The sequence below is a fragment of the Puntigrus tetrazona genome, chromosome 3 (genome assembly GCF_018831695.1).
Source record: "Puntigrus tetrazona isolate hp1 chromosome 3, ASM1883169v1, whole genome shotgun sequence".
Taxonomy (NCBI): Eukaryota; Metazoa; Chordata; class Actinopteri; order Cypriniformes; family Cyprinidae; genus Puntigrus; species Puntigrus tetrazona.
In genome coordinates this window covers 26,449,057-26,499,574 of record NC_056701.1, presented here as the reverse complement: position 1 = coordinate 26,499,574, position 50,518 = coordinate 26,449,057, and the positions used below count along the sequence as shown (strand labels likewise).

The window sequence follows — 50,518 nt, the reverse complement described above, 5'->3', positions numbered from 1 at the left end:
CCGTATAAATAATGTAACTAAAAGTTATTGATAATGTTATCCATAGTCTTGGCTTGCTTGGTAGTGCAAGGTCAATTTGATCAATACCACGAGTTTTTGTTTTTATTTGGCGGACTATATATTTTCAGGAGACCCGGCTTACTAGTCTCTTTCTCTCCCTTTACTTTCAGCCTTGTTTTAAAAACGAAACACAGTCTTTAATTAAACTGCTATGTTTCCCGAATCCACTATTAAGAACGCGATGCATTTCAGTATAAAAAACAATAAAAGTGTCTGTTCCTTTAAAAACAACAACAACAACAACAACTGTACAACTGATGATAATGTTAGTAAAAAGGTGCATTTTGTATATGTGCATATCGTGTTTACTTGCAGGCCGCTATTTTATTATATTTGTACATATGTGCACATACTGCGCTAGGTACATGTTCCTGCATACATTAAAATCAAACCAGAACAGAAAAAAATGCTCTTAATTTGGAAGCTGCAAAAGTAGTGCAGGTGAAAAAAAATCAATGCCATTCTTGAATTGTGCGATTAAATGTTAAATTCAGAAAGAAAGAGACATTATTAGTTATTGATCTTGGCCATCGGTTTGGATCAAATCTTGAAAAAAGGATCCTGAATTCGGATTAGATCACAAAAGCCAATCTTGGTTTTGATCTGGATTAAATCATGTGTTGCTTTGGATCTAAAAAAAAAAACAGGATAATTCCGATCCCATGCATCAGAAGGCTGGATATCGGGAACAAAATGTAATGAAACTTTAAAAGTGGTCCAAAAATAGACAATTTCAACATGTAAAATATCCCCAAATAGCAGTCGACATCAAACAATTTCAAGCAAATCATTTTGAATCATATACAACAGAAAAAGATAATGCTGCATAGTTCTCTTTCCTGCAGAGCGTCAGCTTCAAAACTGACAAACACACAGAAACCTGTTACATACAATCTCTGATTATGAGATATGGTCTTATTTACAACAGCAGTAAAGGCTGACTGTAACTCTCTCTCAAATATACAAGACTAAAAGTGAACTCCTGAGCCCAGAGGGCATGGATCTGATTGCCGCTCAAAGAGAGAAGGTGTAAAGATCAAATGATTAGCTTTAACTATTAGCCCACGTGTAAATGAATAAGAGCAGTATGTTTAGTTTAGTTCAAACTAGTTTTAAAATATTTTTTTGAATATTTAAACAAGAGTCAAGCAACAAACAATGACATTTTAATACATGTACATGGCATGTCGCAGAAAGGAAAATGCATCTGACTTTTATAAATACAGTACGTTGTGTTTCCATGTCTTATGGAGACTCTCCATAGGTGTTTTTATACCGTATGTGTTGTCCTACACTTCAACCTACCCCTTACAGGAAACTATTGGCAATTTTACATTTTTTAAAAATGTAATCCTGTATGTTTTATGAGCTTGTAGGACCTAAAAATGTTCCCACAAGGTAAAAATGAACTGGTATTCCTATCCTTGTGGGGACATTGGGTCCCCACGACGTGATAAATACCAGGGTGCGCACACACACACACACACACGTAAGTGCGTGTAGCTTTAAGACGTCCCCCACCCCGCCGCGTCCCTCTCGGTCACGTGACCCGAGTCTCGTGACAGTGCGGCGAACAGGAAAAAACGTCGTTCGAGTTTGATAAGAAGTTTTCGTCGTCAACCGCTCCAGGTTTCTCTCAGAAACGAGAGAAATCGCGAAAAGCTCGCTATGGCGCACCTTTAGGGCGGTCGAGCGTCGCGGTAACATTCCCGTCCGTCGCGCAGAGGCTGTAAAGAGCGGGCTGAAGTCGCATGGGGAGAGCGGGGGAACTTTCATCTGATCTTTGTTTTGGTTTTTGTTTGCGTCAGTCCGGCGATCATCCGCGCTAAAGCGGCTCGAGGAGATTCCGCGTCGAGTCTGGTGAAGCGGACAGGACGCCTCAGACCGAGTATGGATACTAAACCTCTTCTCCACGACAGACCCCCGGCGTACAACACCGTCCCCGCCGCGTACGACTACGGCTCGATCCCCGCGGCCGCTGCCCCCGCGGCCGGCTTCCAGCCTCCAGCTCCGCCGCCGTACCAAGGCAAGACATCTAACCTCTTCAAAAACCTTTTTAACCTTAAAGCGTTTCATAACGTGTGTCGTCTCCTTATCATCAGCAGCGTTGCGTTTTAATGTAACTATATCTGTTCAGATTCTGCTTGCTTTTTACTTCCTTTTTTCCTCTTATTGAACATTTGAGGAAGGAACAGGCTTATAAAACCTGCACTAGCTTTGCCATTTCACGAAAAGGAAAAATATCTGATATTTACTCAAGCAACTAATCACGTGGTGTTACAAATCGCTATTAAAGATGTTTTTAAATAGTTGTTTACACACATTTAATAGGCTTTTACACACATTATAATAAAAACGAGCTGCTGACTGTATATATATAGACATTATAATAAAACTAAAATATGGTATAACAGGTTTAATGATAGTTTTTATTAAATATTGCGCTGATTTGAGTCTCATCAGCCATAATAGAAAACACATGTAATAATATATCAAATAAAAAGTAAATATAAAACCCACCACCATCAACACTAATAATAATACATTAGTTATAAGACACGGTGAATTTAATAACTCTCAGTTTACAAATTAAATGATTAATAAATCACAGTGTGTAAATCAGATCAATTCAGGTTGATTCATGAATCAGGATTCATGAAGATCTCAACTGATTTAGTTATGACCAGCCGAAAAAAAAAAAAAAAAAACCCAATCAGATGACTAACTTGTAAAACTAGTTCAAGCAGCTTATGCAACAGGTTTCTGCCAAAAAACAAATTATGTTTTGATATGTGTACTATCATGGCATGTGAATGAGATGTTCATTTATCATTAGGTGGAGGTTTTTATATGTAGTTAATTATTATTATAGACCGTAAATGCGCTGAAAGCAGTCACGTACTGTACACAGTTTGCTTGGGTCGGTTAGATATTAACCGGTTTTACACCCTTGCGCAAAAGAAGTGCACTTTAAGAAAAACTTTTAGAAAAATTGATATTAAATGCATTAAGCTGAATCAGATACTTCAGATGTGCTTTAGTGTGTTAGTCAACACGTCAAAATAAGCGTACTTCCCTAAAGATGATTAAAACGTGGGCCCTCGGGTAAAAATCGAGGGCCCTTTTTAAAAAGCATGCTTACTTAAGTGCACTTCTGATCCGTTAATGATGTTATAGGTTAAAAAAAACACACTTTTAAGATTTGAAGTACACTACTAAGGGCGGATTCACGCCGCATCTGAGCTGATGGAGTGTGGAGTGTTAAACGGACTTGATCTCCGTCCCGCAGGTTTCCCGGCGGCCCCGGCGGGTTTCCCAGCGGCCCCGGCGGCTCCCGCGGCCGTAGCCGCCCAGCCGGCCTACACCAGCACCTACACCATCGTCCAGCCCTCCGTGGTGGTGGTGGGGGGATGCCCGGCCTGCAGGTGAGACAACGCCGCTAGTCAAGCTCTCGGTAGCTGAACGGTGAGGTAAAGAACGCAAGGAAACAGAACTCGGCGGTTTCTGCGTTTCCTGTTCCCCTCTGACCGCGCATCTGCTGCCGACTCATCCCACCTTTCGTCACGTGACGCCACAAAAAACCAAAAAGAGCTGAATTCTTAGCGACTTGTGGAATCTGATTTTTCACGGTGTCCATGTTCCGTTTAAATCCAGAATCACTTCCTGTTTGCTCATGTGACTCCCGAGATGGAGTCATGTCACACATCATGAGAGTCGCTCATGACACGCTGGACTTTGGTTTCTAGCACCGGATCAGTCCAGTTTAGTGAGCGAGACTGCAAAACAAACACCCACTGTGGGCCCCTGGACACTTTTTAGTTTAGATACGGATTAAAAAAAAAACAAGCATTTCCTGGCTGAAGATGCTTGTACCCATGTTTATTCAGTTTTAGTCAAAGCGGAGAGATTTCCGACCATCTAAAATGTCACATTTTGAGAAGTTAATAAAGATATCATACGAGTAATCTATGTGGATTTCATAGAGCGCTTTAGATTTCATTTAAGGCTTCCAAAATAAAAGTCTAGGCACGGTTTACATAATAGACGTTGTGCATATTTATGATACATATTTACACACACATATTTGTTTATACATGTTTATATATATATATATATATATATATATATATATATATATATATATATATATATATATAGATAGATAGATAGATAGATATAGATATATAGATTTACGAATCATAGCAAATACACACATTATGTGGAAAAACAACTATTTTTGGCTGTGATTTAAGCTGATTAAAGATTATCAGATCCGTGTATGCACATTGATCAAAGGCTTTTGGTGAAAGGTTTGGTGGCGCGGACTTTTTAATGGATGACAACATTTGAAAAGTTTGATATTTTGAGTTTTGGGTGAACTGTCCCTTTAACAGGCCACCGCTGACTCTTTAATGACTAGGAAGCACAAGCTATTTTCAGATTTATCTGGAAGAGAAATGGTTCCAGCAGAGAGGTCTCCATGAGAGTTAATTCAGCCGTATTTTTAGCTCGTATTGTTTGGGTCTCTTTCATCAGGGGTGTCGAACGCATTTTAGGACAGGACCCGTGCAGTCTGCGATTTCATAAACATCTGAATCATTTCTGAATCAATCATCAGTTGAATCAATCAGAATCAATCATCAATTGAATCAATCAGAATCAATCATCAATTGAATCAATCAGAATCAATCATCAATTGAATCAATCATCAATTGAATCAATCAGAATCAATCATCAATTGAATCAATCAGAATCAATCATCAATTGAATCAATCATCAATTGAATCAATCAGAATCAATCATCAATTGAATCAATCAGAATCAATCATCAATTGAATCAATCAGAATCAATCATCAGTTGAATCAATCAGAATCAATAATCAGTTGAATCAATCATCAGTTGAATCAATCAGAATCAATCATAAGTTGAATCAATCAATTGAATCAATCAGTTGAATCAATCATCAGTTGAATCAATCAGAATCAATCATAAGTTGAATCAATCAATTGAATCAATCAGAATCAATCATCAATTGAATCAATCAGAATCAATCATCAGTTCAATCAGAATCAATCATCAGTTGAATCAATCAGAATCAATCATAAGTTGAATCAATCAATTGAATCAATCAGAATCAATCATTTCACAATATTACCGCTATTGCTGTATTTTCAGTCAGGAGCGAAAAACAAGTGCACTTCTATAGCGTACTTAAATCGCTCTATTTTCACTCACTAATTTTACTTGATAGCACTTTTTAAGTGACTCAAGCGACTGAATACTTTATTAAATACTAAGATAGCATGTGCGCATATCCAAGGCGTCTCAAAATGGCGCAGCTTATCTTAAGAGTTACTTTTGGTACATCGAGTACAAAGCTAGTGCACACTTCCAAGGGTTGTTCCAGAGGTAAAGTCTGACTGAATGTGTTGTGTGTTCAGGGTGGGCGTGCTGGAGGACGACTTCACCTGCCTGGGAATCCTGTGCGCCATCTTCTTCTTTCCTCTGGGAATACTCTTCTGCCTGGCCCTGCGTCAGAGGAGGTGTCCGAACTGCGGAGCCACTTTCGGCTAAAGAGGGACCAAAACCCCGTCCACACACCTTTTTTTTTTTGTAATTTTTAAATCAGTTTTAAAAGCATCAGCACAGTTTTATTCCTAATCAGCCGCACACAGATGCCAAACGTCGCTCGCGCATCCTAATAGTAACCAGCCACGAGCTCTTCGATGACGACAAGGTGCACGCGACGGGACGGCCATGTTTTTTTTTTTTTTTTTTTTTAGTATTTACTCGCCTCGCAAGCACCGTTTGCTCTCTTATTGTTTTTCTTTGTGTAAAATGGTAAAGCCAGTCTCCGGTCACCCGATCACTAGTGCCTTTATGATGGCAGAGAAACCAGAAAGCGACCCGAGGGGTAAAACAAGCGCCGACTCGCTTTGAGTGACGTCGCGCGCCAGCAGCGTTTGACGCGCCTCCCTCGCGCGCTTTCTCTTCAGCGTCGCTCGTTACTTTTTTGCCGACTGTAATACGCTTAGTTTAGATCCTCCGTGTTCATTTTTTTTTTGCGTAGACCTCGCTCTCATTATTTCGGGGTCCGTGTTTTCTTTGCAGGCGCCCGAAGGCGTCTCGGGGACCTCAGCCATCTCCGGGTTCAACTAAAACCCGCAATAACCGAGGGACGACGCGACGTGTCCCCCGAGAGCGTGTAGTGAGCGTTTGACCATCGCTTCTCTTCAGTGACCGACAATCAGTCTTTCTTCTTCACACCCCACACGCTGTCATGATCATGGTTAGGACTTTTCTACATTCAGAGAGATTGTAAATAAATTCTACAAGCGTTGCGTTTCGTGTCGGTTGCTTTTATCGGAACTTCCTCATCGGTGAAAACCTATCTATGGCAAATTTATTTTCCTTTTTCACTTGGAATAAAAGTGACGGTAGACATTTATAACGTTACAGAAGATTTCTATTTCAAATAAACGCTGTTCTTCATTCTTTTTACTGAACGTGTTTGTAATCATTCCGATAGATTTTGCAATCATAACAAACTAGTTCATAAACAACTAACTGGTTAAAAAATAATTTAAGCGTATATTTTTTGTATACATTTTAGCTGGTGGAATTTTGTAAACTTTAAAATCAGTGCTTATAATTTTTTTTTCTTTCATTTAAGAGAAATATTTTTGTACACAGGGTTTTCAGAAGCGTTCCTGGAGCCTCCACACCAATGTCTTGCTTAAAAGTTCTCATAAATTAATATGCGCTAACCCCAGGACATATTAATTATTTTTTTCATCAGAACAGATTTGGAGAAATTGGCATCGCACCAGTGGATCCTCTGCAGTGAATGGGTGCCGGGAGAAAGCTATATTATGGATAGAGAACTTGAATTTTAGCTAGAAGAAAAGGTTTGGAGTCTTCATGGGTTTGTTTTTTATATATATTTATATATACAAACAGACAGCGTTTCATTTCATGGATGTTTTTATCAGCCGTTTGAACTCATTCATTCTGACGGCACCCATTCACTGGAGTTTCACCTCACTGGTGAAGAAATTTCTCTCCAAGTCAGTTTCCACGAATAAGCACTCCTATAAAGCTTGGAGAGAGAGAATATTTTCAATTTTCAGTTTCTTCAGGCACAATAGAAAACTAGGCCCCATCATTTTCAAGATGCAGAAAAGAGTCATGAAAATATAATTTACACAGAGCTTATTTTAAAGGAATACATCTAAAATAGTTCACAATGTGATATGGACTAATATCTGAATGTTAAACCACAAAATTCTGATTGATTTCAAAAAAAAAAAAAAAAAAACAGTTTAGAGATGTTTTTGATTTTAAATCCATAAAATTAATGAAAAAAACAAAAAACACTGATTTATTAAAATTATATATATATATATATATATATATATATATATATATATATATATATATATATATATATACATATATATATATATATATACACATATACATATATATATATATATATATATATATATATATATACACATATATATATATATATATATATATATATATATATATATATATACATATATATATATATATATACATGAAAATTTAAAATGGAAAAAATAGAAGAAAAAATAAAATAAAATTCCATATATAATGATTCAGTTTATATCATGAATGTCCCAGGTGCATATTTAGAAAACGATTTGCATAAAAACATTACGAATGAGTAAGAACAATATTTCTATCAAAACCATTCATTCATTCTTCTGGAGTTGCAACGTCGCTCTAATATTGTGACGAAAGCACACGTGTAGAAACAAAATATTTTTATTTTCATACAGCAGTGATCTACAAGATCTCAGTCCAACATCAACAGAAAAGTGCATCGATACAATCAGAGCCAAGTGAATAGTCTCCCCCCAGCGGAAGATAAAGAAATCCCCATCCACTGAGCGACGACGGATCGGTATCATTCAGTGTTAAGACTACGCTGATAAAAGCAAAGCTGATCTAAAAGAAGGAAACGGAGCTAAAAGCGCTTCTGCAGATGACGGTGTTGCCAGCTGAGCGAGTTAGCCAGCTAACTCTGGTAAACATCTTGACTAGTTACCAGCTCGAGGGTCAGCAGTGTTTGGGTTCACGTCACTATCATCAGGACTTTTCCTTGCTTGAGCAGGTTCCCATCTAGTGTGTCTTCTCTCATGTATTTACAGAATGATACTCAAAAGTGAAGCATCTGATTACAGCTAAATGCATAAACGATGATTTCTCTCTCTCTCTCTCTCTCTATATATATATATATATATACATAGAGAGAGAGAGAGGTTTAAAGGGGACTTACATAAATAGTGGTTGAACGGTGTGTGTGTGTGTGTGTGTGTGTGTGTGTGTGTGTGTGTGCGGCGGGTCTCCGCGGGGTCGATCAGATGATGGGTGCTGATCTGTCATTGGTGACTGTGGGCCGAAGTTTGACGGTAGCGAATGGATTTCCTCCCCTACAGAGACAACACACGGTTACTCAGCTGCTTGGAAGGACAATGTCTAGATTAGCACTTGCGCCGCTCGGCCAGACGTATCAGAAAACAACAAGAAATCTGTACGAAACGATAGTTTCACCCGGTGAAGAACTCAATATAGATTGTTGGTCAGCTCACTATATTAGAAATAAGTGAACCTCTTATTCTTCTATGGTTTATTTTGACAGGATAAGTTACGCCTCGGACTTAAATTGCTATTTTTCTGACGCTAAAATTAAATTTGCCAAGAGATGACAGACAAGATGCTGTATATATATATATATATATATATATATATAGATAAAATAATACATATAAATCCTGAAAAAGTTACTTTTTTTGGAACCTGTAATAATTGCTCAGTTTTCTTTGATGAATAAAGAGTTCAAAAGAATAGTCCTTCATTAAAATGGAAATGGTTTTACTATCACTTCTGATCAATCATTTATTTTTCTTCTTTTGAACAGTAGTGTATTTTGCTACAAGTTTTTCTTTTTTTGAACGCTGTTCTTTTTATCGTTTCATCCATAAAATAAATACCGCAGGTTCTGAAAATATCCAAACAAACGCTGGATTGATGCTGAAACGTCACACTTTGAGCTGCCTTCGAACGATCGGTCGTATCCAAAATACAACTTTTACATTCGTACATAATAAAAGCTATATAAATGTACATAATGCATGCATGTTCATTGTGTATATTTACTATATATACACATACAGAATATTTAAAAATATTTACATGTACAAATTCTTATTTAATTTTATATAAATGTTTAATATAAAAACGAGATTTTCTCCATGCAGATGTATTTATACACACACACACACACACACACACACACACACACACACACATAGGACGTATAGTTACATATCTGATTTAGCTAGTGAAGCATGAAGCTCTGAAGACGACAAGCATGGATATTAATACTCACCCCAGGATAGGATGCTTTGGCAGGCCGTTTGACTGAGGCAGCGCCTGCAGGAGACAAAGAGCAGGACACGTCACGCATCTCCGAAATACTCGCACGGTACCCTAAAAGCAGCGAGCGATGCTCTCCCTCGTCGTTACTCCAGTGTTTTAGTGTCTCTTCATGAATAAACCATCATCACAAACTCTTCTAAACCGGTTGTTATAAACCCACCCCCCTTAAAATAAATAAATACATTTCTTTAAGACCTCTCACTACAGGGGAGCTAAACAAACGAGCATTAAATGATAAAGATAAAGATGGATGGATGCGTTCTAGATGTTGTCTTTACAAACAGACCAACATGCTAAAATGCTCACTAACAGTAACTGGACTATGTGTGTATAATCCTAACTGAGCACTGAGCTGGTCTCCTCACTAGAGGGCAGCTGTGTCCCGCACTAAACGCCTCTTGATTCAGTTAGTGGGCATCTGGCATCGTAATAACCCACTGCCGTCATCCAGCTGTGCATCTTCACTCCTGGACGCCAGCGAGATCTCTAAAACATGACCGCGTGTATCGTATCTATCTGGTCAGACGTGCCATTTCGTGTGGCCCGAGAGCCAAAGCTTTATTAGCCAAACCCAAACCTCAATCTCGTCCATCACGTATAACCTCCACGGAGACGTTTCTAATGTCACCGTCTGCATTCCTTCGAGATTCACATCTGCTGTCAGTCTTGTATCAGATTCTTCCCTTTTCGTTTTTCTCTCTCAAGCGAAGCGAAAAACTAGGCAGGGAGCATTTTTCGCACAACGCCTTCACCTTTGAGCATCCAAGACCCGCGCTCCCCGCTAAAACACACACACACACACACACACACACACACACACACACACACACACACACACACACACACACACACACACACACACACACACACACACACACACACACACACACACACACACACACACACACAGCCTCCGCCTCTCTCACTCATGACAATCTCCTTTCCAGCTCCTTCGACATCTTCTCATTCCCCCTGGCTTTCCGGGGCGGAGAGACGAGCTTGGCTTGAGTAATTGCGTGGCACGGGTTCCTCAGTCGCCACAGAGATGAGCCAGCCCTCGGCGGGGAGGACAGGTGCCCAACGACAGGGCTTCACACCTACAGATCTGGCTCCTGTACTTCTATTGTGTGCGTGACATCAGGGGGGTGAGCTTTGGCTTCCGGCGGGGCCAATGAATGGGTGGATTTGCCAGCAGGTTTCAGGTTGAAGTCCGTGTGGAATTCCATCGGAAAGGTCGAGCCGTGGCCCGGATGTGCGCGCTTGTGTGTGTGTGTGTGTGTGTGTGTGTGTGTGGCGGGGGCCCGGTGATGAATATTTCACGGCGTCCAGAGAGACGAGTGTCCCGTTTCACAGCCTGGCCATCGACACCCGCAGCCCGCAAACATCACAAATCAAGGCTCCCTCCGAACAAATAGCTTTACATCGCTGCCGGCCAGCCAGTTCTGGGAATAAGCAAACTCCCTTCATTTGCGTGCGTGCGTCTCTGTCCGCACGCGTTTGCATGCATGCAAATACAACCGGCCCACGGCGTTTCCGGATATATTGCTATCGAGTAAATACCAAGCCATCTAACGTCTCATTTTCAACATTCTCGTACGAGTGGTTCATTCCGCCTCTCGTGAGACGAAGAGCGCGGTAAGTGTTGACGGCAGCCAGCGGTCGAAGTGGGTACTGCAGGACACAGTCTAAATATCGGATTGTTAAACGCCATCTGCCATATCCGTCACACAAGCTTACAATTATTTGTCGTGCCATAAATGTAACAAAAAAAAATTTCTAACAAAAGTTAACAATGAGGATACTTTATTTCTGCTTCGGTTTACAGAGTGATCTGGATTTGTTAAAACAGCACAGAGCGATTACATGTATTTTTTCACCTGTGCAAATGCAACGTTTGTAACTCAAGTAATATTTTTACGGTTATAACTGTCCCTTTGATGCAGCCCTTAGTGAAAAGGAGTCGGACAACCCTGCTTAAAGCCTTCAGACGTTTATATGACAGAAAACACTCTTAATAAATAATGAAATGATCCCCTTGCTATTTCTTCCCGACACATTCATAGCTTTTACTGTGAAGTATGGAAGAGGTAACAGCACATCGTTTAGGAAATCATGCACAAACAGCATTTTTTAACGCCGAGTCAGTCACATATCACGGGTCTCTCGGTGTGCATCTATCATCAGTTTAACCACAAAATGCGTGCAGTCCTTTTAAATCACGCCGTTTTGTGCGTCTCACGTTTTCAAGCATTAATACTTCAAACGTTTCATAACGTGAAGCTGGCTGCGCTCATGTCGAATAATATTTTTGCAGCAAGTAAATTTTTTTTAAATTTATTTATAACTTTAATTATTGATGTATATATTACATAAGAATGTAGTAACGTCTGCGTGGTTATGTAATGTATACATTTGGGAGATGAATTTCAAGCAAGAATATGGGAATGACATTACTCCTGCCGTTTTAACTCCCACTCCTGTTACAATTTATAATACGATCTGGAACCGAATCTCCCGACGTTGACTATAAAGTGCACTTTTTTTTTTCGTTTTTATTTTTGCCCAAAAAGCAAACATGCTGAAATAAGCCGTGAGATGTGGTGGGCTTGAAAGGGTAGCTTTTGTTTATTTTGTGCCGTCACCGAGGCGACGCTCTTCTGAGAGAGCAGTTTGGATTTAGCATTGCTCCACCGGCAATCCTCTTTAAAGTGATCCTGATCCTCTGATCCACTCAGACGCGAGGACTGCACGTCATGACACGGCCTAGACACCCTGACACCGACACGCATGCGCACCTACACCTGAGAGGACTTCACGCGGGCTTCTGTCGCTCCTAAACCAAATCGGACTTTTCCTGACGGCGGCGCCAACGGAAAACCTACCACTAGCTGTGGTATCGATAGTCTATTTGCACCTATACGGTTCAATGTAAGCAAACGGGCCTAACTTATGGCTTGTAAAGTATATATAATATGAGCTTTAGGAACCCGGCACGAAGAAAAGGCAAAGCAAGCAGCGTCCATGTAGGATATAGTGGTAGTTGACTGGGAAGATGAAGGAGACTGACCGGGTTATCGTATGTGGAGGTGTACGTCTGCATCAGGCTCTTGGTGGAGTTTCTCCTGACGGGTGAGTCGTTGTAGTCGGCGGGAGGCAGAACCATCATGTCGTCCTCCGAGTCCTTCTGCATGAGGTTGGCCACGCTCTTACTGCGCATCGGAGGATTTCCAGCAATACTGCAACGCAACCGCAGCAAAAGAAACCTTTATATGGACCGCGTTTTAGCACGCTTACTAATTTAATCATGTGACACATTTGTCTTATGTTTTTAGTTAGCTTGTGTTTAACAATAACAATTCCCACTTTGTCTGATTTTTCCAAACTCTGCTTACAAAAAGAGAAAAGGAAATACATTAATTTCATGCTTAAAATATGAAAAAAGTTTCCTAAAAAAAATATCAAAATAAAGCGATGACATAGAAGGAAAATATTAGGTTCCCCAAACAACCTTTCAGTGAACAGTTCCTACCATTTTGGGGAACTTTACAAAAATCTTGAGAACTATAAATAACAGGGGTTTTTTTTTTTTTGCATTTAATAGATTTCATGGTCATTCAAGGTTCTTCCTTTAACCACTGATGCCAATAAAGAACCTTTAATTTTAAGATTGCAGTTAAAATCTATTAACACTGACATAACGCTTGAGATGTACTGCTATAAAAATAATAATTCTAATTTATTTGGACTACTGCTTGAGCACAATGCACATTTCTTAATATTAAGTCTAAAATGTGTTATTGAAAGTCTATCGACAATGATGTGTGAGTAAAATCAAACATCTTAAAATGCAAGATATTATATCGTAGCATACTTGCAATAGTTCCGAGTGATATAGTCTAGAGTTTTTCGTGACTTGTCCATTTCATTTCCATCCAGATCTGTAAACTTCGTGTGGTGCTAGCACACCATGTTAAGATAGCATGCATAATCAGCAAACTGCCTTTGGTGCTCTCACCGTTCGCTGCAACAAAAGGCTTTTTGATCAGGCATTACAGGAACCCCTCGGGGTCCAAGAGGATAGGATTTCGTTTGACATCAGAAAGCATTAAGTCATGCGCTCTTCAAGCAAACATTGGCGGAGGTAGGTGCATGATCTGACCTCACACGTTTGAATAGCACCAGTGGGAAAGAGCACAAGGGATTAGAAGTCTCACGAAGCATGTCTGGGTCAGTCTGGGTACGGCCTGTTTCTACCGTTTCTCTCTGCAGCTCTCAATATACATTGGTTAATCGATCATCCATTAAAGCCGAAGTCTGTATTAGCTTGATATCTTCTAATAGCAGTAAGAAACTAGCAGTCATTAGAGTATTAGCTTAATATCTGTATTACTTCAAGAAACTTTGCAAATATTATTCCGCCAACCCTAAACCTACCTTAACCGTCTACTCTGACAGTTAGCAGACATGCTAATTAACGAGAACTAGTTGGCACGTAGTTACAAAGTTACATATAGAAGTGTACTTTCAAACACGCACTACGTTGACTCGACCAATGGCGTGAGTTTGGGGGCGGAACTAACCGTTTGTCCAGCCAATAGCAGTTGCAGGGTGTGTTCAGGAAACCAGTATGAAAGCATTTGCTTTCTGGCGATATTAAATGAAACGCCGACAAACTTTTTTGACCCATGCGATACACAAACCCCCTTCTAATATGTAAAAATGGGTCTTTGCGATAGTATGCGATAGTCTTAAAATAGGGCTTGACTGCTGTGAAGCTTGTGTTTCCTTCTCTTCAGAGGCCCAGCGATCGGTATCAGGGCTAATCAGGACAACAAAGAACCGTGTTAGTGTGTGTGTGGTATCTGATTACCTGTTATTTACCGCTAGCTCTGTGTATGCGCGACAGTAAGATGATGGAAACCAGCCCCGCCTGTAAAAACACACACAGACAGACAACACAGTCAGTCGGATGAAAAAAAGGAGGAGGAAAAAAAAAGTGGATGCTTTTATCTAGCGCTGGATAAATGGCTCTTATAATGTCTGCTCGGTGTTTGCTGAACACAGTCTGGGATTGCGGGACATAAAACACTGAGAGAAGCATTCTGAAAGCCATCTGAACGGAGTTGCATTGCGTTCTCAGAAAGGAAATCCAAGCAGAGGGCCGTCATCTGAACGTGCGGCGGTGTGAGGTGACGGTGACATCAAATGGCCTGTCATTACTTCAAGCACAATGGCAGTGTTTGCCTTGGTGTGGCCGTTTTTCTCAGGACTTTGTGTTCTTGTAAGCCAAGGGAATGTAAATAGTGATGGGAAACTCAGTTTCTACAGCCGCCTCCGCCCCTGAAAGCTACGGGGAAAGACAAATAACATCTTGCATGGAGTTTTGTGTAGACGCTGAATGTGATATATCAACTTTTAATTTAAGGGGAACGATCTTCATATAAACCCGTTACAATAAATGCCATATTTAGTTTTAGTTTTATATTCCAGTAAACATTCATCTCGAGTGAATTTTGCATATTTAATACGATATATCAGACTGTGACGAACCTTCATTTTAGGAAGCAGAGACCAGTCAGGTGAATGACTAAACGTCTGAACAACTTCCTCAACTCTTTATATTTAGGCTCCTTCAAGCGTGTTTCTTACTCACGTACGAGACACTAAACGCCACTCTTCGTCTGTCAGCGATCGCTGGAAGGTTGAAGTTGGTAAGTCCACTGCAAAAGCAGTGCATCAATGGCTGTAGGGGCTGAGGCTTTTGAGTTTTGTGACTCTTCACATGTATTCACGTTCCAGTACCCTCCGAGAGGACGACCGTGTTGCGGTCTTTCTCTTCTAGGACAGCAGAGCAAACTTTTTTCATATTGCTTTCGATGTAGACACTGCAAATCTCCAGGCAAATCCCTTCACTTCTGTCCTCGTGTTCGTCATCCACATGAAGAAATGCTAATATTGGTCTTTCTGTGCTTGGGTGTGCTTTTCGGTGCGCTTTAAATCAACAGAGCGGAGGAGCTACGGTACAGCGACGGCGATCCGTAGACGCAGGCTGGAAAGTTTCACCGCTGATTTTAAGCTCATTTCCTGCTTGGCATTCAAGAACACGAGGAGGACGTTTTAATTGACCTCGCAAATGTATTATTAATACCAACCGTCAATCAGGCCGAAGTTTTCTTTAAATAGAAGCACTCAGTCTGTCTGAACAGGTCGTCGTAGTGTTTTAAAAGGCCTTGTTTAGCAAATGGTGCTTGCGTGTAATTTGGCACATATTAACGGGTTGCTAGGTGACAAGTCTGACTTCATGTATCGTTCCCTATAGGGTTCAGACAAGTCTGATGTTGTTTTTAAAACAGAACACCACCAACACACGTAAACGACCGAGTGAGTCAAACTACAGATTACCCAAAGAAAAAAAGAAAAAAGCGAAGGGTGAGAAAATGACGCAACGTTCATTTCTGGGTGAATTATTCTTTTAAAGATAAATCGAAAGATTATAATAACACGCCAAGTTCCCCAGTTCTAAAAAACTTCTTAGGGCTGCGTGATTTCTTTAATGTGGAAAAAGCGAACGGGAACGAATGTAATATTTAGAGCTGCCCCGAGAATCACTTCACGATGATTTTATCCTTTATTTTGAGAAAAAAAAAATCGTCATATCTTATAAACAGAAACTTAACAGTCTTCACAGCAACTTAAGTTTTAACTCGAAGAAACTGTGACAGAAATAAATTAAATGTTATGATAGTACTATTGCTACTAATAAAACAAATTTATAAATAAAAAAAAATATTTTAAAAATGCACAACATGATTTCTGAACACAGTTTTTGAAAGAGAGAGAAAAAAATAATAATTTCACTACTTGTCTTCATCTTGAAAGTTTATGAGCTCTACTTCAACTTGACTTGACTTCTGTGGCAGTGACGACTCTGACTGCATTCAGAACGCACCCTGTCTGTTTCGCCATCTGGTAGCGTTCTCTGAAACCAACAACATCAGTTTTTGGCAGGAGCGCTGGCGTGTTCAGACCGATTTCTCTGCCATAACTGTGTTATTCTGATTACGTCTCTTCCACCTGCTGAAAGTCCTCAGGTCCTTGGGGGGATTGTGTTCTGCATCTCAGATAAGCTGCAGCCCCGTCTGCTCTCTCTCGAATCGGAGCTTCATGTGGCTTTGACTGACACCACAATGAACTGGGTTTTCTTCATCACAGCTGGTTTGCAGACCGGCACCAGCAGCTGTGCACACATAATGTCTCTCCACATCCTGAGTCACTTTGGTGCATCTGAGATGGACTGACTCGCCACCAGCCTTAAAAATACCCTGGCCTGTTTTAATTGCATTTTTGGTTGTAAAGCAAAACCGTTATTGCTAGTGTCACCATCAACTGTAAGCTACAGACATGTCTACACGAACCGGCTCTAGTGTGGAAAGCTCATATAAACGAGACACGCTGATAAGCTCCACTCACTGTTTGTTTTTCTGCAGCTCTCCGTAAAGCCAGCCGTCCCTCTCGTCAGGAATCAGCAGTGAGATAATGTCTCCTTCTTCAAAACTCAGCAGCGTGTTGTTGTTTCCAGACTTGTGGGGGAAAATGGTACGCACTTTGGGTCTTTTGTCTATGTGATTGAGGCCAGTGGCCATCGACACAGACCTGGACAATCCGTTGTCCTCGTTGTTGTAGTCTGGAGGTGAAAAAGACAGATGACATGTCTCCCAAGGTCCTCAAAGCTTCACTTGTAATGATAAACATATGACTCACTGATCTAATTCACTTTTTTGGGGTTTTGTTTTTTAACACTTAATTTTCAAAAGTAAAACAGGATATTTTACCCCAAAAAAAAAAAAATCAAGAACAGAAACTAATAACACCAATAAGTTAACAAAACTGTTTATAATAAAACGATAATAAACATTTAAAAAAATGATAAAATTAAAAAGCTAATTACAAAATAAAAAAATATATATAAATAATAATAAGATAAAAAAATCAAATAGAATTACTAAAACAAAACTGTAACAAAAAAAAAATCTAAAAATAAAAGCTAACTACATTTAAGAAGTATTACAATAATGTACAAATAACAAAATAATTTAAATAATAAATTATTCTATAATTTATATTATAATCTCTTATTAAACATTTCTACAGTATATTATCTATTAAAGCTATAATTGCTGATATCTAAGTTAACTGGTATTAAAATTACATAAACTATGACATTAACGAAATTACATTAAAAGAGTCGCAGTTCCTTTGTCACCTACAAAAATGAGTTTATAGCCATAGCCAACAATGATAGTTATGCACAATAAATCAGGATTGTGTTTTAGGAAAGCAAAAACTGCAAATCTGAACCTTTAGATTACAAGGCGAGACTGGAAGGATAACTCCACACAATAGCCTATAAGAGATCCTACCAGTGTCTCTCTCCTCTCTCCTGGAGGACTCTTGACTGAACATGTTGGCCAGGGGACTCGTCTGAGGCGGCGCTGGGGGTGCTGGAATCATAGCGTCCGAGTTGGCCTGCACAGGTACAGAAAAACACAGGTGAGGGTTCGTGAACACCACAGGACTCGTGGTGTGGTGCAGGAGCTGGCGTCCTCCTCACTCTGTTGTGGCGCTGGAGGGCTGGAGACGCCTGCGGAGTGTTGGACACCGGAGTGCGCAGACCTTCAATCATGGACATCACACTATCGGGGACATTGGTAGCGTCGCCGCATTTGTCCTGCCAGGTGGACAGGTTCTCCGTCAGAAGTTCTCGAGCCTTCAAAAACACAAGAAAGTGTTAGGACGCCGGAGTGAAACTGCATCTAGAGAGCGTCTGCTCTCAGTGAACTAACAAACCTTGTCGTGGAAATTAGAGATCTGGAAGGAGAAGGAGCAGTGCTTGTCCACCAGGAAGCAGAAGCGCCTCTTCTCCTCCAGCAGAGCCTCCCGGCAGCCGTCAGCGATGAACTTCTGCATGTCCATCTGACGGTGAGTGAGAGTCTCCAGACACTGAAGAGAAAAGAGGGGCTCTTATCAGCTGTCTGATAAGCAGCGTGTTCAAACACTCGTTCGCTGTGAACTTCTGAAAGTATTATAAAGGAACAAAGTGACCCATCAGACTGAATGTCAGGTGTTGTGAAGGAAGCAAAGGAGCTGCATTTAGATATGTGCAGATAGTTTAGGGCATTATGACCGATTGTAGACGAATTGTTTCATGACTTCAAATAATCTGGACATGCTTTTTGAACATTTTAAAACAGAGGCTCCAAAATAAACGTAATCAAAAACATTTAAAATGGAAAAAACACAATGCGATAAGAAAGAAATAGAAATGGGGTTGGCCTTCATACTCTTCATAAGGAATGATAATGGTTAGAAGATCACAGTCCAGTCTCGGCTATCAGCTTTTATAATTATGACGTCAATGCGGATTTGCCAAGGCAAAGGTTGAAATGTAAGCTGTGAAGTCCACAAGTTTGAATGTGCTCAAGTATGACTGGGATTTGAGAACTACTGCTGGTTGACAGTGAACAGTGACTTGACTTCGGGTCCGGTCCTCACTCTGTGGTTTCATTAGGCCGCACATGTTAAGTGTGTGGCCTGTGGAGGCGGTTGCATGCAGGTGCATTCACACGGACACACCCTCACGACGACATAATGCAGATGATGTAAGACAGCATTCATTTCACAATGGCTTTCATCAGATCTGATGAATGAAAGCCAAAGAATGCAGCACATCCCGGGAAGAGAGTCAATTTGGCTTTTGGTGTTACTGGTCAAAATGGTTTTGCTTTCGCTCAACTTTGAGCTTTCGGTCTTGTTTTGTCTGCACATTTCTTTTCGTAATCACTCCATCTACATACAGTAGACTGGTGAAACAGGATACTGAAGTGTGATTCAACACTGCTACTTTTTGAAAGTATCGTTTGGGCATCTTACGTAAAGCCTCTCCCAGTATGCTAAAGATATCTGGATCAAAGGTCAAAATTACAAAAGGAATTTATTAGGTGAATACTTTTATGATTCGTTCCACGGATCAAAACGCATAATGAACATTTAGTTGGAGACTGCACCTAGTTACATTAAAATATTGAATAAAATATGCAAATGAAGGTTCTTAAATATATACACATTTGTATTTTAAATCAGGCGGTAAGTGTTGTGTTCTCCATTTATTACATAAAAAATTCTCTTCTAAAATGAAACAAAAATAAAAACAATCAAAAAAACCTGTCATTTTGTGAAATATTTATTATTAGAATTTAAAACAAAGTTTTCTGTCGTGATGTATTGCAAAATGCAATTTATTCCTGTGATCAAAACTGTATTTTCAGCATCATTACTACAGTCTTCAGTGTCGCATGACCTTTCAGAAATCATTTTAATATGCCGATTGAAACATTTTAAACATCATCAATGTTGAAAACAGGTTTATTTAGATTGTTGTGGAAACATTTATTTGATCTTTTGTAACATTAGAAATGTCTATACTGTCATTTTTGAACAAATGTTACAAAAAACTGATTTCTACACATTAAATTTCTTCAAGAAAATGTAAAACTGTATATAAAGCCAGATGCAGGGTAATTGGCTTGTTCTGCCTGCAGGAACTAGGAATGATTTTAGTTCCAGTAACTTCTTTGGAGGAACTAAATTAGCTTCTTCGGAGTAGGGTATAAAATAGTTTCAGAAACTATCGGTGACGTAGGTTTAAGCTGATTGGCTAGACGCATACGAAAACACCCTCTCCCATCATGATTTAAAACGCTGTGTAAACATTGTCTAGGTTTATTTCTCTTATAAAAGGCATTTACGTGTTCACAGTCGGGACTCTGGATGAAAATCTGGTGTAGAACTATAGTAGTAACACTATAGAAGCAACCCTCTGAAATCTGGGATTTTTCTGTCCTCATGTCTGTGGTCTCTCGCATGGAAATCTTATAAGATTAAAAAAAAAAAAAATCTTTTAGTGTATACCCAGCCTTAGTTGATGTTTGATTAGAGCTGGAGCTGAACTTTGCAGGATTGGCCACCTTTGGCCTAGATCCTGCCAATAACAGGTGACTCCGTATACAGAGTCCCTGACCTCAAGGTACACACAACCTATTGGGAAACATAATATTACATTTAGTATATAGGCAAGAAGTCAACTCTAGGATTTCTAAAAACACTAGACCAGAACTAAAGTAGTACGGTGTGGCGATTACACAAATCAAATGTTCATGAAGTCCATTTGCGGATGTTTTTTTTTGAAAGTTTAGCACACCAAGTATAGTAGAAAATCAAAACCATCATTTATGTCTATAACTCCCCTTCAGATTTCATCAGGTGACTCGAGGTCAAAACGATCAAATAAAAACGGTAAACATCAGGTTGGGGATCGTAATCTGCTCGCCACACCTGGCACAACACTTCCTGTCTGCTGTAAACCCCTGGATCAATTGTTAATGAAGAGGAAGGGCCAGCCTGTTATTCTTTTGTTTTCCGAGAACAGGTACTGCTATAAATGGCAAATGAAAACAATCAAGGTTGGTGGTGCAGGAAGAGGCAGGGTGACGCTCGCCCAGGGGCAACCCCTCGTCATTATGGGGACGGAAAGACCCAAGCTCCTTGTGACCGATTTGAATCCATTTCCTCTTTTGTGTGCCAGTGTATTCCAGTCAGGCAGAATCATGTGCGTTTAAACAATCAATTCTCTCTCGCTCTCTCTTTTTGGCTTAATAGGTCTAACGTAAGGGCTTTAAATCTAACGAGAGAAACGCGTCTGCTCTGTGCCTCTTTCAGCGGATGTAACCGGCTGAATTATACAGTGCCTCCTAAACGCATACTAGTTGATTTTGAAAAGATGCAGTTGTGCGAGCGTGTGTGAAGAAGTAGGCAGATTAAAAACAAAACAGGCACACGTCGAGGAGCTTTCTCTGACATGCATTGTCTTGCTGGCACGCAGACACACGGTCTGGTCAGCGGAGATAACAGCTGCATTTTCTGTAACATTGCAGATGAACACACACGGAGTTAAAAGCACCAGACTTGTCTGTCCAAGCGAACGCGTCCCAGAAAGCCGTGATGGAACCACGGGAGATGGACAGGGGCGTAAGAGCGCTATTTGTCCTGTTTATCACCGCAGACCCATGATAAAGTCTGTTGCTATGGACACCTTCATTCTCCTCCTGTGGAGAAAGGTAAAAGAAAAGCGCATGGAGGAGAAGAGATGAAAAATACTCCATTCCTGCCTAAACGGGAAAACCTCGAAAAGACAGATGCAAGCGGGACGCACCATAGATCTGTGCACCATGCTGTCTTCAAGACCATCATAACCTCATCGGTGAATGATTTTGAGTTTCTTATGCTCATCAAAGCTGCGTTTATTTGTTTCGAAATACAGAAAAGACACATAGAAACTACAAGAATATATACTAGAAGCATTGAATTTACCAAAAGTTATAAGACTATATTTCAAACGACTGCTATCTTTTTTATAGAAATTCTGTTCTTAAAAGAATCTTAAATGGTTTCCACAAAAATATTAAAGCGGCATGTTTTCAATATTGATATTAATTAAAAAAATAAATATTTTTGAGCAGTAAATCAGCGCATCAGAATGATTATTGAAGGATTTATTGTGACACTGAAGACTGGAGTAGGGATGCTGAAAATTCAAAATTGTTGTATAAAATAAAAAAATTAAAATTTTTTCTAATAGACACTTCTTTCGACTCGGATGCAACGAAATTAAAAACAGGCAAAACAAATCAGTACAACTGTACTATCAAAAAGCCATTCAATCTCTCTTAGAATAAACAAGGAGTTTATTTGGTGTGAAATGACACCAAAAGCTTGTCGAGATCAGCGGAGACTGATTACGAAGACCACGGGAGCAGTGAAATGTCAGGATGTCAATGATGTGCAGTCAGGAACAAAGAAAAGAGGTACGTCTCTTATCTCTGACGCCGCCGTGACCGACGCCTCCATCCATCATCGGCGGGTGAGAGAAACACAGACAGGGGATAATCTGTCGGTAAATTCCACAGCGAGGTGAGACGTTAGCCATCAGGGTGCAAACGCGCAGAGAAAAGCAATTCATCTCCGCAGGCCACCCTGATGAACAGAGTCGTAACCATCAGATGCTTATGATGAATAAACGCGGATCAGAAGATTGTGCTCGGGTTTCAAATACAGTTGCTTAGCGGGCTTTATTTATACAGAGACGGATCCACCACGACGGAAGAAAGTTCATGGAGGTGCTAGGTGAGGTTGGAGGTTTGTCTGAGATATTACAAGACGACGAATACGCCTTTACGGACGTGTTGCATACGAACACAAGCCTGCATCTGATAACATTCAGATTCAAAATAGAGCTCTAAAGCCAACAGTTCCTGCATCCTGACCAATCAGAACCACGTTCCTGACGATAACCAATATGTTATGACGATCGGCCAAAAATACACAGAAATATTAACTAATATTTCAAGCCTTAAACCGCTGAACTTTAAGTCTGAAGGAAAACAGCAGGGGCCTCTTAAAGCTTCTCTTCTGTTCATAAGTGCTTCTCGTTATAAATACGGTAAGATGGTTTTGCACATTAACGCAAGCCAAACCCAGAGCAGATGAAGAGTTTGTGAGCAGCACTAAAAGCACAGATGAATGCTGCATCCCCTATTATAAGGAGTAATGCGCAGATTGCGTTATTTTCACAAACCTTGCAAGTGACTAATTACCTGCAACAACGCTTCTACAGGTCGGAAGTTGGAAGCGTGTCTGTCCATTCACACACAACCAGATTTTTTTTTTTTTTTTTTTTTTTTTTTTTTTTTACAGAGTGTGAATGCTCTTCATGATGGGGATACAAGCACTCAAAAGAAGCCAACTGAAATAGTGGGAATACCGCTATGGTTAAAGCTCTTTAATGTCGACATGGTTGCAAAGTACAGGTGCATGTGGCATCCTCGTTCCAACCGTAAAATTGAAATCTCTCTTTGATCTGGTTTTGAAGAAATATGGTAGTAGTGCGGTGTACAACGCGACGCACATTCACATCAAATGTTAACTCGTCTCTAGAGTTACTCTCATGGGACGCTGCACTTACTTGCGAATCAAAAAAGTACATTATTTGCATGTGCTTTAAATCCTCTCTGGTGTGCTGTTCCTAAATGTGATTTACAACTGAAATGCCGTCAAACAGCAGCGCCTGATTACTGGACTAAGCTAATATGGTCAAAACCATGCAAGGTTTACCCATCAACACGGTTGGTTATGTCTAAAGTGAAAGTGCTGCATATTAGATGCAAAGCAACAGCAGACTAATAGCACTAGACATGTTTCTGCCAATAAAGGGATACTGCACTCCAAAATGAAAAATCTGTCATTACTTATTCTTACTTTGCCCCAAACCTGTATTAAATTTCAACAACAATAAAAAGAAGATATACTGAAGAATGCGGGTAAACAGCTGCTCGTCCCCATCATCATCTCCAATAGGAAAAAGTCCGTTATTTATGATAGTTTAGTGGTTTTCTTAATATTTAAAAGGGGTAATTCACCCAAAGTGAAACAACATTTACTGCTCTTGACTGAGGAACTTCAATACAGCTGCTTTAAAAGCAACACTCCACTATCTCTGAAAACAATTGTACCGTTTTTGAATCCATTCAGCACTTTTAGCTGTAGCTTAGCATGGATCACTGAATCAATTGAAAAATAATAATAATTTTAAAAAATGGTTTCGATATTCTCACTGTTTAGATAGTCATATCGTGTACTAAGGCTGACAGAAAAGAAATGTGTGATTTTCTAAGCCGATATGAACTATATTCAGGCGTAATCATCAAGGAGGTTCTCTGCCGTACCATGGGTGCAGCAGGCGCACTGATATCACGCAGCGCCTCAAAACGCTTGGGAAAATTAGCCTTTTTTCAAAAATAGTGGAGTGTGCCTTTAACAAGAATCGATGTATAAGTCACACAGTGAAGTGTAGGCCTGTAGTGTTTTATTTTTATATTTATGATATATTTGATTTCTTGAATGCTCCTGCTAAATATACCTGAAAACTAAAAGCACAGTTTTTTCGTTTATATCTGTATCTGTAGTGCGTATCTTTGCGTACCTCGTTCTCTTTACTCTCATACTTCGGAGCGTTCTTTCCTTGACTTTTCCTTCGGAGCTTCTTCAGGTCTGACTGCGATCTCTCCAGAGAGTCCTGCTTCATCTTGTGTTCAGTCTGATATCTCTTAAACGTGGCCTGTGGACAGACAGCATTCGATCGGTGACACGATGGAGTCGTGTCCGATACATAAGTCATACAGCGCACATATCGATAAAAACATCTGGTACATCATGCATGCATCGACTATACCATACAGCATCTCACCGTCATGTACTTCACGTCCATGTCAGTTTTCCTCTCCAACTCCGCAATAACCTCCCGATGAAACCGTCTGAACTGTAGAGAGAGGAAGAGACCGAAAATGAAGAAAATGTTAGAGGCCTAAATTGAAAACGCGCGTACAAGAGCAGAAAACGAGGCAACGGGTGAGTCGGCAGGCTGTTTACAGTTGTTGTATAAGCTAAAGCGCTTATAGAGATGAGTCAGAGACAAACCGAGGGATACCCACACACCAACACACACTAACTAACCCATCGACACCTCACCATCACGGCTACAAGTGCACCCACCTGCCCCCCCCCTTCACTAATCTGCCCCTTTCTTAGATCCCACACTTCCTGACACGTCTTCATTAACGCATGTTTTCATTCAGAAAGACGCTTCATTTGCTAGAGCCGTTAAATGAGGAATCGCTGTCGAGTTTTAGATGCGTCTGCCCTATATTCGAGCCGACATTCTAGTTTCGTCATTTCATAGATCTACAGGGGTATTTTTAGGCTCTGGGTACAATGTGGGCTTGCATAGTAGAAATGCACTTGTAAATGTCGTAGCGTGTAAGGCTCTGATTAATCGTATAATCCAGCCGCCGACGTGCCATTGCAGTTGTAATAATGAAAAATCCCTAGAGACAACCGCCAGCGTTGGACAATAAAAGTAACTGTGCTGCAGGATATTAGGATGAAACCAACCACCGATCAGAGCGATTTTGCCCTTTCAATAAATATGGGATGGAATAAGTGTTTTAAAATCTCAAGCAGAGAGGAAAATGTCTCTATCTTGGTTGGAAATGACAGCAGATGTGCTATGCGAAGCATGAAAGACAAAACGTATTCAAATTTTGAATAAATTATGCACAAAGCAACATTATCGGAATGCACCCATCCCATTATAGTCGCTGAAGCTGTCGTTGCAGATTTACAGTTTGAGTCCTGAGGTTCAGAGCTCACTGAACAGATTCATACACGTCATGGTCTGAATCGATAAAGCTGACTAGACTAGAAGTATATGCTATCTATAATGGGTTTAGGTTTTGCATATAACTTTTATATCATATATGAACATATTTAACATACACCTTTTTCTTGATATATGTTATGTAAACGAAAACAAAAGTATCGTTTGACAGCACTAAAACATATACTCTTAAATTGATTAATTTATCTTTTTCATTCAGGTCAATTACCGTCCACGGCAGAGCAACTATTTGAACAATCATACCAAGCCGGTTAGATTTTATTAACATGTTCAGAGCAGAGATAATGGCACAGATGTCTAAATGTAATGAAAAATAGCAATATTACTAACTTGACTATATCTCTATTATTACTAGGTTTACAATGGAATGATGGCGAGTAAGTGACAGAATGAAGATGTTTTAGGTCCCAACACAACAAGGAGCCTCATCTAAGACCCAATAATCTGAATGAATCCTAAATGAAACGTGTTCATGTAAAACGACGATCTCTTTAGAAGGCTTTCATTAAACTGCAGAATTCGTATAGATTTCTTTCCAAAGCTTGTAAATTACACTGGATAGCGAGTTAGACAAAAATGAGAGATTAATAAACAAGGAAATTAACTACCTACATGCGTTATGTTTAAGACCCCTGTTGCAGACCCTGTTGTCAAACTAGTACGGATTCACAATATTGGCAATATCAGTAATATTATTAGAAGTTAGGAATGGTGGTACAGCTCTACTTCTTTGTCAGGTATTTCAGGAAGTCTCACGGGTTATCCAGTTTATGAAAATGCTATCAGATTTGACCGGAGCCGATTAAATGCGGCCCGTCTTCTTGTTGGTTGTCCTGTTTTTGAGTCCCAGATCAGCGGCTGCACTGTCATCATGCGGAGCTGGGATCAGGTGCATCAACGGGCATGTTCAAACCTGCTCTGATACAAACAGTCTGACACGCTGTATTCCTCTACCCTTTCCCGTTCTTTACACTAATAAGTCTGCCTGTATATCAACGGGAGGGAGTCCAGAGTTTATGGGAAACGGGCATATGCAGATGGCTCTCTAGCTTGGGTGCGTTTCCATGTGCTTTGGGCCAAGAAACGAATAAAAACACACACTCACGTTCTCCTCCAGTTCCATGTTGACTTTCCGATGGACGTCTGAGATCTCCATCAGGACGACCCCTGAGGACGGAGAAAAACACTTATCAGCCTCTCACGCCAATACAAAGGCCATTAACACGTCCGTTGTTTTTAAAATCTAATAATCCGCAGAATTCCCCTGTCTAATAAACCCCCACGGCCTTGTTTTCCAAGAACAGTCCTCCCTCGGAGCGGCTACTGTAATTAAAACACACTGCGCTCGGATATTTCTCCCAGCATGCTCCTACCCGCCGTAATCAAACGGGGATTAAAATGCAAAACCTACGGCATAAATCAGAGCACTTTATATAAAAGGATCCGCCCACCGCACACTTATTCAACACTTATTTGAGAGGCGATTCTCAAACATCCCTAAATATTGCATTTGAATGCTGGACGGAGAGGAGGAGGGACGGACAGCTAATTCTTGCTCGAGTTAATTCTCTCTGACATCTGCATGAGTTTTCCATAGAAGCAATAATGCGATCTGTCGCTCTCTTCGGTCCTCTGTTCACATGACCTCTAGGGTCACCCTTCCTCAGTTAACCAATGTCAGCCAATGGGGAGGCAAAAACATGGTAACATTAATAGAGAAGTTCACGGCAAAAGAAAACGTGTCTTCACCAACAGATGAAGAACACTGTGCAAAATGTGAAGGTTGGGATGCACCGTTAACAAATCTCTGTCTGATAAATGCATTCATGTTACGGCCAATTACTAATATTAATAGTTCAATAGCTGCTTTATGCATGTTTGCTGATCGATGTTTATATGCAAATTAAAAAAAATATACATACATTAAATCGGTTCATCAAATCAAGCGATGAATTTGGATTTGTTTTATGATTATTTCTGCAATTTTTAACTGATGTTTGGTGGCACGGACTTTCAATAGATGGACAGAAAACATAAAAAAATGGTTTCGACCATGAACAAACATCTTGCAATAAAATGAGGGTTAGTGAATGATTACAAAAGTAAAAAACTTTTTTCGGCTGAAGTAACATTGTATACGACTTTGTCTAAATATATAATTTTTAAATAGCAAACCATTTTAAAATGAAAGTGAAATAAAAGTACAGCATTACTTTATTATTTTTCCCCTTTTAACAGATTAGCTAAAGATTACATGCAGAATAAAGAGTTAGGAAGGGGTATATAGGAAGTCAGGCACATATAATATTATGCATTTTTATGGCTTCTTGTGGCCAATTTGAGATCTGAAAACAGTTCTCATGAAAACTACTGCTGACTTGTTTTCCCTTCTGAATAAAACTTGCATTTTTGAGGAGGAATTTGGAGACAATATGTTGGGGTATTAGCGTAGCACAAGTCTAAAGGTCCGAATGCTTGCTACGGAGGTGAAAACCCTGCTAGACAAACTGGCGGTCAACCAATTAATGGACCGTACCGATGTCAAGCGATCGCCACCGAAAGCTGCGGCTCCAGCCACGTGTAGGAACACACAGTGCTAAACAGAGCGTGTTGTGAAACTCAGCCTCTGAGAAAAATAAAAAGTCAAGGTGAGGCCATGTGAACGAGACGAGGGGCGGGGACGGAGATCCAAAACACGAAGCCAGCCGCGGCCCCGAGTCACATGAGTCACAAGGCCACCTGAGAGCAGCAGGTGTGGGTTCCCTCCTCCGCCTCAGCTGACCCACTTTAACTTTATCTGCTCTCTGACCCTGATTCAGCCCGGATGTCTTATCAGCTCCTCGAGAGAGACATGTGAGTTTGTTTATGTGTGCGCCTGTAGCAATGCCATAAAAGAAAGATTAGGCCAAGCAAAGTGTAAACCATCCTAACCGGAGTCGTGTCTCTGGACAATTACTGGCCCAGTCTTCAGGACGTACATGATGTAAACAGTTCTCGGTGATTTTATTGCTCGCTCGTAAATTCTGTTAGCGTTGTCCTTTAATAAAGAACAAATGCAATTTGAGGTTGAAGCCAAGGCCTGGCTTGTGCTCTGTGTTTTCTTGCAATACTATGGCTCAATCGCTTCATAATATTAACACTTTTAAAGCATATTTTATTCGCAGCACGTAACCTTTTAGAAGTTTTACACACCGGTCTGCTATCGCGGCGACATTTCCACGCCCCTAAACGTGTTGCAAACACGAAATGATTAAACCTCTGCTCGGCATTACTGAGATTCATAAGCGCCAGAGCTTGCTGGTCGAGCCACCTGAGTTTGACTGTGACAGTAATTGAATATGAAGGTCGGGTTGAGCCGTGATGGGAGGGGGTGACGGACTTTGATCACAGCAGCTGTAGGTGCCGCCCAGTCAGACGCAGAAACTTCCACCGCCAAGAACAAAAGCTGCACGCAGACAATGACCGCAGAGACATGACCAGAGCTATACAGTCCACAGCGATACAATAGATCATAGATCATCCAACGCTTCTGTATTATCAAAGACAACAACAGAAAACATTCCAGCTACAATGAGCGCCGAACAGAGGGCCGGCGTGTCTGCAGCCAATCAAAACTCACGGCCGCTTCTAGATGGATTTACATGAATGAAAAGTGCTTATAGTGAGCAATGAGGACGGGGATAGCAGATCCCGTGAGAGGAGAACTTGAGATTGATTTAACAAAGTTAAAAATTCACAAGAGGCTGAGCGTAGCGGTGATTTTTTTATGGTTACAGGAAGCTGCTAGACTTAAAATAGTGAGCAGCAGCATATATATATATATATATATATATATATATATATATATATATATATATATATATATATATATATATATATATATATATATATATATATATTTATTCACAGTTTAACGTGGAATGTCACGGAATGCGCACATTTTTTAAATGATTATTAAATTAATCAGTCGATAAAACTGAATCATTACACTTAAATCAAATCATAATATGGACTAGCATCTGTTAATATTAAGCAGTGAAGGACGATTTAAGTATCAATCATGCCTGTTCTGCATGTCTCTGTTAATGAATGAGGTTTGTTTACTGCACACTTACTGAAGCGCGCGTGACGCATCTTACTGAGAACATAAACACACAAACATCATCTCCAGAGCTGCTCTGAGAGTCACTCTGTGAGCATTTCACCGTTTGATTTGATGAAACGAGCATCGTAAAACAAACAGAGCTGTCAAAATAAAAATTATGATTATTGCTATTTTTCTGTAGCCTGAACGTAGCCCACCACCACCACAACAACAACAACCCTCTCAGGTGTGATTAAATATTCTTCATGTAATGACACAAAAACATTTTAATTTCTGGATGAAATATCCCAGCTTTTGACTTTGTCTCCTTGTTGCTCCTAAAACTGGCAGGTCATGCTAGACAAACAAACTTTACTCCCTTATTTTTGGTTTAACCTCTTTTCATCTGAATAAAAAGCGAAGCATTAAACGCACACATGTTGCAGTAGTTTCCACCGTCTCCAGACGTGGCTGTGAATGCGCTGCATGTGTGTTGACTGCTGTCCTGTGGCCAGTCTCGCTAAGCACAGTCCAAACAACACGGGAGACTAAAGGTCACCAGAACATCCTGGTAAAAAGCTTCCTTTGTGGCAAAAGTGCGGGAGGGAGAGTGTGTGTGTGTGTGTGTGTGTGCCACTGTTACACAAATCAAGCAAGAGGGGTGTGGACACCAGAGCAGGTGACGCTGTACAAGAGACAGATCAACGAGTAGAAAAATTAACATCTATTCTTTTATGAATGCTATACTTTTAAATAAAAAATGAATAGTCTTACACTCAGAAGTTTTGCTCTACAGTCATAAAGACTTTTATGAGGAACAGATTGAGCTGACAAGAAAAATGTATGAAATGTTTTCAAAACTATACGCTCCCGTTTAGCCACAATGCATTCGAGTTTGGCGTCAAAGACGTCAAACCTTGGACCTGAATGTGGGTGATGGTGATGGCGAAGAAGACTCGACAATTTGGTTATAAAACATGGACTGCTTTGAGGAGCCTGAAAGCCGTGGTTACATGGAAAAGAGCTGTGTGAGGACTCTCCAGAAACCATGTGTTTAACGGCACGAAGCTCCAACCGATCCTTCACCATAGAAGCTACAGGCGTTTTTACACAAAAGGTGGAAATATCGGAGCGCTCAATCAGAAGGGAAAGCAAAGACAAGCGGATCGGAGTAATAATGAAAGCAGGGAGTCTCAGAGCCAGTTCGTAACTTCCTGTCGTTCTGCAGTCGGGTTAAAAAAAAAAAAGGAAAACCATCATATAAAAAGTGTCAAGAGAGCAGCCTGATCTCCTGGTTTAGAGCCTCATGCCCTGATGCACAATGATGATAAGCAGAGGATCGCGTCGCTCGAAACGCAGAGGATGATTTGCATCTACCCTGGCTGTGGTTCACTCCTGCTTTGTTTGTGTGTTCTTCCCGAAAAAAAAAAAAAAAAGAAAGCACCACACGACTCAACGGGTGGAGCCAGCTGAACCTAAACACTCCTGGCAAAGAGAAGAACTGTTTGACCCACTCCAAGCATTACACAACAAAAACATCAAACCACGTCGTGATGGTACGTCTCCCTTAGCTTCTCAAGTGGCTTTAACATGCCATCTAATAATGAAGAGCGACGTTTGTTCTGGGTGATCTCTTTAAACATGCAATGTATAAGAAAAATAAACAAATGGCAAGAGGTTGAGCTCGACATTAAACTTACATGGCTTAGTAAAAGCAGTCTGGGCATTAACGGTGCATTAAATCCTTTGTGTCTTCATATGTTTGTTTTTCCAGCTTTTAAATGGGTCTAAAGAGTATGATCATAAAGTGCAGGAGAAAGACTGTTTTGAATGAATGCACAGGGTAATATCCCAACTCCCCAGACGGTTATTTCTGAGTACAGAAGCGGCCTGGGGAAATTCAGAGAGAATAGGAAAAGAAAAAAATTCACAAATTCACTTCAAGCAAGTGCAACCTGCTTCCCACAAACATGCCTGGATCTCGTCAAAGGTCCTGGTTCAGGTATAAAGGGTTGAAATTTTACTGTGTAACGTTAAGTACGCTGTTTTTGAACATTTCTGTTTTGAAAAATGAATTATGCAAGGGTTTTATGCAAATTAAATTTGGACTTAAATGCATGAAAATATTTATATTAATAGGCATTTTATTACAAAATATTATCACTATTAAATACATGCTATTCGTTTAAACATTTTGCGTTGATCACAGAAATAAATTTGCTTGCATTTATTGCTGCCAAATGATTAATCGCTACAAAAACTGTTATGTACACATAAATACAGTATATGTATGTGTGTGTGTGTGTGTGTATATATATATATATATGTATATGTGTGTGTGTTTTAAATACACTTACATGTCTATATTTGTATTCATATAAATACGTTATTATAATAAATATAAATATGTTATATTAATGCATACAATAAAAATATATATATTCATATATTTATAATATAAATTATATTTAAAACCACCACATTTTCTGAAATGTATCCATGCATGTTTGAGTATTTATATATGCAGTAAAAATATTAAGTAGTATTAAAGTCTTTACTGTATTTTGAGAAAATAACGGCAGCCTCGGTGAGCAGAAAAAAACCTCACTGACCCCATATTTTGACCGTGGGAGTAAGGTTAAACAGGGCAAAAGGGAAAACACGCGTCTCCGAGTAACTATTAATGTTAAAGTGCAGAGTCCTCCTTTTATGCTGTCGTTCTGTAAGCAGGTCAACTGGAGCACAATGGCACTCACGTATGCACTTAATCTGGATGACCCTGATCTGATCTCACCCTGACCCGCGTAAAAGCAGGACTCTTTATCCACTAAGGTGCGGGAATGCTGCACATGTGCGTTCGAGCATTGCTCAGCACTTCGGCGGTACCAGCACACCTCCATGAGAACGCAGGCGGGCAGGTATTTTAAAGCCATTCCGGTGAACTCAAAAAAACGTAACCCGATGCTCGGCTGTCAGCGAAGCAGTCAAATGCCACGACAAAACAAGGTGCTTCCTGCAAGCAGCGGCAGCGGCGGGTTATAGGAGACACAACCCAGTCTACGCCCACAGGACACCTGCGTGGCCGTCTTCGGCGGGATCGCTTAAGAATGAAAGCATCTCCCGTCTCTCTGCGACACCCGACCTCGTGTCGATCTGTCCGTGACCCTCAAGACTATCGGATGGCGGCTCATCTGCCTGAAGGCGGCTCTGGTTTCAGCTCGGGGCTCGAGAGGCTCCTCTCGTCGAGGAACACCGCTGACGTAGAAAGGCAAGGCCTGCGTTTGGACGTTATCTGCCTAAACAGAGGCGAGCTTCGGCTCTTATCGTCTACGGATAGGGAGGGCATTGTGTTGACAAGCACTAAGGCCATGTCCAAATGTTACAGCCCTCAAAAGAAAAAGGTCAAGAAAAGGTCATCCACGCTAAAATAAAAAGGAAAGAAAATCCATCACTTTGAAGCATGAACCTAGTTTACACGTGTGTTTTCAGTGATCATTTGTTTCAAATCTGTCCTGTGACCATTTGGGTTGTTAGTCTTCAGAAATACTTAACATGCAGATTTATTATCAGTGCTGATTAAATATATACATTTTTGAAACCTTTGATTCTTTAATGAAAAAAACTTTTTAAAGATCATAATTTATTCCCAATTTTTTTTTAAAGAATCACTTGTTATCCATGTCTCACATCCTGAATAAAAGTATTAATTTCTTTAAAATAAATAAATAACTGAATAAATGAATGAATACATATTTTACTGATCCCAAACCTAATAGTAGTGTATATTGTAAAAAAAAAAATATATATAGATTTTGATTATAGTTTTTTTTTATCTTTAAATCCTGAAAAAGGTCCCAAAAATATTAATCTGTTTCCAAAAAGATTTATAAATCAGAAAATTCACATGATTTCTAGTCGATCACGTGACATTGAAGCCTGGAGTAAATGACACTAAAATACATTATATATTAATGTATTAAAACTGTTATTTTAAATTTGAATAATCGTTCTTTTGTATTTTTAATCTAATAAATACAGCATCGATAAAACATTTTATATCTTAAAATGACAATAAAACCAGCCACCAACCAAACTATATCTCCCAGCAGTGCAAAGATATATACAGCAAATCGCATATTTTGTAAAGCATTCAATATTAAAGACATACTTTTGTAATGTGCTGGCTTTATAAAAACCGCATTGCGTTTCTAACATATAGTTAGCACTACATTATTTCTGACAGTAGTAGAAAATATGAAAAGCCATCACAGAACATGAACACGTGTGACGTGAGCGAGGGACAGATGTGCAGGTCACGGCCTCCGCTCGGCTCAGATTACCATTATTACACACCAACTGCCGTTATTTAAAGCAGTTTTGATGCAATGCAGATGCATACACCAATATTGCGCACCGCATGCAAACGATCTGCATGCATGCAACACGCCAACACACGCTCGACTTCCTGCATTTGCCAGACCGCGCAGTAAAAAAGGGGGCCCGCTGCGTGCGGCACCGTATCCCACAATGCAACGCGCTTAACCTTTCATTTCCAGCCTAACTAATGAACTTGAAATAACAACGGCTGTGATTTTTTTTTTTTTAAATCACTCTCCTCGTGATCTGATTAGACTGCCGAGAGGAAAATCTAATTGTATTAAAAATTTAAAAAAGCTGAAATCGTAATAAGTCTATACTGGCAAAGCAGATTTCACGGCCTTCATCCCTGCTCTAGTAATCGTGCGTGACCTTGCTAAAGTCAGTCTCCTGATGCGCAGCGGTATCTGGCTACAGTTCTGATCTGCTGGAATGATCTCATTTCCTGCTCTGGATGAAGCCGCCCGGTTTCCCCACTGCACCTATTAGCACTAAGCAGACTGGCAGCAGCTCGAGTACGAAACCGTTTAGCGTTTTTAGCTTACTGTTTAAGTTTGAGTCACCGAGTGACATGATGATAATGCATGTATTAATATTAATTATGGTAGCACTCAAACTAAACAAAACAAGTTAAATCAAAGTGTGTAAAAAGTAGTGCTGTCAAACAATTCATCGTTCAAGTACACATAAAATACAAATACATGCATGTATATTTCAAACAAAAAATGTTATGTTTATATATTATTTATTTGCAATACGAATTATATTCATAAATGGACATTTTTTTGGTTTGTAAGTATATACTGTGTGTATAAAAAATATTGTTTGACCAGTAAAAAGTAATTTACAATCCAACACAAATAGAAATACTTCCGTACTGATGCTTCCTTGTTCCTTTTATACTTTACAAACACATTGTAACATGCAAATGAAAAACCTGGGGTCTTCAGTCATTCTAATAGAGCTGCAGTTAAAACCAATCACTTATGGATTGATCAGTTCATTATTAACATCTCTATGTAGGCTGCGCTATACATTATGTGTAAATAAGGTTTAAAATACAATCTAAACCTCAGAACAACTGATTGCTTACCATTGTTTAATTCTCACTATTAACTAGTTTCTTATTAGATGCTTATTCCTTACATTTTATAGTTGATTTGCATGCTGTACACCCTCCGTTGTAATAAGCGAACATACTTGCATGTATAATATTTTTGAAATGCCTAAATATTTCGTAGTGACTTTAAAATGGCATGAAACTAAAGCTAAAGCAATTAACGCATTAATAATTCAACCCCCTACACTTGTTTACATGCCACAGTGGTGCTTTTTTTTTTAAATATACAGTATATTCTTGTACTGTAAGTGCCGCACTTGAAGCACTCCCACTCATTTCAGAGGTTTAGTTTTGGAAGCAGGCCCCGTGTCGGTATATTATCTGAAATGCGAATACGGTTGCGTACAGCAATTGAAAAACGCATTTCGTTTCAAAAGACAATTTTTAAAAAGCAGAAAAAACAAACACACAGGTCCTCAATATACACGTTGTAACATGACACGAATGGATAAACGCGCAATACATCCGCCGTTATTATGGTCCGGCGGATACAACGCTGTCTAAACAAAAACATCAAAGTCGATTGTTTCAAACATGCTGAACGGAACATGAAACCGAAACGTGATTTCAGTCCACATAACGTGCTTTATGGCACATTCCTGCACGATATCACAATGTTATCTTTGACATGATGGAGGAAACGGTGATAAGCGAGCGGGTTTATCATTATTCAGTGCCCATGACAACTAAATGAACTTAAGTGATCGCTACGCTGCTGTTTTTGTGAATTATAACAAAGGCATGATATGTTCCTCCTTAAAAGGCCCGAACCAAGGGATATATAATTGGATGAACATTTTTACGGTCCAGCAGCTTCCACAGACAATACAGATGCGCATAAATACATTTAGAGCACTTAAGTCAGTGATTGCTATGGGGATGTGAAGAGACTCTCAACCAGCATCAAAAAAAAAAAAAAATGTTTCTGGACCGAACCACCTACCCAGCCTTAACATTTTCCATCTCGAGGAAATGACAAATGGCACTATGGGAAGACTAAATGGAAACGTGCTCACGCAGTTCTTAATAAAAGAATTAGCCATGACTCACCCAGTTCCCTGGACACTGGAGATACGGCTGCGTTCTCCCCGATCTTAGATACGGCATCAAAGTACTGCTTCCCAGCCAGAACCATGGCTGCAAAACAAGGAGAAGAATACATGTTGTTACACAAGATGTTTGTTCCACGCAACATGCCACACATTCGCAAGGTTTTCTAGGGACAGTGTACAGTATTGTTACTAATATTAATAATAATAATAAAATGACTCCTCCTGCTTGGTTTAATAGCAGAAATGTCGACTCCTGCATTCTAACGTCTTCCAAATACTTCGGAGTACAATATCATGATTATTTAATTTTTTCAGCCTGCATGCGTCTCATTTGTTACGAGTGAAACATAAAAAGTAATTCAACGGCAGCTAGAAGGAGATATTAGTATGCCATGTTTTTAAAACCTGACACAGTTTATTATCACCGGGTTTACGGCGGAAGAAGATCCGGAGACAAAACAACATGGTTTTATGAGCATGCTCAATCAGGAAGGCCTGTATATTGTTGGGCAAATTCGACAAACCTCTTCGGTCAGTCCAGGAACAACCAGCTAAAAAAAAAAAAAAAAAAAAAAAAAAAAGAGGCGTCGTGTTTAGTCTGAGAGTCGGGCTCTTACAGTACGTCTTGCCCTCTTCCTAAAGCGGCAAGCCATTTGTTCGAGATGTGACGAAACCTACCCTTTGTTAAGAAGACCTACTTTTTCCAGATTGACATGTAACTATACAAGAACGTGGGAGTGAAGGATGTTACAAGAACAGAAATAGTGAGCTCAACACTCAATCTGGCTGGCATTATTGTTAAGGAAAGTCTAACCTTCGTTTACAATTATGAAGTTGGAGCGATGTTGATATCGTGTCATCATTTCCTGCCCGTTGCTGTTGTTTACAATGACTGCTGCAGTGTGAAAACATCGTCCCACAATGTTTTTGCATACTTTTGGACACAGAAGGCCACCAAATGGGAACGAAATATTCCATGGAGTTAAATTATAAAGATACAGATCACCATGAAAGCGGAGAAGCCTCCTATTATGGACGGTCATCACAATAGCGGACGACAACATCCCGGATCAACACCGTTTCACAGGGTACAATTAAATCGACGTGCATTTTACCAGTTTAATATGAAGAGACAGCGTAGACCTAACGTTACATTGTACATGGTGCGAGAACAGTCCGCTCTGGCTCCTTAGGTTTGTATATCATCATTAAAGTCTCTAGTTTTAACATTCTGCTTTGGGACATTTTGCTCCGTTTTGTTCAGATTCAGGAAATTGAATAAGAAGTTATATTGCCCATCCTCTCCCGATACCTGGAATCAGCATTGCAAGTACCCTAGATACATTTTTTTAAAGCATAAACCCTATAAAAAAAATCGATGCAGGCTGCTGGTCTTCCAATGTTTCTCTATGGCTCTGAAACCTACAGATGTTTCGAGTTTCACTCTCCCGTGCAACTGATACTCTTCTGCCATTGGCTCGTCTGCGTTCGAGAGGAGGGGCTTACAGATAGGTCAAATGATAATGAATGCCTGAAACCGATTTTGACAAATTCTTCTTGTGCTTATCACGCCTCACTATCCAAAGTTGATCACACCGCATTTTTCCTCAGCAAGCGGCAAACTCTTCATAAAGCATTGCATTGCAAATATGAGAAGTAAAGCTTTTGTAACGTGCTTTATTGTACTCCTCCTAGTAGAGATGCGAAAAAAACTGAGGCTCACCTGAAACCGCTTTCTCGTAGCTCTTTCCCAGGTTTATGAGGTTACGCAACCCGGGGTTGAACTGTTCCATAACATTCTGAGAAAAGGGATTTCAAACAGAGGAAATGGTTAAAATGTTGGCATGAGCAATCATGATGTAATCAGTCGCAATCATGACATTGTGTGGACCGAGACGGTTCTGTTCGTGAAACAACCTCTTCAGTGTCTCTGGTTTAATGTACTGTGCGCGCAAGGTTACATCAAAAGTGGCCTGGCTTGCCCGATTTCAAGGTGTAAAATGCTTCTGCTTCAGGCCATGACAACATATTCAAGTATGCTACCGTAATTCTAGGTGATGAATATGAAGATGTGATATCTACCCGAATCTAAAAAGAACCGTTTGTAGTTTTTCAGGCGAGTTCCTACCTGGTTCAGGTCTGAATCGCACGGATAACTGGGTTAGTAATGAGTGGTGGATTCATCTTAAGCATTAAAAATGTTCTAATAAACATATTACGTACCATTTCCGCAAAGTAACCATTTTATGTATTCTTTAAAATATCAACAGACATCACAAGTAAGAGAGATTTTACTTTACCTCCCAAAAAGAGAGACCCACAAAAGAAAGATCTTAAATTCAATATAGCGCCTGTTAAAGTCATGGCACACTAAAGCAGAAAATTTCATTCATACCAAGAACGATAACCATATACACTTTAAGATACTGATTAATATATACCCTAGCTCTAAAAATGTCTTTCTCTAAAGAACAGCAGAATACAAGCTTATGAACGATACAAACATCGACAGCCAATCAGAATTCATCCTGCTGTAGCAAGCTCAAAAATTACAAGCGTCAGATGAGCGTTATCGTTTTTGGCACAAACGGAGCTTCTGAAAAGAAATGGCACCTTTTTGCTTTAATTGTATATCACAGTGACACATGTACTGATTAACTGTATAGTATTATTGTTATCCCTTTTTGTCGTTATTGACCAAACACTAAAACCAAAAGCCAAGAACTGAAAGCGAAATATTGGTAGATGTGCGTAATTGATCAGTGTATGCCGTTCAGAGAAAGACATCAAACCAGTAATAAAACGGTTCTTTAAGCTTCTTCTTGATATTTCTGTCATCAGAGAGGCACTAATTAAACGTCACCGAAACTCTCCAAACTACATTACAACCAAATTTAATTTCATTTATTATTAGAAAGTTTATCTTTCTTTATTTTTGGCCGAATGTTCTTTGTTAATGCCCTTTTGGTGCATCGTTAGTATATTATTGAATCACTTCACAATGTTTTGGTGATTTGACATTGGAATTGAAACCTTTGTACTTAGAAAACAGCTGCCTGGGGCCACTACCAAGATGGCCGACAAATGACTTCCCTAAAAGTAACTGTAATGTCTTAGCGATGGTATTTCAACGGTGGTATTATACACCTAACGTGCCAACAGTGAGTTAATTCCACTGACGATTTATATATTTACGCATGTATTGGCTTGTGGGCAGGACTCTTTCAATACGCGTTTGGTTGGATACGAGGAGAAATAGCTAATCCACTCCACTCTATCGGGACACTTTCTGCAAATGTTCTCACAGGTCGAACGTCAGGGCCGAATAAGATCTTGAATTCAGATCAGGGTTAGTGCAGGGAGTCGAGACGGTCTGAGGCGACAACGCGTGAACGAGAAAGTTCGGGAGAATCAAGTTGGAACTCGAGTGGAGGACCACAGGAAGCTCTGCTGCTTTTCACAACAAGATCAGTCACTGAGCGACGACGGTTTCCGGCCCCGCGCCGGTTCCTGGTGTCTTCGAAGCAGGGATTTGAATGAGTCACTTGGGCTTGGTCGTATTCGCTGAACTTCAAGCGGCATGCGTGCGCTTACTTAACGCTTACTAATCCTCAATTCGTGAAGACGGCCCACTCCTCTCCACTCCCTGCATGACAGGAGGCACGGCTGATATTAGGCTCGAATGAAACTACATTGGAATGACGCACTCGAGGAAGTCGACGCCGATAATAAACCTCCTCCCAAATCAAAGAGGTCATTCAGTGGCACAGCTATACTGCAAAACCAGCGGAGCTCAGAGTAACTAACATCTTCTCAAAAGACCTGACTATCTCGGTGAGACTTTGAGTCCTAAATATTACTAACTACTTAAAAATCAAGAGATTTCCCTCTAATGTTGCCCCCAACTGGTCAAAAACAGCTGTCTGAACCAACTATTTCAGACTTGCATAACAATCGTAACGTTAAGGCTTTTCAAGAATGCACTGCACTTATAAATAATCATGAATAAATTACGCTGATTTTTTAAAATGTTTTGTTAATGTTAGTTATTATTTGTTGTAATGTTAAGAGCTTTTTTATTACAGTTAACAAGATAAAAGTTAAGAGAACTTTTAACTTTTAAGAACGACTTTTAAAATCAAGTTTTTTTTACAATGTTGGATCTACGTCTCTACAAAGAAAGTTACAGTGTATCAGTGAACCACCTGAGTGAATGTCACCAAAAAAATGTCGACAACAAGCTCGGGTCATGTTCCACTCCAAAAACACAAGGAAGAATATTATATGCCTTAAGAAAATAAATCGTACTTTTTTTACGATTAAGACATTAGGAAACTAAATAATGCATCATCAGGTTATAGGCTGTGTGCGTGTGTGTATTTAACCCTACTGAAAAAAAAACTATAGAAAATGTCACGGTTACAGTGGAAATTGTATTGGTTTTAATGAAAGGTATACTATATATATATATATATATATATATATATATATATATATATATATATATATATATATATATATCTACTGGTGTGTGATGGATTCTATTGGTGGGACTTTAAATCCAACTGGAAAAACTGCCCTACAAAAATACATTGTGCAATGTTTTACTGGAAAAAAGTTGATGGTTCATAGTGGTATTTTGGCATGTCTATGCACACACACACACAAAGCAATATGATTCACATGATTAAATAAAGCATATGATTCACACAAGGGTTGAACGACAATATACTTCCAAGAGGTAAAATAAAATAAAACAATAACTTACTATATAATAATACTAAACAACAGTACTGAATTCCTGGATATGACTCTGGGATATGAATCTGATTCATCTGGGAGTGTCATTAAATCAAAAGAGCCATACGTTCAGACCCACCTGTGGCTCAACGACAACCAGAAATACGAACCACTTTTTCAACTCCACCAGTTTAAACACGAAACGGTCTTCTCCGCCTAACACAGTTAGAGCCAAAGTTTCCTGACCAGCTCAAAACGACCCGCTCAACCCAGAAACCCCCCAACTGTCAAGCCGCGCTCGATGACACTTCTTCACGGGTGGATGTCAGCGCAGCCTCGACAGGACAATAACACTCGCTTTCTCTCACCTTGTAAGTGCTCTCGGTCAGTTTGTTCACCTCGTCCGGATCGCGCGACATTCCTCTGCCCCTCTCGCGACGAGCTCGCGCGCTCAGATGTCGTTTATTCGGACGGGAGGGGGGGAGAAGAACTCCCAAATAAGCCAGGCAGGACAGCGCGCTTATCGCCTCCCTCAAGTCCTCATAGCAAGACGGCCGTCCGCGGAAGCGTGTTATAGATTTCCGATCGAAAGCGACCGCGGTCTCGCTCAATAACGGGCTGCCGGAGTTCAGCCGAGAGAGGCTTCGCTTCAAACTTATGAGCGCGTGAACGCGAGCGTGCGCGTCAGGGGCGGGAAAGATAAGGTGAGGTGTGCGACGTCACTCGAGGGCCGCTCTGACAGGTGCTCTCGGACAGAAACAAGACCGAGGCCGCCATCTGCCGGTCTTTGTCTTTACTGCAGCCATTCGGGCATTAAAAGAGCATAAAAAGAACAGGAAAATATTTTCCACTGTGTAAAGCCTTAGGCAGGGGTCTGGAAGTTTCTAGCGTGCTCAAAACCGGAGATAAACTCTACAGGACTCCGGCCCTCCAGGACTGAGACTGACACCTGGCCTAAAGTAGAATATACCTGAAATGTGTGCACGTCCAAATTTCACATCAGCACCAATTTTACGCATGCAGACGAAAATATTGACATTTTTTTAAAAATCTGTAAAATTCTTTATTCATAAATACTGATAACACATACACTGTATTTAAATGTTTCATTTATTTGTTTAATTGTATGTTGATTTATTTATTTTATTTCTCATAGCTAAAACCCCTCCCAAGTTTTCTCTAACTTGTTCCTTGTTTCCTTGGTTTTTTTTTAGTCCTGTCTTTGAAGCTCGGAACACAAATGCCGAGGAAAAACATAAAACATACAGTCAAGTCACTGAGTCACATGAAATATCAAATCAAAAAAGTTAGCTCTTGCATTAAAAAGCAATTTAACATTTATGAATGGATAAAAAATAAAATAAAAAATCTTAAAAAGTAAATAAAACTGAATACATACACTGTTTTTATAACATTATTTAAATGTTTCATTTATTTGTTTAATTGTATGTTCATTTATTTATTTTATTTGTCATAGATATGTTGTAGGGACTGGGCAAAAATAAATAAATAAATAAATAAATAAATATTTTATACAGAAAAAAAAAAAATATATATATATAAAAATAAATAAATAAATATATATATCTGGAGACAGGGAAAAAAAAAAAAAAAAAAAAAAAAAATATATATATATATATATATATATATATATATATATATATAATATATATATATATATATATATATATATGCATATAAAAGAAAAAGGGAGAGACGTCTGATTATTACCTATTACCATGAGCTTCACACATGCTCCTTATGACCATCTGTCAAATGATCAAAATGACCTCCTTATGCTTAATTAATCCACCAGTCTCAAGCGTTGCTTCGTCTGCCTGGCTCTGTGCTGAAATGAAGATCTCACCTTGTGACAGGCTATCTTTGCCCTAGATTTTTTCCATTGATCTTTCACAGATCTTGTACCCTTGCAAATTTACAGAAGAGGACTACAATCAAGAGTATCCTAATTGACCACACCGTGGCCGGTTCCCCGTGGTTCTTGTCAGTGAAGTACTCAGGAGGGCAGCACTCTTTTGTGCCTAGAGGAAAGAGACAGCATTATACCTTGATATCCATTATCGTGCATTAAATACTTTGATGCAATTTGATCTCGTTCCATGATGCTTCTCCACTTTGAGACCCACGATACGGCTTTAAGGGACCCCACGTGCCGGCAAAGGACGTGTAACCCTCGTTGGTAAAAATGTCACCGCATCCGAAGTCAGTTCATTTGATTTCAAGGGTGTCTGGGTTAATCAGCAAGTTTTCCAACTTGATATCTCCGTGAAACACTCCACTCCAGCCGCGAGTGTTGCCTGGAGCATCATAATCCGTGCCACATCTTCTTCAACGGTGCCCTTGTAGCACTTTAGAAACGGGCCGCTCTAGGACCAGGATGTAGGGGACCTGCCAGTCCAGACGCTGGATGATTTCAGGAATCTGGGGGCCTTGATTTGCACGAATTTGCCGAGCGACCTCCAGTGGAAGACCTTTGAAATAACCACCCTAGAGAAAGACAACTGTAATCATTTGTAGTATGTTATTGATGTATAATAGATGTTTGAAATTGATAATAGGGGCTTTAGAGGGGAAACAGAAAGAGCACGGCCTACTTCACGATCCTGATGAACTGCGTGTTGCTGTTGGAGACGAGTAAGGGTAAGATTTACTGTTAGTTTGAGTGCATATTGCTCATAATGTTTCGATCACTAACCCCATTTTCATTAGCCTGATTAAAATACAAACAGTAGAGCATGTCTGAACAGGTCTGACAGGCCAAGCGCTGTAGATAGTTCATATATGACACACTAGTGCTTGCAAAGGAGAGAGTGAGAATAGCTAGATATGTATTAGAAATAATGCAAATTATTTAATAATGAGTAGCTGCATAAACAATTCCAAAGCTTTTTCACTTGCCATTTAATTGAACTATTTAAAAAGATTTGTCTAATTTATACATTAACTGAATGTTTGTGCCTTTTATTTAATTTGTTACACTACAGAATTACGTTAAGTGTAATGGTCATTATTAATTTATTTCTATAAAATGTGCAACTTCATCTTCATTTTAACACAGATTTGAAAGAAATCTTGCTGAATGTTAAATGCTAGTTATCAATTTATCTATATAAAAAAAGCAGACATTAACGGCAGCTTGAGGCACATACATGCTACAGGTGGGACTTTTGACTGTTCATTCTGATGTAGGCTGGAATGGAGTTTGAGAGCGTTGACTCTCAAGTCGGCAACAACTCCAAAGTCAGACGTGGCAGTGAAAAAAGCCTCAGGAATATTTTCACTGTAGTTGGACATGACCGAAAAAAAGCTGCAGGAACATGGCATCGGACGTGCTTGCCATGTTCCTGCAGCTTGAGGGACGTCAGTGGCACAGACTATAGCTTGTGGGACGTCTTATGGGACATCTTTTGGGATGTCCTAGGCACAGACTGTAGCCTGAGGGACGTAAGTGGCATAGACTCAACTTGTGGGACATTTTGTGGGACAGAATGTAACTTGTGGGACGTCTTGTGGGACGTCAGGGGCACAGACTTTAGCTTGTGGGACGTCTTGTGTGACAGACTGTGGCTTGCGGGACATCGGTAGCACAGACTTGCAGGGCATCAGTGGTGCAGAGGGAAGATTAGGGGACATCAGTGAAAAACTTGCGGGATGTCTTGTGGGACGTCAGAGGCACAGACTGTTGCTTGTTGGACGTCAGTGGCCTAGACTGTAACTTGTGCGACGTCAGTGGGATGCCAGTGGCCCAGACTGTAGCTTGTGGGACACCTTGTTGGACGTCGTGTGGGACGTCAGTGGCCCAGACTGTTGCTTGTTGGACGTCAGTGGCCCAGACTGTAGCTTGTGGGACACCTTGTTGGACATCTTGTGGGATGTCAGTGGCCCAGACTGTAGCTTGTGGGACACCTTGTTGGACGTCGTGTGGGACGTCAGTGGCCCAGACTGTTGCTTGTTGGACGTCAGTGGCCCAGACTGTAGCTTGTGGGACACCTTGTTGGACATCTTGTGGGATGTCAGTGGCCCAGACTGTAGCTTGTGGGACACCTTGTGTGACGTCTTGTGGGACATCAGGGGCACAGACTGTTGCTTGTTGGACGTCAGGGGCACAGTCTTTAGCTTGAGGGACGTTTTGTGGGACATCTTGTGGGACATCAGGGGCACAGACTGTAGCTTGTGGGACGTCAGTGGCACAGACTCTTGCTTGTTGCACGTCTTGTGGGACGTCAGTGGCCCAGACTGTAGCTTGTGGGACGTCAGGGGCACAGTCTGTAGCTTGAGGGACGTCTTGTGGGACATCTTGTGGGACGTCAGTGGCACAGATTGTAGCTTGTGGTACATCTTGTGTGACAGACTGTAGCTTGCGATCAATAGCACAGACTTGCAGGACATCAGTGGTGCAGATGCTATATTAGGGGACATCAGTGAAAAACTGTAGCTTGCTGGATGTCTTGTGGGACGTCAGCGGTACAAACTGTAGATTGTGGGATGTCAGCAGCACAGACTATAGCTTGTGGGACTTGTCTTCTCTACAGAGCAAAAGTGGGCTTTTCTCAATTTCTGGGCCTTTTTAAACCGCCCATTACGTTGCCTGCAGAGACCTATACTGGAAGCGACCGGTCAGTGTAAGACATCAAAGCACCGCTTCAAGTCGAACACACCTCTATACTTGCAGAATCCTGGTGAGCTGATATGTGATTGGTCCTCTTTACATCACGGGCGGGGCTTCTGTAGTCACTTAATAATTTGCACCTATTTTGTATTTTTTTATTTTTGTACTTTTTAAGAAGGAATAAAACAAGGGTAATTAAGTAAATTAATAAAATAATAAGCTATATGAAATTAATGATTGAGAGAGAGAGAGATATCAGTGTGAATGAAAGAATATGCTACAGATGACGAGTGTACAAAGCAGATGCCTGTATCTTTAAGTCACAGGCCTGTTGTATGGTTGCTGTTAATAATTCAAGTGACATCCTTCAATCCAAGGAAGAAGAAGAAGAAGAAGCAGGATGTTCCACTAAAACATAACTCACAAAATATTGAACAAATAACCCAAAACTGCATTTAAATTAAACATGACCTTTAGGTAGACATCCTTAACAATCTCGTTCTGAAATCTCCCTGCTATACATTTTTACTAAACATTGCTTATATAAGTCTACTTTCTTTTTTTCTGATTCAATTTCTAATTAAATTTTAAGCCTTTAATTTGGAAACCCGACCATTAAATCAACAGAGACCTTAATGACATTAATAGGAAGCTGGTCCCTTCCACAGGATTTGGGGGTGTTTCTGTGGGAATGTTTGCTCATTCATCTTCCCGTTCATCCCAAACGTGTTTGATGGGGTGGAGGTCACTTTTATACCCGTGACGGTGTTATGCACTTTTTTTTTTTCTGAACATTACGCGCGCGAATACATTCACACGAATAAATACATATAAGGGTGCCATTATTCGTGTAATTTTTCAGCTTTTAATACGCCTAGACTGTGTGTAAATCCAAACTTTTAATGCGCTGCCGCTGTAAATTGACTGTTGGGCCTCTTAAGAGACGAAGGAGTAGCTCGGCTGTGCTCGTGAACTCCGTTTCCATGACGACCGAGTCGCTCAAACCCAAATCCATTTCAGCCATCGGCGGAAGGCTCTCATTAAATTTTAAAATCACATCTCGCCTTCATCAACCAACGTAAGTTTTCGCATGGTGTCTAAATGATTCTTTTACGCTCGATTCATAATTCGCTGCGTTTATCATTTTGAGCGTCTCGCAGTCTCACCGTTTTTGTTGGCGGAGTTCAACGATTTTTAATAACTGTTGAATGTTAAAACCATTAATGGGTTAGTTCTCCATAAAAAAAAGTTAATTCTGTCATCATTTAGTTACTCACCCCCTCAATCTTTCTTCTATATATATATATATATATATATATATATGTGTGTGTGTGTGTATATACTGAATGCCTTTAATTATACTTCTTATTTCTCACCAATATGGAACTATATGAAAATGAATATATATATATATTTGTATTTCCTACCACAAGAGGCCACCACAATCACGAATAAAGTCTTTTATGTGAGACAGTGCATGACACTGACAAGAAATTGTATTGTCACTCTTGCGTTTGTGGCGCTTTATGATGCTCTTTTAAATGATTGAGATATATGTAAATATACAGACTAAAATAAATGTCGAGTAAGAGCCAGACGCAGCAATGCTTTCACATTACGGCTGATGTTATATAATATGTTTACACATCATTTTCCACACCGATGGCAGGATCCCGCTGTAATTATTTAAAACCGTTTCTCCTTCAGCAGAAAGCATAAATAGAGTAAAATTATATTCACCGTATCACGTAAAAAAACAAACAAACACCTTTTGACAGCATTTTCATTCCAGCAATCAGTAATAAGGAAGCGTAGTGTACATTATAATCAGCTACATAACTTTATAAAACTTTCCAGAAAGTCAGCAACCCTGCCATTTGGTGACAGATCACTCTGTCTGTGTAACCGTCCGTCTGTCCATCCATACTGAATGCCACTGAATTTAAAGCAGAGAAAATAAATGGCAATTAAAGGTCACACAAAGGTTACGTTCTGGTGTTTCTACAGCATCCGTCACTGGTTTTTGGCATGTAGCACTTCGGTACTCTTTCATGAGTCCCAAACGCTCCGTGAAAAGCTAAAACGATAAAGAAAATGTTAGACGGTTAATGAAATAAACGCAATAAGAGATCTGCTGATATTCATAGCTGTAACAAAGCAAGCGATCAAAGCTCATTCACCAGACTTCATTCCTTTGAAGTAAAACAGACTGTGCCTTCTGCTCGTCTCCATCACGAGATAAAACTCCATAAAATCGGACGATCTGTGAAACGCGGAGAGCACATTTGCTTCTAACATTATGCATTATATCTCAATACAGTATAATGACACACAGGCCAAAGATTCGTTCGGTCAGATCAGATCAGATCAGATCAGTTCTCAATCCTCAGTGAATCTTCTGCTTAATCAGAAGCCTGCCCAGAACCAATAAATTAATATAAAACAATTAGCGCTGTCAAAAGATTAATCAACTGTGTACTGCACATATTTATTATGCATATAAAATCACACATGTATATATTTAAGGGAAATATGTTATGTTTATATGTTAAATATATATATTAATATATAATGCCTAATATAAGATTACATGTAAATATACACTGTATGTGTGTTTTAATATTTACTTAATAAATCGGCACAGTGCACACACATATATTACGTAAAGAAAAACTTTTATTTTGGAGGTGATTAATTGCAATACATTTTTTGAAAGCACAAAATACGAATACGATTTATAATCATTTATTATTAAAATGATTACGTTAAACATTTATTTATTTCAGTTAAGCACGTTTGCACTAGATCTAATCAAATAATCACCACTGAGAATTTTGGGGAAATTCATGAAAAAAAAAAAAAATGGTCTAAAAAAAAAATATATATATATATTTTCAATACAAATCTGCTCGATTGTGAGTTTTACCATGCAGATATTGGTCATGTAAAATTTGACCAACAGAAAGTGACAGTAGGACATAATAATTAAATAATTTTCTCTAAATCAATGACATGAAAAAACAAACAGTTATTTATTCTGCCTTAAGCTTTCAGAGCCAGCCGTTCCTCCACGCTTGAGACATTTGCGCTTGTGGAATAAAACCACTGACCGCTGTCTGTATTTGAAAGCTTTTTCGTCTATTGCCGGTTAATCATCCGAATGTCGCGCTCTTATCTTCAGAGAAGAGTTCGTACCAGCGTTCGGTCGTAAGCGGTGAGGAGACGGGTGGGAGGACATCTGCTGAGTTCTGCTCCACCAGCTGCAGAGCCTCTCAGCGATCTGATTTTTATGGCTTTTCTATCGCAGAACATTTAGCTGCGAGGCCCGTGCGGCTCCAACACGTGAGAGATCGTTCACATTCACGCGCTTCTGGGCTCAGACCTAAAAAACACGACGGCGAGGCTGAGGAAACTCAAAGCGTGCGCTGAATGAATCGCCACTTTACAAAAAAAACATATTCGGCGCGCAAAAAAATACTCCAGTGCAACCTAAAAAAACAAACAAAAACATTTCAGTGGCTAGAGAGAAAAATGCGAGTCCTGTCCAGCAGCTCGAGAAAAACCCGTGAGCATGCTTTGACCGTGAAGTGTATATATCAAAGTATAAAAACTCAAATTAAATGGGGTTTGTTTATGGCTTCAAGCGTCCTCGGTTGATGCTCGGGAGGTCTCTCGTGGGATTGTTGGTGGGCCCCGCTGGCTCTGAGCCGCAGGACATGGACGCTTTGCGCACCCCTTGGGATTTATTAATATTCATTTAAACATGCAAGTGAATTTTATCCGACGCATGTGCTGACTGCGTAACGCTGACGGACTGGTAACAATGTAAAAAGTCATTTGAAAGCATCAGTTATGAAAGCCAATCAGTCAGTTCTCTTTTATCTTTTATTGTGCGTTATTAAACCTCTCTTTCAGCCGAGCATGCCCTGGGCACCCTCATCTTCCGGACCTGGGCAAAATAATAAAGATCGTGCGCTCTCAGCATGATGGTAGCTCTACCAGTAACATCTTCATCAAGGGTCCGGCTGAAAGGACTGACGGCGGTACCATTTACGACACGACTTCCTTCTTCGGTGATGTTCCTTCCTGCAAGATAAAGGAGTTCTAGAAAGAAAATACACATGCGTTGTGTTTCCATGTTTTATAGTGACTCTCCATAGGCGTAATGCTTTTTATACTGTGCGTGTTATCATCCTACACCTAAACCTACTTGTTTTAAATTCTAACATGTTTCTCATTATTATAGTTTTTACTGCATTTTAGATCAAATAAGCTGAACGAAGTCTAACCAACCCACAGTGCACTAAACTCATAAAGCGTCCTCGCTCCCAGGAGAGCGTGAATGAGCAGCCATCACGATGTGCAGATTCTGCATCTCAGAAGTTATTAGGAAGTGTGTGCTGGACGCTTTCGAATATCTACACCATGACCTTCAGCGCCCACGCTCAGCCTCAGAGTATTGAAATATAGCACTTCCTGTAGGATTCCAGCTCAGGTCTCTGAAATGTCAAGGGAGCGAACGACACATTAGTTGGTCTTGGTTTTGAACTGTTTTAAGTGAAGAAGTGTCCGTTTCTGTATTCTCCAGTCATTTCCAAACATACTAAAGAACACTCC

The 50,518-nt window shown here is 40.0% G+C and overlaps 2 protein-coding genes across 2 annotated transcripts; one reads left to right on the top strand and one right to left on the bottom strand.

Annotated features, from left to right (window-relative positions):
- Positions 1–1,602: 1,602 nt before the first annotated feature.
- bri3 (brain protein I3) lies at positions 1,603–6,562 on the top strand. The gene is made up of 3 exons (XM_043235416.1): positions 1,603–2,086; positions 3,350–3,485; positions 5,503–6,562. The coding sequence occupies exons 1-3, from the start codon at positions 1,951–1,953 to the stop codon at positions 5,633–5,635; spliced, it is 405 nt and encodes a 134-aa protein (XP_043091351.1). The 5' UTR covers positions 1,603–1,950; the 3' UTR covers positions 5,636–6,562.
- A 1,295-nt stretch (positions 6,563–7,857) lies between these two features.
- Positions 7,858–41,952, bottom strand: LOC122341701 (brain-specific angiogenesis inhibitor 1-associated protein 2-like protein 1). Its single transcript, XM_043235252.1, has 14 exons — positions 41,640–41,952; positions 38,255–38,330; positions 36,530–36,616; positions 27,004–27,065; positions 24,909–24,980; positions 24,645–24,779; positions 18,398–18,550; positions 18,162–18,317; positions 17,971–18,076; positions 17,021–17,234; positions 14,421–14,480; positions 12,618–12,786; positions 9,501–9,544; positions 7,858–8,541 (listed from the first exon to the last, which is right to left on the bottom strand). Exons 1-14 carry the CDS (start codon positions 41,688–41,690, stop codon positions 8,469–8,471), a joined length of 1,458 nt encoding a protein of 485 aa, XP_043091187.1. The 5' UTR covers positions 41,691–41,952; the 3' UTR covers positions 7,858–8,468.
- Between the last annotated feature and the right edge of the window lie 8,566 nt (positions 41,953–50,518).

Coding starts and splice junctions, on each gene's coding strand:
- bri3 (XM_043235416.1), top strand. CDS start 1,951: ATGGATACTAAACCTCTTCTCCACGACAGACCCCCGGCGTACAACACC. Junction 2,087..3,349: donor AGCTCCGCCGCCGTACCAAG/GCAAGACATCTA, acceptor TCCGTCCCGCAG/GTTTCCCGGCGGCCCCGGCG. Junction 3,486..5,502: donor GGGGGATGCCCGGCCTGCAG/GTGAGACAACGC, acceptor TTGTGTGTTCAG/GGTGGGCGTGCTGGAGGACG.
- LOC122341701 (XM_043235252.1), bottom strand. CDS start 41,690: ATGTCGCGCGATCCGGACGAGGTGAACAAACTGACCGAGAGCACTTAC. Junction 24,981..27,003: donor ACATGGAACTGGAGGAGAAC/GTGAGTGTGTGT, acceptor CTCTCTCTACAG/TTCAGACGGTTTCATCGGGA. Junction 12,787..14,420: donor GAGCTAGCGGTAAATAACAG/GTAATCAGATAC, acceptor GTTGCGTTGCAG/TATTGCTGGAAATCCTCCGA.